The sequence below is a fragment of the Neoarius graeffei genome, chromosome 8 (genome assembly GCF_027579695.1).
Source record: "Neoarius graeffei isolate fNeoGra1 chromosome 8, fNeoGra1.pri, whole genome shotgun sequence".
In the NCBI taxonomy this organism is placed as follows: domain Eukaryota; kingdom Metazoa; phylum Chordata; class Actinopteri; order Siluriformes; family Ariidae; genus Neoarius; species Neoarius graeffei.
This window is the reverse complement of record NC_083576.1, coordinates 2,405,682-2,475,620: the sequence shown is the minus strand read 5'-3', so window position 1 is coordinate 2,475,620 and position 69,939 is coordinate 2,405,682. Positions and strand designations below refer to the sequence as shown.

The window sequence follows — 69,939 nt, the reverse complement described above, 5'->3', positions numbered from 1 at the left end:
TCAGGAGACACTGCATTAAAAGCAGACACGTGTCTGTAGTGGAAATCACTGTATGGGCTCAGGAACACTTCAGAAAACCATCGTCTGTGAAAACACTTCATTACTGCATCCACAAACGCAAGTTAAACCCAGATATAAACAATATCCAGAAACCCCACCCCCTTCTCTGGGCCCGAGCTCTTTTACAATAGACTGAGGTGAAGTGGAAAACTGTCCCGAGGTCTGACGAATCAAAAGTAGAAATTCTTTTTAGAAATCATGGACACCACGTCCTCCAGGCTAAAGAGGAGAGGGACCATCCGGCGTGTTATCAGTGCACAGCTCAAAAGCATTCAGCATCTGTGATGGTATGAGGGGGCATTAGTGCACATGACATGGGGAGCTTGTACATCTGGAAAGGCATCATTAATGCTGAATGATATAAACACGTTTCAGAGCAATATGCTGCTATCCAGACTAAATCTTTTTCAGTGAAGGCCTTCCTTCTTTCAGCAAGACAACACCAAACCACTTTCTGCACATATTAAAGCTGCATGGCTCTGTAGTAAAAGAGTCCAGGTGCTAAACTGGCCTGTTGCAGTCCAGACCTGTCTCACATTTAAAACATTTGACGCATTATGAAGCGCAAAATACAACAAAGGAGACCCCGAACCGTTGAGCAACTGAAATTGTATATTAGGTGAGAATGGGACAACATTTCTCTTTCAGAACTACAGCAGTTGGTCTCCTCAGTTCCCAAATGCTTACAGAGTGTTGTTAAAAGTAGAGGTGATGCAACACAGTGGTAAACACGCCCCCGTCCCAACTTTTCTGAAATGTGTTGCTGACATCAAATTCAAAATGAGCAGATATTTTTCAAAAAACAATAAAATTTCTCAGTTTCAACATTTGATCTGTTGTCCTTGTACTATTTTCAATGAAATATAGAGTTTCCATGATTTGCAAATCTTCACATTCTGTTTTTATTTACAGTTTAGACAGCGTCCTGACTTTTTTGCAGACGGAGTTGTTGAACAAAACACACACATATACATATAACATATGCGTGTATTTGTAATATATAATGTAATCTGTGAAACACATTCAACACAGACTCCTCCATGCATTACTGCAGACCAGGTCAGAGGTCAACTGAGGAAGCTTAACCCCAGGAAAGCAGCAGGCCCGGACAAGGTGTGTCCCTGACTACTGAAGACCTGCACTGCTGAACTGGGTGAACCACTCCAACGCATCTTCAACCTCAGCCTGCAGCTGGGGAGAGTGCCCACCCTCTGGAAGACATCATGTATCGTTCCAGTTCCCAAGAAGAATCGGCCCAGCGAGCTGAACGACTTCCGACCGGTGGCACTCACTTCACATCTGATGAAGACATTGGAGCGGCTCTTCCTCAGCCTCCTCAGACCCCAGGTGCAACATGCCCAGGACTGTCTGAAGTTTGCATACCGGGCAGGTGTTGGTGTGGAAGACGCCATCCTCTACCTGCTACACCGAGCCCACTCGCATCTGGATAAGGGAAATGGCACAGTGAGGATCCTCTTCTTGGACTTCTCGAGTGCCTTCAACACCATCCAGCCCCTACTGCTTCAGGACAAACTGAACAGGATGCGAGTGGACCCCTGCCTGGTCACCTGGCTCTCCAGCTACCTCACTGACAGGCCGCAGTACGTCAGGCTGAAGGACATCACGTCTGACACTGTGATTAGCAGCACCGGAGCACCCCAGGGCACAGTGCTGGCCCCTCTTGTCTTCACCCTGTACACCACGGACTTCTGCTACAACTCGGACCTGTGTCACATTCAGAAGTTTGCCGATGACACAGCCATCGTTGGGCGTATCAGTGACGGCAGAGAGGAGGAGTATAGGAGCCTGGTGAGGGACTTTGCTGTGTAGTGCAACAGGAACCATCTGCAGCTCAACACCTCGAAGACCAAGGAGCTGGTCATTGACTTTGGGAGGTCCAGACCAAGGTCACGACCAGTTCTGATCGAGGGAGTCGAGGTGGAGGCTGTGGATTCCTACAAGTACCTCGGGCTGTGGCTGGACAGCAAGCTGGACTGGACTTGCAACACCAAACACTTACGGTATACAGGAAGGGACAGAGCAGGCTATACTTCCTGAGGAGGCTGCGGTCCTTTAACATCTGCAGGAAACTCCTGTGGATGTTCTATCAGTCTGTGGTCGCCAGTGTCCTGTTTTACACCGTGGTGTGCTGGGGGGGCAGCACATCCAAGAAGGACACATCCAGGCTGGACAAACTGATCAGGCGGGCCGGCTCTGTGGTCGGCGTGAAGCTGGACTCTCTGGTGACGGTGACAGAGAAGAGGTCTATGGACAAACTACTGAACATCATGGACGATGCCAGTCACCCTCTGCACACCATCATCAGCAACCAGAGGAGCCTGTTCAGTGACAGAATGCTCCTTCCCAAGTGCAGGATGAACAGGCTCAAAAACTCCTTTGTCCCTCACGCCATCAGACTGTACAACTCCTCTCTGGGGGGGAGGAGGGGGAACAGGAGGACAGAGGACGGGAAGGAGCAGTAGCCGAGCCTGACAATAAGCAATACCGGACAATGTGCAATATAAAGTGCAATATCTCTCCTGCCGGCCCCCCCCCCTTTTTTATTTTTCCTCCCCCCTTCCTCTCTTCCCCATATCTTATTCTTTTTATATTTGTATATGTAAATACTTAATTTATTTTAATTTATCTAGAAGTTTTCTCTATTTATTTTCTCTGTTTATCTGTAATGATGCTGCTGGAATCTTCATTTCCCTGAGGGAACCCTCCCAAAGGGATCAATAAAGTTTTATCTAATCTAATCTAATCTAATCTAATCTAATCTAATCTAATCTAATCTAATCTAGACACATAAAACATCACATATCTATATAACTTGTATATACTGTGTATTACACGTCTATGGAAACATCTTTGTTCAGATTTTAGCTCAGGATTTAGAAATGACTCGAGTGAGCACTTGCCTCAACTTGTCTCATTCTCTCTCTCTCTCTCTCTCTCTCTCTCTATCTATCTATCTATCTATCTGTCTGTCTGTCTGTCTGTCTGTCTGTCTCTCTTTTGATGTCTCTTTTCCCTCAGAGAGAGTTGGGGGGGCAGAGGTGGGGCATGAGGGGGTTTGGATGTATGGTATCTCAGTCTCAAGCTTCTGAAGAATTGCACACACACACACACACACACACACACACACACACACACAGAGTTGTGAGAGAATGAGTGAAACACACCAGCAGATTTTTTTTTATTTCCATTTTAAATGAAGATAAAAATCTGTTTCATTTACATGAAGTTTAAATAAAAATATTTCTGTCCAGTCTGACAGGCTGCACATGTTACTGTAACTTCCCCATCAGATCATATCTAATATCAGTGACGTGCGGTGAGGTTTGTGGCTAGTGAGGCGCTGACTTTTTCAAAATGAGATTTTCAAATATGCACCAAAATATTTGCCAAATACCGATTAGTTTCATATCTCATAGCAGCATTCTTTACATAAGGTACATTTGAAGGCACATATTTGGCCAAGGAAGAATGAAAAAGGAATGGCGGTTCAGTAGCCTACCTCCAAAAAACACCACGGCGGACCACACAGGCCACACAGCGGTACCATACACAGAACAAACCACACGGCACCACGGCGGATGCCACAGACAAAAAACACACGAACCACGGTGCTACAGACAGAACAGGCCACACAGCACCACGGCCGGTGCCACATACATCCATCGCAAGGCACAGCATCACGGCGGATGCTCTCTCACACACACACACACACACACAAACACACAGGATTCGAACACTGGTCTTACCTTTACTTGTAAAGTTACTTGTAAAAGTTTTTAAAGCAATTTGGCTTTGAATGTGAGTAGCTGAGCATTCATGTTTCAGGAGGCTTCTTGGTAGGTTTTTTAAGTCACAAAATCCCATGTTAGTCCAGACATTGTCACTGGTTGAGAACAAGAGACAGGGATAACAGAAAAGGCGGTTTCTTGTAGCACAGCCAATCTTTTCGGTTGTACCACTCACTTTGAAACGATCGGGTTATCTTCTGCCCAGTCCTTTGAAGTAATTCCTTTAGCTCCGGCGTCGGCCATCCATTTTTTATCACGTCCCGTTTTCCTTGAAAGTCCAACTTTGAGAAACCTTTCAGTTGAGCTATTACATCCTCCATTAATTTGTTGCAGTCAATCAGAACAAGCCAACAACAGTCCAAATTAAACTTTACGTGACGACGTAAAGAAGAAGTAACCACCAAACAAGAATAACTGAGCTCACATACGCCCTCTGCGCTGCGGCAGAGCTACTGCCTGCCTCACCTCATGTCTTTTCAGTGCGGCTTTATGTCAAATTCATCTCATCTCATCTCATTATCTGTAGCCGCTTTATCCTGTTCTACAGGGTCGCAGGCAAGCTGGAGCCTATCCCAGCTGACTACGGGTGAAAGGCGGGGTTCACCCTGGACAAGTCGCCAGGTCATCACAGGGCTGACACATAGACACAGACAACCATTCACACTCACATTCACACCTACGCTCAATTTAGAGTCACCAGTTAACCTAACCTGCATGTCTTTGGACTGTGGGGGAAACCGGAGCACCCGGAGGAAACCCACGCGGACACGGGGAGAACATGCAAACTCCACACAGAAAGGCCCTCGCCGGCCATGGGGCTCGAACCCGGACCTTCTTGCTGTGAGGTGACAGCGCTAACCACTACACCACCGTGCCACCCTTTATGTCAAATTGTTAACACTAAATAAGTGATACACATACGTAGAAAACATTACATATTATAAGGAAAGTGAGGACATATTATACACATGTCTACAATGTATAAAAAACATTTTAATACAGCATTACGTTGGTAGCATACACAGAGTAAGCAAAAGGCACGCGCTCAACCCAGTTAACAAGGGATTGCACAATCTGACGTGAGGCACGGCTTGGTGCTGCCTCACGTCGCTGCATATTTGCTGCAATTGAATAGGAAATAGGCAAATACGGCGATTTTGATTGCAAAAATGATTGAAATTATTTGAATCATACAGAAATGGCATATATAGCACAGATGATTGGACAAATCTTTATTGTTATCATTATTTACATTCATTACATCTCATGATGGCTGGATGATGACCGGTGAGGCCCTGCCTCACCTGCTGCCCCTGACCGCACGTCACTGTCTAATATCATAGAGGTCAGACCTCACACACACACACACACACACACACACACACACACACACACAGTGTGTGTGTCAGAAGGAAAGAAAAATGTTGTACAGTGGTGCAAGTTTGCCCCCTGCTGTACAAATTCACATTCTCATCATAAGTGATGTATTTAAAAAAGCACATAATAATAATAATAATAATAATAATAATAATAATAATAATAATAATAAAGCCATTAAATATAAATCCCATAACATAAATATACATTCTATATTTCTAATAGATATATAAAATTATTACTTAATTACTTAACCTTCATAAAATTATTTAAAGGTGTCATTCCACGACAAACCGTTTAATACTTGCTCTTTTTGAAATACCATACAGTGGTACTTGAAAGTTTGTGAACCCTTTAGAATGTTCTATATTTCTGCATAAATATGACCTAAAACATCATCAGATTTTCACACAAGTCCTAAAAGCAGATAAAGAGAACCCAGTTAAACAAATGAGACAAAAATATTATACTTGGTCATTTATTTATTGAGGAAAATGATCCAATATTACATATCTGTGAGTGGCAAAAGTATGTGTATTGCTTTCAGTATCTGGTGTGACCCCCTTGTGCAGCAATAACTGCAACTAAACGTTTGCGGTAACTGTTGATCAGTCCTGCACACCGGCTTGGAGGAATTTTAGCCCGTTCCTCCGTACAGAACAGCTTCAACTCTGGGATGTTGGTGGGTTTCCTCACATGAACTGCTCACTTCAGGTCCTTCCACAACATTTCCATTGGATTAAGGTCAGGACTTTGACTTGGCCATTCCAAAACATTAACTTTATTCTTCTTTAACCATTCTTTGGTAGAACGACTTGTGTGCTTAGAGTCGTTGTCTTGCTGCATGACCCACCTTCTCTTGAGATTCAGTTCATGGACAGATGTCCTGACATTTTTCTTTAGAATTTGCTGGTATAATTCAGAATTCATTGTTCCATCAATGATGGTAAGCCGTCCTGGCCCAGATGCAGCAAAATAGGCCCAAAACACGATACTACCACCACCATGTTTCACAGATGGGATAAGGTTCTTATGCTGGAATGCAGTGTTTTCCTTTCTCCAAACATAACGCTTCTCATTTAAACCAAAAAGTTCTATTTTGGTCTCATCCGTCCACAAAACATTTTGCCAATAGCCTTCTGGCTTGTCCACATGATCTTTAGCAAACTGCAGACGAGCAGCAATGTTCTTTTTGGAGAGCAGTGGCTTTCTCCTTGCAACCCTGCCATGCACACCATTGTTGTTCAGTGTTCTCCTGATGGTGGACTCATGAACATTAACATTAGCCAGTGTGAGAGAGGCCTTCAGTTGCTTAGAAGTTACCCTGGGGTCCTTTATGACCTCACCGACTATTACACGCCTTGCTCTTGGAGTGATCTTTGTTGGTCGACCACTCCTGGGGAGGGGAACAATGGTCTTGAATTTCCTCCATTTGTACACAATCTGTCTGACTGTGGATTGGTGGAGTCCAAATTCTTTAGAGATGGTTTTATAACCTTTTCCAGCCTGAAGAGCATCAACAACGCTTTTTCTGAGGTCCTCAGAAATCTCCTTTGTTCGTGCCATGATACACTTCCACAAACATGTGTTGTGAAGATCAGACTTTGATAGATCCCTGTTCTTTAAATAAAACAGGGTGCCCACTCACACCTGATTGTCATCCCATTGATTGAAAACAGCTGACTCTAATTTCACCTTCAAATTAACTGCTAATCCTAGAGGTTCACATACTTTTGCCACTCACAGATATGTAATATTGGATCATTTTCCTCAATAAATAAATGACCAAGTATAATATTTTTGTCTCATTTGTTTAACTGGGTTCTCTTTATCTGCTTTTAGGACTTGTATGAAAATCTGATGATGTTTTGGGTCACATTTATGCAGAAATATAGAAAATTCTAAAGGGTTCACAAACTTTCAAGCACCACTGTAGGTCACTCCGAGTTGTGTATGCATGCTGCACGTGAAAATGTTCTTCTTCCCCCATTCCCTGTATTAGCCTATGAAAGAAAACAGATGGAAAAACGAGCGAATCAAAAAAAGCCCTACGAACTTGTCACTTCGAAAATTAGTAGTCATGGCCTCGCCCATAACCCACTGTAGGGAGTGTCACAGTGCTGTTAGCCAATCAGAAGTGATATGTTTACATGTCATGAAAATTCATGAGTAAGAGCTGAAATCCTGTCGTTCTCTCCCCACCCACTCCTCCACCAGACTAGAACAGCCTGAAACAGGAGAACCACAGCATTTTTTTCACCAAAACCGGCTCACAGGGCATTCATTCATACTAGAGACCACCGCACAATTAATGAAAAAATGATGCAATGAGACCTTTAATCTCGCTATTTTTACTTTCTCATCTCATCTCATTATCTGTAGCCGCTTTATCCTGTTCTACAGGGTCGCAGGCGAGCTGGATCCTATCCCAGCTGACTACGGGCGAAAGGCGGGGTTCACCCTGGACAAGTCGCCAGGTCATCACAGGGCTGACACATAGACACAGACAACCATTCACACTCACATTCACACCTACGCTCAATTTAGAGTCACCAGTTAACCTAACCTGCATGTCTTTGGACTGTGGGGGAAACCGGAGCACCCGGAGGAAACCCACGCGGACACGGGGAGAACATGCAAACTCCGCACAGAAAGGCCCTCGCCGGCCACGGGGCTCGAACCCGGACCTTCTTGCTGTGAGGCGACAGCGCTAACCACTACACCACCGTGCCGCCCCTGCTGGATAATTTTAGGCTTTTTTTTTAAATAAAATAAATATTTGATACAAATTTATCTCTGAGATGGTGCAGTTGCAGGGGAAATGTGTTATGGCAGAAACTGGCAGGTAAATTTCAGATGTTCTCAGTAACCACCGAAAACTTGAGTTCAGAGCTGCCTCCAAACATGGTCGCTCTGGACTACATTTCCCAAACACCACAGCACCCCTCATCTCCCAAATACTAGGAAGTGCACCTGGTTCCCATTTCCTCAGTAATCAGCCCTCTATATAAGCTCAGCAAACACTCTCCTCAGTTGTGAAGCATCATTCTGTGTCCTGGTGCCTGATCACACCAAGCCTTATTTACCAGTGCTGACCTCCTGGGACCTTGACCCTATTTCCTGTGATTATTTTGACTCTGCTTTCTTGCCTGATCTCTGAAATAGAGTTTGCACATTGACCGACCCAAATCTGACTACGTCCTCTGTTTGCTGATTTGGTTTCCAGTTGGCGATGTGCCCGTTCTCTCCTGCACTTACGTCCATAAGTGGCTGCACCCTGACAGATGTGAGGCAACAGGCAGGAGGTCAGGACATTAACTAAAGGATAGTACGGGGCAAACTCTATCCACTATCTATCTCGCTTATCTGTCAGGGTCGTGAGAGAAGCTGGAGCCAATCCCAGCTGATTTCAGGTGAGAGGCGGGGTTCACCCTGGGCAAGTTACCAATCTATCATAGGGTGAACACGCCCCTTTTCCAACAACAGGGATTGGGTTCTGCTCTGGTTCATGCACCAAATTTTGAACCGTTCGGACATTTCTACTAAAAGTAAATTGGCTCCCAACTTGAAGAGTTGTTTTTGAGCTGGATCACCAGTAACTTAAAAAAAAAAACCTTACAGGTGAGAATACAATCTTAAAATGTCCAGAATTAAACACCCAGTCCTCTGAGATTTAGATCTGCTTGTAAAAAGATAACAGGGAAATAATTGTAATTGCAGTCATATTTATTCTAATTTCAGACTGTAGTTTCATTTTTTTATTTCAACAAAAAGTTTGATTTTTATTTCAGCATTAACACACAGACACATCTTCTGTCCTGAGTTTCCATCTTCATCACGGTGTTTCCTTTAAACTTTACAGAAGGACCAGCAGCTCTGAGGCCCACTGGGTAATGAGTCTGTTGTCATGGTGACTGATTTTATGTCTTCATGGTTAAAGAACTGAGATTCGAGGTTCACGGCTCACATTTTTATCACCGACCGAACACTGAGAAAGAAAAAGTCAGTGATAAGTTGGATAAGTGACTTTTTTCTTTATATTCAGCTTTCATTTTTTATAAATTGTCATCATTTTGTGCTCATTTTAATTATAACACATTTAATCAGCAAACAACTTTTCAGTCAGTCAAACTGAACTAAAACGTAAAGAATGTAAGCTGTAAAGGGATGTAAATATAACTGTTTATAAAAATATTACTAGGTGATTAGAAACGAGCTAATCAAAGGGAATCTGACGTGTAGTTTGCTGTGCAGGAAGTAAAATTAATCCCACTGAATAAATAAGTTCTATTGGTCGTATTATGGTTATGTGACTCAGACCTTTTCCCGTTGATCATGAGTTCGAAGGCGTGGTTAATCTCCTTCAGAGGGAGCGTGTGTGTCACAAACTCATCCAGCAAGATTCGACTGTTCATGTAGTCCTCCACCAGTTTGGGTACACTACACACACTCTTCCATCCTGTTCAGTACACACAGAAAAAAAAACAATATGGATATATCCATACATCCAATGCACTTTCAGCCATATTCGTTATTTTTTTGTTGTGGATTTTGCCTTCAGATTTTTAAACCAGAAGTTTAATATGAATAGATGTTACGAAGCTGTGAGTATCTACGTGATAAATTGCTCGTCTCTTACCACCCAAGAAGGATCCTTTAAGCGTTCGTCCCAATAAGAGGTCCTTAGGGGACACCAAGATCAGGTTGTTTTCAGTCCATCCCACAATCACACAGGTTCCCCAGGCAGTATTGCAGCTCTCAAATGCTGCCCTCTAGTTGAGACAAAACACATTTTCATCAGAGTCTGAATCTGCACATTCTCATCTGTCTATAGTTGATAGTACAGCTGACGTCTGTAGCGGATGGCTCATGAATCAACCTCAAACCCACCATAAGTGTGACGTTCCCCACACACTCGAAGCTGTAGTCCACTCCTCCACTCGTCATCTCCATCAGCACCTTCTGAATGGGTTTGCTGTGATCGTTAGGGTTCACAAAGTCAGTGACACCGAACTTCTTGGCAACTTCACATTTCTCCGCGTTGATGTCGACACCGATGATCCTGGAGGCTCCGGCAGCTTTACAGCCCATCACCGTGGCGAGACCGATGGCTCCCAAACCGAACACGGCACAGACAGAACCATGCTCCACCTACAGAAGCGGGGAGGAACAACCACAAGGTTTAGTAAATACAACCCCGATTCCAAAAAAGTTGGGACAAAGTACAAATTGTAAATAAAAACGGAATGCAATAATTTACAAATCCCAAAATCTGATATTGTATTCACAATAGAACATAGACAACATATCAAATGTCGAAAGTGAGACATTTTGAAATTTCATGCCAAATATTGGCTCATTTGAAATTTCATGACGGCAACACATCTCAAAAAAGTTGGGACAGGGGCAATAAGAGGCTGGAAAAGTTAAAGGTACAAAAAAGGAACAGCTGGAGGACCAAATTGCAACTCATTAGGTCAATTGGCAATAGGTCATTAACATGACTGGGTATAAAAAGAGCATCTTGGAGTGGCAGCAGCTCTCAGAAGTAAAGATGGGAAGAGGATCACCAATCCCCCTAATTCTGCACCGACAAATAGTGGAGCAATATCAGAAAGGAGTTCGACAGTGTAAAATTGCAAAGAGTTTGAACATATCATCATCTACAGTGCATAATATCATCAAAAGATTCAGAGAATCTGGAAGAATCTCTGTGCGTAAGGGTCAAGGCTGGAAAACCATACTGGGTGCCCGTGATCTTCGGGCCCTTAGACGGCACTGCATCACATACAGGCATGCTTCTGTATTGCAAATCACAAAATGGGCTCAGGAATATTTCCAGAGAACATTATCTGTGAACACAATTCACCGTGCCATCCGCCGTTGCCAGCTAAAACTCTATAGTTCAAAAAAGAAGCCGTATCTAAACATGATCCAGAAGCGCAGATGTCTTCTCTGGGCCAAGGCTCATTTAAAATGGACTGTGGCAAAGTGGAAAACTGTTCTGTGGTCAGACGAATCAAAATTTGAAGTTCTTTATGGAAATCAGGGACGCCGTGTCATTCGGACTAAAGAGGAGAAGGACGACCCAAGTCGTTATCAGCGCTCAGTTCAGAAGCCTGCATCTCTGATGGTATGGGGTTGCATTAGTGCGTGTGGCATGGGCAGCTTACACATCTGGAAAGACACCATCAATGCTGAAAGGTATATCCAGGTTCTAGAGCAACATATGCTCCCGTCCAGACGACGTCTCTTTCAGGGAAGACCTTGCATTTTCCAACATGACAATGCCAAACCACATACTGCATCAATTACAGCATCATGGCTGCGTAGAAGAAGGGTCCGGGTACTGAACTGGACAGTCCGGAGCTTGGAAAAGCTGTAGATAGCTTGCCTTGCCAGACTAAGTTCGCAACAGGTCCTCGTGTTGCGTCACACTTAGGATGGGCGGGCCCAGGCTATGTCAGACCATGGATTCAGGAATAAAGCTGTTTGTCCACAAGCTCATGGTTAGAGTCGGGTGACCACAGGTTTGTGGATAGAGCTGTCTGACCACAAGCTCATGGACAGAGGTGGCCCACTTATAAATTGCCACCATATAAATAGTAAATAAAACTGATCCCTGAGGGTCACCTTGCTTTACAGAGCAGTGGGGGGTTAAATTAAGTCTGCAACTCCATATCATGGAGTTTATTTAAAAAAAAAAAGTGTGTGTCAGTACAGCACTGAGTTCATAAAAATTGAACGTATCTCACCATGACTCAGGAGTTTAAAGTCCTCTGTGAGGTGGCTGAGCGGATTAATCAGTAACGTAATATTCTCAAACTACAGTATTTAATCGCATGCTCAGGTTACTTATTAAACGTTGTTGAAACACACACACACACACACACTTACTTTGGCCGAATTTAGTGCTGCTCCGTATCCTGTAGCCACCCCACAGCCGAGGAGACACACTTTATCCAGCGGTGCATCTCGGTGAATCTTAGCGACGTTGTATTCAGGAACGACGGTGTATTCGGAGAAAGTGCTCACACCAGAAAACTGATACACCTGCTGACCCTTACAGGTGAAACGACTCGTACCATCAGCTAGCACACACTGCTGAAGCTTCTCCCTGAGAGAGACAGACAGACAGACAGTTAGAGAGATAAAAAAAAAAATCAGTATAATCAGTGAGTAATCTTATTGTCAGGGTCACTATTTAAACCTCCAGTGAGAAAACTGAGAGCAGTGAGGAGAAATACAATACACTACTCATTCCTGAAATTATATCTTCAATTCAATTCTATTGATATACTCATTTTAATAATATACATTATCATAGCGGGGCGGCACGGTGGTGTAGTGGTTAGTGCTGTCGCCTCACAGCAAGAAGGTCCGGGTTCGAGCCCCGTGGCCGGCGAGGGCCTTTCTGTGCGGAGTTTGCATGTTCTCCCCGTGTCCGCGTGGGTTTCCTCCGGGTGCTCCGGTTTCCCCCACAGTCCAAAGACATGCAGGTTAGGTTAACTGGTGACTCTAAATTGAGCGTAGGTGTGAATGTGAGTGTGAATGGTTGTCTGTGTCTATGTGTCAGCCCTGTGATGACCTGGCGACTTGTCCAGGGTGTACCCCGCCTTTCGCCCGTAGTCAGCTGGGATAGGCTCCAGCTTGCCTGCGACCCTGTAGAACAGGATAAAGCAGCTACAGATAATGAGATGAGATGAGACATTATCATAGCACAGCTTTACAGAAACACAGCTATGGATGGAATTTCACTGTGCTGTAATGCATTTTTCTTCTAGATTTAGAAGAAAATAACCTTGACAGTAACAAGATTTAAAATATTCAAATATTACAACCCTGATTCCAAAAAAGTTGGGACAAAGTACAAATTGTAAATAAAAACGGAATGCAGTGATGTGGAAGTTTCAAAATTCCATATTTTATTCAGAATAGAACATAGATGACATATCAAATGTTTAAACTGAGAAAATGTATCATTTAAAGAGAAAAATTAGGTGATTTTAAATTTCATGACAACAACACATCTCAAAAAAGTTGGGACAAGGCCATGTTTCCCACTGTGAGACATCCCCTTTTCTCTTTACAACAGTCTGTAAACGTCTGGGGACTGAGGAGACAAGTTGCTCAAGTTTAGGGATAGGAATGTTAACCCATTCTTGTCTAATGTAGGATTCTAGTTGCTCAACTGTCTTAGGTCTTTTTTGTCGTATCTTCCATTTTATGATGCGCCAAATGTTTTCTATGGGTGAAAGATCTGGACTGCAGGCTGGCCAGTTCAGTACCCGGACCCTTCTTCTACGCAGCCATGATGCTGTAATTGATGCAGTATGTGGTTTGGCATTGTCATGTTGGAAAACGCAAGGTCTTCCCTGAAAGAGACGTCGTCTGGATGGGAGCATATGCTGCTCTAGAACCTGGATATACCTTTCAGCATTGATGGTGTCTTTCCAGATGTGTAAGCTGCCCATGCCACACACACTAATGCAACCCCATACCATCAGAGATGCAGGCTTCTGAACTGAGCACTGATAACAACTTGGGTCGTCCTTCTCCTCTTTAGTCCGAATGACACGGCGTCCCTGAATTCCATAAAGAACTTCAAATTTTGATTCGTCTGACCACAGAACAGTTTTCCACTTTGCCACAGTCCATTTTAAATGAGCCTTGGCCCAGAGAAGACGTCTGCGCTTCTGGATCGTGTTTAGATACGGCTTCTTCTTTGAACTATAGAGTTTTAGCTGGCAACGGCGGATGGCACGGTGAATTGTGTTCACAGATAATGTTCTCTGGAAATATTCCTGAGCCCATTTTGTGATTTCCAATACAGAAGCATGCCTGTATGTGATGCAGTGCCGTCTAAGGGCCCGAAGATCACGGGCACCCAGTATGGTTTTCCAGCCTTGACCCTTACGCACAGAGATTCTTCCAGATTCTCTGAATCTTTTGATGATATTATGCACTGTAGATGATGATATGTTCAAACTCTTTGCAATTTTACACTGTCGAACTCCTTTCTGATATTGCTCCACTATTTGTCGGCGCAGAATTAGGGGGATTGGTGATCCTCTTCCCATCTTTACTTCTGAGAGCCGCTGCCACTCCAAGATGCTCTTTTTATACCCAGTCATGTTAATGACCTATTGCCAATTGACCTAATGAGTTGCAATTTGGTCCTCCAGCTGTTCCTTTTTTGTACCTTTAACTTTTCCAGCCTCTTATTGCCCCTGTCCCAACTTTTTTGAGATGTGTTGCTGTCATGAAATTTCAAATGAGCCAATATTTGGCATGAAATTTCAAAATGGCTCACTTTCAACATTTGATATGTTGTCTTTGTTCTATTGTGAATACAATATCAATTTTTGAGATTTGTAAATTATTGCATTCCGTTTTTGTTTACAATTTGTACTTTGTCCCAACTTTTTTGGAATCGGGGTTGTATATGATATGCTCAGAAAATAATTATGTTGCAGTCATAAAGATGGAGTTTCTAGAGTTTAGTTGTGTTGATCAGGGGTTTTAATTGGATTTAAAAAAAAATCAACAAAAACAAAGTCCTCACCTGTTCTTTGTGCACAAGTTTGTCTTTGGACTCAGACAGAACTGACACTCATCACAGTAAGGTAGGAGGACAGGGATCACATGATCTCCTGGAGGGAAGAAGAAGAAGATTCAAAATTAATCAGGTCTTTCAGAAAAATAATCTCCACCTACACACCAAGGTTGCTGTTTCCCACACTGTCTGTATACCAGCCCTCCTCTACAGCTGGGGGTCTGGAAGTCTGGAGGACCTTCAGTGCTTCCACATAATGTTGGATGTCTGAAGCTTATCCTGAGACTCACCTGCTGTGATCTTGTGCCTCTTACTGGCATACTTACCAGACCAACTGCAGAAGCACTGAGGCCACAATCACACAAATATTAACCCCATTTCCAGAAAAGTGGGGATATTTTCCAAAATGCAATAAAAACAAAAATCTCATCATCTGTAGCCGCTTTATCCTGTCTACAGGGTCGCAGGCAAGCTGGAGCCTATCCCAGCTGACTACGGGCGAAAGGCGGGGTACACCCTGGACAAGTCGCCAGGTCATCACAGGGCTGACACATAGACACAGACAACCATTCACACTCACATTCACATCTACACTCAATTTAGAGTCACCAGTTAACCTAACCTGCATGTCTTTGGACTGTGGGGGAAACCGGAGCACCCGGAGGAAACCCACGCGGACACGGGGAGAACATGCAAACTCCGCACAGAAAGGCCCTCGCCGGCCATGGGGCTCGAACCTGGACCTTCTTGCTGTGAGGCAACAGCGCTAACCACCACACCCCCATGCCGCCCCAGATTCCACAATAAACAGGTTAAATGATAGCATGACTGGGTTTAAAAGGAGCAGCACCAAAGACTCAGTGTTTGCAAGCAAGAATGAGGTGTGGCTCACTGCTTTGTTCTAAAATTCATGAGAGAATTGCTTGTACATTCAAAAAGAACATTTCTCAACACAAGATTTTAGGTCTTTCAAAATCTACAGTCCATAATATTGTGAAAAGATTCAGGGAATTTGGAGACATCTCAGTGCGTAAAGGGTGAGGTCGGAAACCACTGTTGAATGTGCATGACCTTTGAGCCCTCAGGTGGCACTGCCTGAGAAAGGGTCATGCTAATGTGACAAATATAACCACATGGGCTCAGGAGGACTTTGGAAAACCGTCATCACTTAACACCGTCTGCTGCTGCATCCAGAAATGCAACCTGAAACTGTATTACACAAGGAGGAAGCCATTCATCAATTCTATAGAGAAACACTGCTGATTTCTCTGGGCCTGAACTCATCTCAGATGGACCAAAAGACAGTGGAAGCATGTGCTGTGGTCAAACGAGTCACATTTCAACTCATTTTGGGGAAAACCAGACATCAAGTTCTTAGTGCCAAAGGTGAACACAACCATTGATTTTGTCATTGATTTTGTTATCAGAGGGGTGCAAAGGTAGCATCTGTGATGGTATGGGGGGGGGTCAGTGCCCGCAGCATGGGGGAGTTACATGTGTGTGAAGGTATCATTGATATATTGGGGGATATATTGGGATTTTAGAGAGACATATCCCGGGTAGTCCATGCTTATTTGAGCAGGACAATGTCAGGCCACATTTTGCATGGGCTACAACAGTGTGGCTTTGTAGACACAGAGTGCATGTGCTTGACTGGTCTGCTGCCAGTCCAGATCTGTCTTCTACTGAGAATGTACGGTTCATCATGAAGAGGAGAATCTGACAACGGCGACTACGGAATGTTGAGCAGCTGAAGTCTTGTATCAAGCAAAAATGGACAAAAATTCCAATTGCAAAAGTACAACAATTAGCATCCTCAGATCCCCTACAATTAAAAAGAGTTATTAAAGGAAAGGTGATGTAACACAATAGTAAATGTCTGATTCTCTGTCCCAACTTTTTTTGAGTGTGTTGCAGGCATTGAATTCTAACTTTGTTCATATTTACAAATTACAATTAAGTTGATCAGTAAAACTATTGAAAATATTTTCTTTGTACTTTTGTTACTTCAATAAAAGTTGACGTGAATTAACAAATCACAGATTTTTGTTTTTATTGCATTTTGGAAAATATCCCAACTTTTCTGGAAATGGGGTTAGTTATCATCAGCTGTCCATCGCTAGTGATGATGACTGCTTCATTAGGACACACAGAAATGCAGCTGGGCCAAAAGGCCCACACCAGAGTGACAGAGCTGTCCACAGGGGTGGCACATATGGCCTGGCTGAGCCACCATGGAATGCCTGGGCTTGTGAGCTCTGATATACTATTCTCTCCTAGCGAAGTGCCTTGCACAGTAAGGTAAGACAAACAATGTCATGTCCCCATTGTGTTGTCTCTTTGGACCTCTGGACCTGATGTCAAGTGGTGCACAAATGTGCCACAGACTTGATGGGTATAGAAGTTGCCCTGCAGTGACAACTGACTTGCCAAGTGATGCCATCCATTGGCCATTTGAGTGGCTCTTCCGCATGCCATCTGGTGGTGTGCCATTGACCCTGTTGGGTTCATCTGCCACACTGCACTGAAAAGTGCACAGCTGCCAGCACCTTATTGGTGATGTATTATTTAACCCATAGCTGGAACCCAGGCAGGTGCTACCACTCTGGGTCAGAGCAGACCTGGGAGCAATGGTGATTAAGCGGTAACTCCACTTTCCCCAGTACTCAAGTCCACCTGGACCTGAGACTTACCACTGGTTGCAGTTTAAAGTCACACCCAGGACTAAATGTCAATGGAGTTAGTACAGCTATGCTGGGTAGGTCATGTCATCAGACTCCCCAGGACCAACAGTCAGGGGCCTCATGGTCAAGGTTCAGCAGGTAGGCAGAAGAAAAGGTATAAAGATCAGGTGAACCTTTCACTAAAGAAGTGCTATATAAGATCTGAGAACCTGCAGAGTGAATCTGCTGACTGTGACACCTGGCAGCGGCTCATTGTTAGTGGGATGCGTACAGTGGAAGAAGAGAACAGGACTAGAAGGAGATAGCATAAGAAACTGAAGAAGAACACACCAGACTATACAGCTACCACCACTATCACTGATAAATACCCCACCTGTAACACAACATGGGGTTCTGGGACTAGATGATTAGAGTGGTTAGGTGTCTTAGACAGGCTTGTAGTACTTGAGTCTGACTCGTGCCCTACTTTTAAGGACTCATGACTTGACTTGGACTTGAGCACTGATGACTCAGACTTGTGCATTAACTGCATTTGGACTTGTAAATTGGAGACGAGGACTCAGGTTTTTTCTTTATTTTTTGTAACATGCCATAATAATTTGGCATAAGATATTTATATCCACATTGATTTTTATACTAATTTCGTGCAAGAGAATGCACATTCACCTGTTCATACGTCATGTTCAGGAACAAACTAACGTTAATGGCACTAAAATGCCTGGAGAGACGCCCCTAGGATTGTCCGCGTTGCTTATACAGACTTCTCGTGCAGTGGGAAAAAATGCACTGCTGTGTGTTCCAAATGTAGAAGAACTATCGAGGAGACGACGGGGACGACCTCGAACTTCAATCACCATTTGGCAAGACTCCACCCAGAGAAGGAAGTGACACACGATGTTCATTGCGCTGTTGATAGTGGGCGGGGCTTGCTGAGTGATGAACTAGTGAGTGTTCACCCTCTCTCATGTTATTTGCCCTGTTGATAGTGAGCGGGGCTTGCTGAGCGATGAACAAGCTTTTTATCTGTAACCTATTCACTAAAATGGGGCAGTTGCACGGTAACGTTAGTCCAACACAGTAGCAGAGACGCTTTCACATAAAGGCAGCAACAGCCACCATCATATGGTGCAGCTGGAGTCTTGTTCTCGGACTCGACTCAGATCAATTATGGACTCAACTTGGACTCGACTCGAAATATTCTGTAATGACTTGAACTTCGGACTTGAACACTGGGAACTCGGGACTGGACTCGGACTTGAGGTTTAGTGACTCGACTACAACACTGGTCTTAGAACCTACCATTACAGGAGAAAAATGGATATTATCATCAGATTACGATGGACAACAAGTAAAGCCAGTATCTCACTGGGCTGCAACAGCCTGCGACTAGTTGGAGACACAACAATTGCGATAAAATATGCGAATTAGCGACAATTTTCACTTGGAATCACACTGATTTGATATCCACATATTTTATCGGAATTGTTGTGTCTCCAACTAGTTGCAGGCTGTCGCAGCCCAGTGAGAACTGGCTGAACTCGCACTTCCTGTCTCACGGACACTGACTTGAGAAGGGTTCGTGACGGCTTTGTAACACCAGCGATGCATTTGTGGTTATTTTGAGAGAAATTTTGTCGCATGAATTTTTTGAACATGTTAAAAATTTCAGCGACGAAGAAGCGACACTTTGCGACTCGTGCAAGGAAATTGAGAAGCCCCGCGAATGTTTCAAGACACTTTTGAAACTCTCTCGAGAATGACATTCGCAATTTGTCACAGTCCAGTGAGATACGGGCTTAAGTGGGTGTGTGTGCAGTGTACCTGGCTGCACAGTGGTCACCCCCGGGCCGACACTCTCCACCACACCAGCAGCCTCATGACCCAGAATGAGGGGAAATGGCAGAGTCCTCACTCCTTTCCCACAATCATTCAGAAACGTCCAGTCTGTGTGACACACACCGCTTGCTGCTATCTGCAAAACCACATGCAACACACACACACACGCGCGCACACACACACACACACGCACACACACACACACACACACACACACACACACACACACACACAGCTTAAATCAGTGGCTGCATTCAAAACTCGAGGCTATAACCAAGATTCTACAGAACAGAAGGAACACTCTCCTGTTAGTCCTGAGGAGAAACACAGACCTTAATTCTAACTTCATGGTCTTTAGGTGGAGCAACTTCCACTTCTTCAACAGACAGAGGCTTCCCAGGTTCCCACGCAACAGCTGCTTTACACCTGATGACCTAAAACACACACACAGAATGGTGCTGTTATTGAGTGTCATTAGGTTTATATGTAAACCACTCAGACATGAGTGAGGCACCAGGTTTGTGTAGAACCCTGCAACCCTGCAGAGGAACCTTTATAGGTGATTTGAAATTTCTGTAGAGTTACTATCTTTTATGACGACTTGTCTGTTACAGGTTTTACAGTACATGTCCCCTGACTTTTGTCAGCACTCTGCACTACTACCTCTATGTCTGTCGAACCCATGCCCCTAAATTTACCTGCTACCAAATTAACTGTGATTTGGTGAAGTGCAGCAAACTTAACTACAGTCAGTTACGGTCATGATCAATGAGTTCATAACATATGTTTAAAAAGATATCTTAACAAGTCTTTTCATAGTAACTGCAAACTTGGACAATTATTAATATAGTAAACTCAGCGTAAACATCATTGGACATCATTGTCAGTCCCTGAGGGAACCCTCCCAAAGGGATCAATAAAGTTTTATCTAATCTAATCTAATCTAATCTAATCTAATCTAATCTAATCTAAAACCATGTAGGAACAATTAAATCATTATCTCACACAATCCTAATGTGCACATTTGATTCCTCAAACATTGAGTAAATCACCAATTCCCCGTCCTTCCACTGAATATAGTCAGTGCTGTTGCTGTTGCTGTGCTGTCAGCACTGGATGATCGAGACCACAGTGATAAGTGCATTAAAATTAACTGGAAAAAACAACAACACGTGGATCCGTTCTAAATGTTCTCATGGATGTCACGTGGCCACTTATTGAATATCTATCCAGTTCAACACACTACATCCTGTAGCAGGAGAATTATTCATAATGATTATTATTAATCATACTAATGTACATTATTTATTAAACACTGGATTTACCAAATTGTTTTTGTTGATGTTTTATAAAAGCAATAATCTGCTCAAGGGTGTGTGTTACAGTGATTTTATCACAGGTATGGTGATTTTATTCCACTTCATACCTTGACATGAGACAAAATCAGTGCAAGACACATCCTCGAGTGGTGTATTGCTTTCATAAACAACTACAGGTAGTCGTCGACTTACGACCGATTGACTTTACGACCGTCTGGTTATGACTGGCAAGTGTTTCCCAGCTGAGCATACGACAGTTTCCGCCCCAGCTCCCGGCAGCGCCTCTCGCCACGTACGACAGTTTCCACCCCAGCTCCCGGTAGCGCCTCTCGCCACGTACAACAGTTTCCGCCCCAGCTCCCGGTAGCGCCTCTCGCCGCATACAACAGTTTCCGCCCCAGCTCCCAGCAGCGCCTCTCGCCGCGTACAACAGTTTCCGCCCCAGCTCCCGGCACATGCGCAGTCTCTCTCGCGCTCCCTCACTCCGTCATACAGTTTCCGCCCCAGCTCCTGGTTTATGAAACGAGCAAATCCTCCCGCCAGCCCGAGCGCTGCAACAGCTGATGATGACGTAGACGACCCACAGCCAAGCACCAGTGATGCCAGCGGTCACTAAATTTTGTATTTTGCTATGTTTTACATTTGGATTTTGGTATGTTTCAAACTAAAATGTTTTCTATTTTTCACACTTGTATTTTGTATTTTTTGTTTTGCACATACGAATTGTACTGTACGCAGTGTAGTATGCAGTGTTTGACTTAAACCAAATAATGAGCCAAGGTAATGAAATAAGAAAATGTTGATAAAATAAGACTTTAAGATGATTACAATATCATTACACATCACAATATACTTACATTCATTTAACATAGGCCGACTTACGACCAGATCGGTTTACGACCGGTCAGTCGCAGCCAAACGCAGTCGTAAGTCGACGACTACCTGTATTGTGTTCATTTTAGGTCATAAAAGTGCATTTTATATTAAGATATTATTTTATATTATAAGGTACATTCATCAGCAACAGAAGAAACAACTTCAGTAATAAATCAGTTCCTACCTTATTCTCAGTTCCCATTTTGAAAATAATCAGATCTTTAGTTACAAGCCCTTAAAAAGCAACACACACACACACACACACACACACACACACACACACACAACTTATTGCACATTCAGTATAAGTTAAAAGGGTACACTAGTTAATGTACACTTTATTTATTATAATATCTTATTTTTAGTAGTGCATCATTTAGAGTTACAGAGATGACATACATGACATTACCTGTGCAGAAGTGTGTGTGCAGAAGTGTGTATGCAGAAGTGTATGCTTTTATATTAACCGTGTTATGTAAGGGGTAATGTCCAGTGAGTTAGTCATTATTGCAAAATAAACCCTGCCAGGGTGAGAGAAACATCTGCTTGGTGTGGCGAAACTGGTACACACAGGTCTGATTGCAGAGGTGGACAGTAACGAAGTACATTTACTTGGGTCATTCCGTGCCAACTCACCTAAATTTCAGGAACTCCCCCACATCACCGTCTCAGATTTTACTCAAAAAATTCTCTAATCAAGAATCATATGTTTGTACCACACATGCAAAATATTAGCCCCCAATTATGTTGTAGTTTTGGAACTACAGGCTTTTGAAATATTGTCAAAACACCACGTCGAAATTGGCTCTTTCCCCAACTTCAGAGACCCATAACTTTTTATTGCAGCTATCTAGAAAGTTGTGTGTGCAGATTCTTACTGAATGATACCCACTCTTTTCAAATCTGTTGCCAGAAAGCCTCTGAAGGACATACGTTTTGCATAATAGGAAGCCAAAAATGGCATTTTGGCCAAAATCGCTTAAAATTCATTAAAACTCTAAGGGGCCTAGTAGAAATATGAAACTAGTTAGATTTTTTTCCTCATTACATAGTAATTGTAGGGTTGTTATCTGTTCACAGAAACATATTTTGCGATGAAAATTATGTTCCTGAATTTTTAAAAATTTTTTTAACATCTTACGTCCTTTCCGAGGGGGCTAAAATAGGGCATTTTTGCCATCTTATTTGGTAATGTGGCTAGGGGTTTAGGATCTTCTAATTTTTTGTGAAGATGCTCTCATATAAGATGTAACTACTCCCTGATTTTTTTTAACAAACGCCCCTTGCTTCATATTTTAATAATTTGTTTTGTACATGGACAGTTTCATCATTTTTCACTTTTTTCCACATTCAGAACTCTGTAACTCTAAATTGGAAGATTCCTACTAGCAGCTATTTCAGATTTACATACACTGACACACAAATTTTCATATTTTAGTAGTAGTATGCCCAAGAAATTCATATTTTTCTTTCTATTGGGACCTAAAAACAGCTATTTGGCCAAAAATGACAAAAATGTTGACTTGATATTTTTCAAGTTCTGGAGGGAATGGGCTATTTTCCTCATAAATTAAAGATGTGGTGACTTTTTCTATCCATATATATATATATATATTAGCAATGATATCCTTAGCCCAATTGCACCCACTCAGCTGGAGATGAGAAGGGTTTCTTCTGATGTGGTACCATCATCGGTAGTGGACATAGGACCTGAAACCACACCAGTTTTACAGTCCCAGTTACAGGCCCCAAGCCAAATGTCCCAATCTGCACCAAATATGTACCAGCCGGGCAAATATATTGCCTGTGTTTGACAGAAAATGGTACATTGGAAATATTGTCACCAGAAATGAAGAAGAAAATGATGTGTATGTCAATTTCATGAGACAAGGACGAGGCAACACATTCTCATGGCCACCACAAAGCAGGAAAGATGAATGTTGGGTGCCTTTGCTTCATGTCCTTTGTGTGGTAGAGGCCCCAAACATAAAAAGTGGGGGACGCCAATACCAACTAACAGAGGATGACTTCAAACTTGTGAAAGACTTAAGTTTTAACTTATGTACTACTAGATGACAGTTTATGAGTGTCTTAGCACATCACATGAAACTGTACTGCCTGTGAATGAATTACCCATTATCACGGATGCCCATATTTGACTTTAAATTATGTACAAATCTTGTGATGTTTTTCAACATCATGATCATGGATCATTGAATGTGTTAATATGTAAATAAAACCTCATTGCTAAATGTTTTGTGCTTACACAACCTTGAAGTATATTAAAAGTATACTACTAGAAGTATACTACTCCAGAATTTTGTTATTTTTCTATATTTTCCAAGGATATTCAACAAAAATTGCAATTATACCTAAAATTTTCTAATTGCAAAAAATACTATACAATACAGTAAAAGTTGTTCGGGAAATGTGTATGCCTAGATTAGGTTCTTATAAGCCTTAATTTGTGTGCAAAACACCCCTTCATTATTCCCTTGTTTATTAAAAGCTGCCCAGCGTTTTTGTCATTTTTGGCCAAATAGCTGTTTTTAGGTCCCAATAGAAAGAAAAATATGAATTTCTTGGGCATACTACTACTAAAATATGAAAATTTGTGTGTCAGTGTATGTAAATCTGAAATAGCTGCTAGTAGGAATCTTCCAATTTAGAGTTACAGAGTTCTGAATGTGGAAAAAAGTGAAAAATGATGAAACTGTCCATGTACAAAACAAATTATTAAAATATGAAGCAAGGGGCGTTTGTTAAAAAAAATCAGGGAGTAGTTACATCTTATATGAGAGCATCTTCACAAAAAATTAGAAGATCCTAAACCCCTAGCCACATGACCAAATAAGATGGCAAAAATGCCCTATTTTAGCCCCCTCGGAAAGGACGTAAGATGTTAAAAAAAATTTTTTAAATTCAGGAATTGAAATTTCATGGCAAAATATGTTTCTGTGAACAGATAACAACCCTACAATTACTATGTAGTGAGGAAAAAAATCTAACTAGCTTCATATTTCTACTATGCCCCCTAGAGTTTTAATGAATTTTAAGTGATTTTGGCCAAAACGTCATTTTTGGCTTCCCATTATGCAAAACGTATGTCCTTCAGAGGCTTTGTGGCAACAGATTTGAAAAGAGTGGGTATCATTCAGAAAGAATCTGCAAACACAACTGTCTAGATAGCTGCAATAAAAAGTTATGGGTCTCTGAAGTTGGGGAAAGAGCCATTTCGTCATGTGGTATTTTGACATAAAAATTTCAAAGGCCTGTAGTTCCAAAACTACAATGAATTGGGAGCTAATATTTTGCATGTGTGGTACAAACATATGATTCTTGATTATAGAATTTTTTGAGCAAAATCTGAGACGGTGATGTGGGGACCCTTAGGTGAGTTGGCACGGAATGACCCACTTGAGTTCTGTACTTAAGTACACTTTTTGAGTATCTGTACTTTACTTGAGTATTAATTTTTTTTGGCAACTTATGACTTTAACTTCACTACATTTGAAAGACAAATATCGTACTTTTCACTCCACTACATTTCTATCAAGGTCCTCATTACGCGTTACTATGAAGCAGATTTGAAAGTGTGTGTTTATTTTCTTTTCTTTTCTAAAATGTGATGGTTTTTTCCCAGGTGACACTGAAACAGACGATCAGTAATCACTCGGGTCACATCACGTCCATAGACTGGATAAAATCAAGTTCAACGATTTCTCAGCAGCGTTATTTAACACAATCCGTTGATGGCAGAATGGAAGGAGGCGGTTCTTCTGGGGAACGCACGCACCCATGGCCCATGAACCCATGTTTCAGTTTTCTGAAAGGATTAAAGATTCATCTTTAATTCATTTTTAATTTGTTTGCTTTGTTTGCCGAAAACAAACCACATCACGGCCTCCAAAAACTTGCCGTCCAACCTGCGGAAGCATATCGAGGGATGTAAGTGTTTTATTCCAAGAGAAAGCTTGCAATGAAGTTGTCTGTGCTTTTAGAGCTAGCAGTAACATTGCAATAGCTGTGCAGTCTGGTTAGTCAAATGATTTTCTATGGATTTGCCCGCCAAGTTGCCATAGCCTTGTTCATGGTTAATGTTTACACATGGCTAGTTAACTTGGACACTGTTAGTTAGCATGTAAAAACGGAGTTACACTAACATGAATAATGTTAACTTATCTGTATCTGAAGTGCTTTCAGAAATGTTTTAGCATAATCTTGCCAAATAAACAGAATGTAGAAATCTTTCTTTTCTAGTAGTGTTAGCTACCCAATATGATTTTGAGTTTGAAAAGAGTTTGCTAGCATGTCAGGTGGAGCTTCACTGACCAGCTAGCTTAATGTTAAACCATCATGACGGCACAACGTGTTCATTTTGTGAATTCACATTTCTGTCTTTGGGAACGGCGTTAGGTTTTGTAAGCGTTGTGGCAATAATACAACAATGCGTTGACAGAAAATGTACTTTTAATACTTAAGTATTTTTAAAAGCAACACTGCAAAAAATTGAAAACTGAATTTGAGGAGAAAATGACTTAATACTCATGAAATGATCTTGCTGCATGGACAGATATTTTTACTTGATAAGACGTCTTAGAATAAGTTGGTTACAATCTAGAACTAGGCTTAATAATCTCAGAATTGGTGTCTTGTATTCTTCTAATAGGAAATGCTAGATCAGTTCAACTATTTTCAAGATATTTTTACTTGCTAAGATATCATTTTTTGCAGTGAAGTACTTCAGTACTTTAACTTAAGTAAAAATTTGACTGGACAACTTTCACTTGTATCAGAGTAACATCTGACCAGTGGGATCTGTACTTTGACTTAAGTAATGAAGTTGGGTTCTTTGTCCAGCTCTGAATTAATGTAATGTAATATATACTGTCTCTTTCCTTTCATACAGTAGTGTTGTCTAAACCAGTCATGTACTGCTTCATCACCCATTTACGTCACCCTGTTATACACTGATAACTTAGCTTCATCAAGCACATCATCATTATCCAATCTCAGAGCTACAGGTACAACACACTCTTGAATGTGAATATATCCTCATGTTTTTCCTACAATAAATTAAGAAACATCTCTGAGAGCAGCTGTGTCCGTGTCAGTGACTGTTTGCTCCCGGATCGATCCGTGAGGCAGAATCTCGTAGCCAGCAGAGGTCTACATTCAAGTCAGTTTATTTGTATAGCGCTTTTAACAATAAACATTGTCACAAAGCAGCTTTACAGAATTTGAACAACTGAAAGCATGAGCTAATTTTATCCCTAATCTATCCCCAATGATGAAGCCTGTGGCAACGGTGGCGAGGAAAAACTCCCTCAGACAACAAGAGGAAGAAACCTCGAGAGGAACCAGACTCAAAAGGGAACCCATCCTCATTTGGGCAACAACAGACAGCATGACTATAACATTAACAGTTTTAACGTGAAGTCAGTTTCGTTGATGTTATAAACTCTTCATTGATGGAAACTTGAGTGTAAAACTGTTCATGACAACTGCAGTCCTAAAGTTAGCAAGCCAACTGTAGTCCTCAGCCATAAAAGCATTACTGTAAGAGTCCAGAGCGTCCTCCATTATCCCACAATGGGGAAATTTCCTGTTTGCAGCAGCACAGTGGATGGCAGCAGAAGAGGAACATATCAAGTCACACGAGTAAATATATATATAACGCACGCACACATAGATTAAAAAAAGAAGAAAGAAAAAATATACCTAAGATAAATACTAAATTAGAGGAATTATGAAGTAAATGAAACACACTTATTGCACATATCAGGTGGTCATAATTGCAAAAGAAAAAACAGAAAAAAAAAAAACAATGCAACAACTATTGACAGACATCCAGATGTGAGTCTACTGTGAGCAGTGCTGGTTGTACAGTCTAACAGCTGCAGGAAGGAATGATCTGCGGTAACGATCCTTCACACACTTAGGGTGGAGCAACCTCCTGATAAAGGAGTTCTGCAGTCCAGTGAGTAAGTCCTGTAGGGGGTGGGAGCCATTCTCCATCACAGATGACAGCTTAGCCATTATCCTTATCCCACCCACTACCTCCACTGGCTCTAGGGGGCATCCCAGCACAAAGTTGGCCCTCCTGATCAGTTTGTCCAGTCTCTTCCTGTCAGCTGTGGAGATGCTGCTCTCCCAGCAAACCATGCCATGAAAGATGGCTGACGCCACCACAGCGTCAAAAAAGGTCTTCAGGAGTGCCCCTTACACTCCAAAAGACCTGCGTCTCCACAGCAGATACTACAGCCTGCTCTGACCTTGCTATTGCTGCTGTGTTCCAGGGAGCGGCTAAGTTATTAGGGGCAGAGCAATGCAGCATTAATTGCCATCAGTGTATCTGAATTACAGTTTTTCTCAATTGCTAAAACACTAAACCCTATTGTCTGAACCAAATGCTCAGTTGCCTGAACCCACTGATTGAATCAATCACTCTTTTGGCAAAACCATAAGCACTTTTCACCTGTTTAGACACAACTTGCCAACACATTTTCATTGTGATGCACCCGTGCTGCATAATGGTGAGCACAGGTGACAAAAGTCAAACACAGTTAAAGCACAGGTGTCACCACTTGAACACAACAACTCAAAATTGATCACACATTTGGCTAATGATGTGAGGGAACATGTAAGCCAGTTCAGAGAGCACTGGTTTGTGAGGCCCTACAATGGATAGAAATCTGAGAGGAAGAGTTTGTGTGAGAGGAGGTCGAGGTGGTCAGCGAAGATAAAGAACAGTAATATCTGATGAAATCAGAGCTACTGTGATTGACCATGTTCTTGTCCATGGTATGAGCATGAGGGAGGCTGGAGAAAGGGTACAACCAAACATCAGTAGAGTCACTGTGTCCACCATAATCCGAAGATTTAGAGAAGAGAACAGGTAATTACCTTTTGACATTATAGTACAGTATGTAAAGGTTGACAGCAATTACTGTATGACATACTGTACCACAGTACACTTTAAGTAAATATATGTTTCAGTACATCACTGTACCAATGTACTGTAATTGAGGGTTGGTCTAACTGTTTGTAGGCCTAGTATTCCATGTATAGTTTTTGTAACTGCATGTTCTTTTTGTAGAATTGAAAGACTGCCACATGGGGGTGGGAGGACAGGTATGTTCTCCCCACACCAAGAGACCCTAATTGTTGATATGGTCTGTAAGAACAACGCCGTTAAACTGAGTGAAATTGAGCAGAAGATCATTGAGGACCATGTAAATTGAGGGCATCAACAGTGTCAGCCTCTCTACTGTTGATCGTGTCCTCAAGCGCAACAGACTGCACATGAAACCGCTGTACAGAGTGCCCTTTGATCGCAACTCCGACAGAGTCAAAGAGCAAAGATTCCAGTATGTACAGGTTGGTATATATCCAGACATATTCAATGTTGATTACTGCAAGTAGTGATTTATTGTAGTGGCCTAAATCACTTTTTCTGTATCACTTACAAAACTATATTTCTACGGAGGGTTTTTCAACTGGATGCAATGGAAAGACCCCATGAATACATCTACATGGATGAAGCTGGGTTTACAGTTTCTCGATTGCTAAGACACATTTCTTGAAAGCTGCTCTCCTTTTCTCTAAACTGTCAGCACAAAACCCAAATTTCAAGCTACATTCATGTCCTGAGCATTGTGTTTTCTATTTTTCTATGTAGTTTTTAGTGACTGCTCAGTTTTGATTGACTCGGGGCACGATTTGACAACATAGTTCAGTTTTGAGCACAGATTGAACTGTTTTGAGGTGAAAGTTTGGTTTTGCAAGAAGAGTCTGAGGTTTTGTGAATGTAGCTTGAAAATTGGATTTTGTGCTCACAGTTTAGAGAAAAGGAGAGCAGCTTTCAAGAAATGTGTCTTAGCAATCGAGAAAAACTGTAACACAGCTTCAAATCATGTGATGCCAGGGCCAACAAAACATTTGCCTGTATTCCTACAAAGAAAAAAAAATACACATTTTTGAGCATTGCTATGCAGCATTTGGAATTTTGATTGCTTCTCCATAAGCACAAGCATGGCATTTCTTGGTTCTACATCAAAAATTGGAACCTGTGTGTGTGTGTGTGGTATTAGGAACATGGTCGAGTGTCAGCTCTGGACAGAGAGGAGGCAGGCTTAACCGTCAGATAACATGTGATGAGTCTCACCTGTATTGGATTACTGGCAATTTATTTGTCTTTTTTGTGTTTTCAGAGAGAAGCCTATGAGAGAGAGAGTTGAGTTGCACAGAGCCGTGTGTGAGGTGAAATCAAATCACTGAAAAGTGCAAAATATAACACGCCTTTGAGTTGTCACAAGCCTGCCTCCCGTTTCCTCGTTTCCCCTGAACCATGAGAGTGTTACACTGGTGCCAAAACACAGAACTTGGGGAAGGAGCACCATCATGAAGTCATCACCTTTCGCTGAGATGAGCAAGAGCACACAGCAGCTCCATGGCATTTCCCCATGTCACGTTCAGAAAGATGGGTCCTGCAGGATGACCCCAAAGCACTCTTGGAGCATTTTGAATGCACCATGGAAGTGTGTGCTTGGCCACACTTGCACTGTGCAGTCCACTCTTGTCAGAGGAAGCCCAGCTCACAGCCCAATAGCTCCCTGTCTCCAACCTGCTAGAGTACTGACTGCACCCTGGAATGCTCAAGGAGCTTGGCCACAAGTTTGCCTTTGAGCTTGCCTTTGCCCAACAGCTGCTGGCTGAGGGGTGCAACTTTGATGTCTTCAATCAAGTGGTTGGTGCAGTTCATCACTCAGTTGCCAGAAGGGACAGTAGAGTGGTTCTAATGCCACCATCCAGCACTGCTGGAAAAGGTGGTCCATCTTGTGGAAAACCATGTGGCAGCATTTCCGGGGGTAGGTGAGCTCCCCACCCCTTCTCTCTCTCTCTCACTCTTGTCCTTCCCATTTCTCCCCATCATCCCCAGGTTCCTGGATAATGGAAACAGGTGCCAATTCCCCCCAAACCAGCTCCCCAAATCCATATCACTCCCTGTCTTCCTTCACCCTCTTGTCCTTCCATTCCAATGTCTCTACTAACTCTATCTGTCTCTACACAGGTGGAAGCAACTGTGCCTACCAAGACCAGGCAAAGCTCAGGCAGGTCTGAAAGAAAGAAAGCACAACTTATTCATCACACACTTGTGAAATTTCCTCTCTGCCTTTAACCCATCTGAAGCAGTGAACACACACATGCACATACACGTGAGCAATGAGCACACACACATACCCAGAGCAGTGGGCAGCCATGCTAACAGCACCCGGGGAGCAGAAAGTCAAGCAGTTCCAGGATCAGTGTTCCCTCATGGAATTTGGGATACTGATCCGGTATACAATGGAGTACACATCAAGCCTTGGTGGACTCAGGGTGTAGCCAGAACACAGTCCATCAAAGCCTGATTCAGTGCAGGGCATTGGGGAAATGCACAATTGATGAAGGTGAGGTGTGTATACGGGGATATTCATATATCTGCTTGGTGAGTTCCCCTTAGAGCAGTCACTTTTGATCATCTCATCTCATTATCTCTAGCCGCTTTATCCTGTTCTACAGGGTCGCAGGCAAGCTGGAGCCTATCCCAGCTGACTACGGGCGAAAGGCGGGGTACACCCTGGACAAGTCGCCAGGTCATCACAGGGCTGACACATAGACACAGACAACCATTCACACTCACATTCACACCTACGCTCAATTTAGAGTCACCAGTTAACCTAACCTGCATGTCTTTGGACTGTGGGGGAAACCGGAGCACCCGGAGGAAACCCACGCGGACACGGGGAGAACATGCAAACTCCACACAGAAAGGCCCTCGCCGGCCCCGGGGCTCGAACCCGGACCTTCTTGCTGTGAGGCGACAGTGCTAACCACTACACCACCGTGCCGCCCACTTTTGATCAAGTAAAAGTAATTTATGGTAAATTCAAAAGCCTAATGATGTGCTAACTTGACAATGTCTTGCAGTTATTAAGGATAGGTTATATCAAGTGACACAGGAAGAGATGACCCAATTGTTGGTACCCAAGAGCCATAGGGAACCCCTGTTCCTTGCAGCTCATCATAATCCCATGGCTGGGAATGTGGGGCAGGATAAAACACAAAAACATTTCATGGATCGTTTCTATTGGCCAGACATTCATGGCAATATTCACAGGTGGTGTGCGGCATGTCATGAATGTCAGCTGGTGAATCCTCCAGCCACCCCCAAAAGTGCCACTGCATCCTCCTCCATTAATCAAGGTCCCCTTCAAAAGAATTGGTATGGACCTCGTCAGGCCATTAGACTGAACTGCACAAGGGCATCATTTTCTGTTAGTTTTCGCAGACTATGCAACACAATACAAGCAAGCCATGCCTCTGTGCAACATCTCCATTGTGGAGGCACTCGTCTGCATTATTTCTCGGGTTGGGATTCTGAAAGAAATCCTAACTGATCAAGGCACAACCTTTATGTCATGTACACTTCGCAAACTGTATGAATTGTTGTGGATTAAATTGATTCATATCAGTGTTTACTATCCACAGACAAACAGGCTGAGCAGTTTAATCAAATGCTTAAAAACATGATGCGTTATTTTGTGCACAATGATGTGTGGGCTTGGGATAAATGACTCATCCCCTATTATTTGTAGTATGAGAGGTTCGTCAAGGCTCCACAGGGTTTTCCACCATTTGAATTACTGTATGGGCGCAATCCTCATGGTGTCTTAGATGACATTAGAGAAAATTGAGAGGAACAGTATTCTAACAGCAAAAAGTGTGGTCAAATTCACCCTGGTCCCCCATGGAGACTGCCTCTTGCCATCCCAGAGAGCACAGGTTGCCGGAGGAATTCTCTAATCTGTTTTTCCCTCTACCCAGCCAAACAAACCTCATAGAGCACCACATTGAGACTCCTCCAGGTCTGGTTGTATGCAGCCGCCCATACTGATTACCTAAACACAAGAAAAATGTGGTTTGGGAGGAGCTCAATGCTATGCTCAACAAGGGGGTAATTGAGAAGTCTCACAGCAATTGGAGCAACGTGGTGGTCATGGTGGCAAAGACCAACAGGTTGGGCTATTTTTGTGTGGACTTTAGGGAACTCAGTGCAATGTCTAGATTTGATGCATATCCGATGCCTTGCACTGATGAACTGCTCAATCAGTTAGGTGCAGCTCGCTTTTATTCGACACTGGAGTTATCCAAGGGGTATTAGCAGATTCCCTTGACTCCAATATCCTGAGAAAAATGTTCTTTTCCACTCCATTTGGGTTATACCCATTTGTCACCCTTCCAGTTAGGTTTCGTCCCAGGTGATGGAGAGGGAAGAGCATCCTATGCTTTGCAAGCTCTCGACTGACATCACACCACACTTCTAACTTCATTTCTAAATGGTTGAACAATTAAATCATTTCAAAAATCCCTGAAAATCTCATCTCATCATCTCTAGCTGCTTTATCCTGTTCTACAGGGTCGCAGGCAAGCTGGAGCCTATCCCAGCTGACTACGGGTGAAAGGACACCCTGGACAAGTCGCCAGGTCATCACAGGGCTGACACATAGACACAGACAACCATTCACACTCACATTCACACCTACGCTCAATTTAGAGTCACCAGTTAACCTAACCTGCATGTCTTTGGACTGTGGGGGAAACCGGAGCACCCGGAGGAAACCCACGCGGACACGGGGAGAACATGCAAACTCCATACAGAAAGGCCCTCACCGGCCACGGGGCTCGAACCCGGACCTTCTTGCTGTGAGGCGACAGCGCTAACCACTACACCACCGTGCCACCTTTCCCTAAAAATTCTGCATAAAATTCAAAATTACTCTCTATGGTTTGTTTGTTTTCCTTTTATTTATTTATCCCATGACCTCTTTTCATTGGACATTACACTTCCTGTTGCTGATAAGGTGTATTTGGACTACATTTCAATTTCTTTATGTTTTATTATCATTTTTTTTAATAAATCACAGCATTAACACATGAACACAAACACACAGACACATCTTCTGTCCTGAGTTTCCGTCTTCATCACGGTGTTTCCTTTAAACTTTACAGAAGGACCAGCAGCTCTGAGGCCCACTGAGTAATCAGTCTGTTGTCATGGTGATTGATGTAGTTGTCATGGTGACTGATTATGTCTTCATGGTTAAAGAATTGAGATTCGAGGTTCACGGCTCACATTTTTATCACCGACCGAACACTGAGAAAGAGAGAAGAGATGGAGAGAGAAAAGCAGTCAGTGGTAAGTTGGATAAGTGACTTCTTTATATTCAGCTTTCATTTTTTTTATAAAGTGTGTCATCATTCTGTGCTCATTTTAATTATAACACATTTAATCAGATTTGATCAGCGAACGACTTTCAGTCAGTCATTCAGTCAAACTGAACTAAAAAGTAAAGAATGTAAATAAGTAACCGAATGTAACTAGTAGGTTGTTAGAAAGATTAGTCACAGAGAAAATATGGAAAGAGAAGAGAAAGAGAGAGACAAAAATAAATGAAAGTGGGATAAATTCCACAACTTTATACTTGATAAATGTTTATCAACTCATTTAAAGTAATGTACTGTAGAATTATAAATAATGAAAACAGTTCTATTGATCATATTATGGTCATGTGACTCAGACCTTTCCCCACTGGTCATCAGTTTGAAGACGTGATTAATCTCCACCAGAGAGGACGTGTATGTCCCCTCATCCAGCAAAAGACAGATGTAGTCGTGCACCAGTTTGGTTACAAGAGTCACACTCCTCAATCCTGTTCAGAAAAACACACCCCTTAATGATTTCATATCTCTGTAAATTCTGTAAATTACATGAAAACCTACAGACTACAGTGGCAGCGGACTACAGGACATCATTTAACAACCAAAACTACCTCAGTATTGCTGAAAATTACATAAAAATGCACATTTCTTGCATTAATGAACATTACTACCTCCGCCAACTTTGTTGAAGGAGGTTATGTTTTCACCCGTTTGCTTGTTTGTTTGAAACAGTCACTCGCTCATTCACTCACTATCCGTTTTGAGTCAGTTGACACGTCAGACGTGTGTATGACTAGCAGTCTTCAGCAGAGCTCTCCATTCAGCACGGTCTTGAGTTGCCTCCTCTGCGATATTCCATAGCTTCAAATCGGCACAGACAGATTCTTTCCAGCTTTTTCAAGGTCAGCCATGGTTGTTCAATCCTTCAACTTCCAGGGTAGTACATCTGTTGATCCAAGAATTACTACGTTGGACGTGTCCAAACCAATGGAGATGATTGCATCTGAGGACAGTGTCGAGGCGACGGAGGTTCAGCATCCGCAGAAGACGTGCTACTTTGTACTCCTCTTTTGACGTTGCACATCCATAAAAGCATGGCTCTTTCATTACACTCAAGCTGTTTTTGGTCATCTCTTCAGAGTGCCCAACATTCAGAACCGTATAACATGGTGCTACGCACACAACTGCTGCTGTATAGTTGACCACGGGTATGAAGTGAGACAGCTCTGCAGGTTAACAATGGCAGCAGCTCTCTAAACTTTCCCCAAGCAGAACGAGTTCTGATAATCGTTGCCAGTTCACAACCACCTCCTGGGCAGATACCATCACCAAGGTATATGAAGCTATTGACGACCTCTAGTTTGCTACCTGCCAACATTACCTCACTGCATGTCTTGCATCAATCGGCCGAGCTCCTCCAAGACAACGCTGACACTTGTAATCTGGGTTTTCAACTAACCTCCCCTGCACACCAGAACATCTTTTGTGTACCCACATTTTGCAACCACTACAGAAAATTGAATTCTGGCCAACCCCTTTTCTGCACACACCACAAGGATATTTTCCAGAGATTCTCAGTGTGTTTAGGTCATTACCAGAGATCATGACTTTGGTCTTCCCCATGTTGACTTTCAGGCCCTTTTCCTCACGACCAACCTTCCAGTGGTTCAGCTTCTCAAGTAGTTCATCCAGGGATTCTGCGATTATGACCAGGTCATCAGCATAAAGCATCTCCCAAGGACAACCAACCTGAAACTCTCTCTTGATAAGGCCTCTAACACAATTATAAACAACAGGGGGCTCAAAACAGATCCTTGATGGACCCCAACCTTCACCGAGTGAATTGTTGACCCGCATCTGACTCTTTGCACCACTGTACATGGCTTGTACCAGTTTGACAATCCATTCAGGCACCCCAATGACCCACATCACCCACCACAGCACTCTTCGGGGGACCCTATCAAATGCCTTTTCAAGGTCTACAAATGGTAAGTACAAATGTTTTTGCTTGGTCAAATACTTTTCTTGTAGCTGTCTGAGGATGAAAATAGCATCAGTGGTACCTTGTCCTGGGCAAAACCCAAACTGCATTTCATCAATGTTGACATAACCTCTGATGTTTTTCTCCACCACTCTCTCAATGATCTTAAGTACCTGTTCTGTAAGCTTCAGGCCTCTGTAGTTGCCTCGAATCAATGCATCACCTTTACCTTTAAACAAACTAAGGATTATGCTTTCGTCCCAGTCTGTAGCGATCTTTTCCTCTCTCACAATAGCATTGGCCAAATCCGCAACAACTTGGCAACACACCTCAAGGGATGCACTCAACATTTTGACAACAATGCCAGAAGGACCAGCTGCTTTGCCCATTTTCATTTTCTTCAGTGTATCGAGACCATTTTGTGAGTGACATTACATGGTGGTCCAGCGACAGGATCTACTGGGGGAAGGTTTTGAGTCCAAGGAAATTTGATATTAAGTAGCCGTTAATAGTGTTGTTTCCAGGCCTTCTTTTTTAGCATGCTCATCAAATGCCATGTTGCCATCATCATCAAGAATACATTTCTCACCTACTACATCTTGGTTATCTCTGTGCATTTGTTTTGCCACATGGTAGATGCTGTCTGTGCCTGAATCTATGCCAGCAAAGGTGATTTCTCTTGGCAAAATAAACTGCAGTTCTAGCCCGGCATTTAGCTGCCAGGTAATCCTCTTTGCTACCCCCATTCTTCCAGGCTTTCCACAGCTTGCGAAATCAAATTTCGTATTGATTATAAAATACTACTATTAACCTATAAAGCACTGAATTGTCTCACACCACAGTACCTGAGTGAACTTCTGGTCCTCTATGACCCACCACACCTACTTAGATCAAAAGGTGCAGGCTATTTGTTAGTACCTCATATGGTGAAGGCAACAGCAGGGAGCAGAGACTTTTTCTTACAAAGCCCCACAGTTATGGAACAGCCTTCCAAGTAGTTTTCTGGACTCAGACACAGTCTCAGTGTTTAAGTCTCGGCTGAAAACAGATCTGTTTAGTCAAGCCTTGTGTTAATGGTGTTTATGAGGTAAAGGAGTAGATCTGGAGGATCCTCAGACAGAGTGTTTTGGTAAACTGGGATGTATGGATGCTGTCAGTCCCCACTCGCTTGCTCACTCGAGTTTGTTGACGGTGTAGTGGCTGCTGCTTTATGTCCCGGGGCTCCCTCATGCCTGTGTTACCTTCTGGCTCTCCCCTTTTAGTTATGCTGTCATAGTTAGTCTCACCGGAGTCCCTGCTTGCATCTGAACCATTAGGTGACACTGACCAAGCCTAACAACCTGTGTTTTTTTTTTTCTCTCTCTCTCTTTCTCTCTGTATCTTTTGAGTTACAGGTCAATCCTGAGACACCAGTGTTGCTGAACCTCTCCTGTTCCTCGGACCTGCCTGATCCATCCTGATGCCCTACTTCTGGCTGGAGTCTCATCCCATCGCTCCTGTGGAGGACGGCCCCCATATGGACAGTCTAAAGTCGCACTTAGAAGATGCTCTGGACTCTTACAGTTTTGCTCCAATGGTTTAGAACTACAATCATCACAATAACTTTAGGACTGCAGTTGTCATGAACAGTTTTACACTCAAGTCTCCATCAATGAACAGTTTATAACTTCAACAAAACAGACTTCCTGTTAAACTATAAAGTGTTTCCTGGTTACACAGTTATAAAAGTGAGTTACTGATAATCACACTATCTCTTATCACCCAGATGAGGATGGGTTCCCTTAGGAGTCTGGTTCCTCTAAAGGTTTCTTCCTCATGTTGTCTCAGGGAGTTTTTCCTCAACACCGTCACATCAGGCTTGTTCATCAGAGATAAATAAACTTATTAGGGATAAAATTAGCTCATCTGTTTAAAGTCTTTCATTTTCTGTAAAGCTGCTTTGAGACAACGTCTGTTGTTACAAGCGTGATCCAAATAAACTTGACTTTGCTCGTCTGTTTCCAAAGTAACTCAAAAAGTAGGGAAAGGATTTTGATGATATTTTGAGGAAAGGTAAGTCATGGACCAAGGAACAATTGGTTAGATTTTGATACAAATCTGGACATGTATGTAAACATCTGGATATTCTAATATGGCTTGGTGGAGGTATGCACTCTTCCGAGTGCCCTTCTAGTTAGCATGTCAATGTGCAGAACAGTGGTCTGCCAGTGAAGTTCTAGATTGCCGTCTGGAATTGGACATACCTGTGTGAGACACTTATGTTCTAGCACAGTGTTTTTGTATGTATTTATTACTACTATCTCGATGTTGAGATCTGTGTTTTGGAATAAACAATAATCAAGATAAGCACTTTTAGAGTTTTTCATGAAATCTTAATGTAACTAAATATCTGATTAATCATATAATTAATCACAGAGAGTGCACAATTAACTGTATTTAAGAAAATTAACCAATTAATAGCCTTAGACAGTGTTTTGGACGGTTTGATTCAGAGAATTGCTTCATGATTAATCAGTCATCTCTTACCACCAAAGATAAGTCCCTTACACATCCGTTCATACACACGGTCCTCAGGTGACTGCAAGATCAGGTTGTTTTCAGTCCATCCCACAGCCACACAGGTTCCACAGGGAGTCTTGCAGCTCTCAAATGCTGCCCTCTAGTGGAGACAAAGTAAATTTATTCATCCAAGTCTGAATCTGCACAGTCTCACTTGTCATAGTGACACCATTTACACATAAACAGCTTCGTAAAAGAGCGTCAGTCAAATAAAAATGTGAACTTTATTATCATCTGAAGCACATCTAATGTGCAGTCTCTGCCTTCAGAAGAGTTACTGCAGATCAGTCACAGTGAAGCTGATGTTTCATGACTCAACCTCAAACCCACCATAAGTGTGACGTTCCCCACACACTCGAAGCTGTAGTCCACTCCTCCACTCGTCATCTCCATCAGCACCTCCTGAATGGGTTTGCTGTGATCGTTAGGGTTCACAAAGTCAGTGACACCGAACCTCTTGGCAACTTCATATTTCTCCGCGTTGATGTCGATGCCGATGATCCTGGCAGCTCCAGCAGATTTACAGCCCATCACCGTGGCGAGACCGACGGCTCCCAAACCGAACACGGCACAGACAGAACCATGCTCCACCTGCAGAGGCGGGGAGGAACAACCACAGAAGAAGAAGAAGGAAAGAAAGAAAGAAAGAAAGAAAAGGAAAATTTAAATAAGAAAAATAAAAGTAGGAACAGGAAAGAAAAAGTAACATGAGTAACGATCATGTTAGTCAAACTTGTTGGAACACACACACACTTTGCCCGTGTTTAGTGCTGCGATTCCACAGCCGAGGAAACAGACTTTATCCAGCGGTGCATCTCGGTGAATCCTTGTGACATTGTGTTCAGGAACAACGGTGTATTCAGACAAAGTGCTCACACCTTCAAACTGATACACCTGCTGACCCTTACAGGTGAAACGACTCGTACCATCAGCTAACACACCCTGCTGAGTCTTCTCCATGAGAGAGAGTTAAAAGTCAGTACTGTGAGTTTTGGGGTCAAAATTAGAAATGTTATAATAAAAATTACAATAAATATAGGGCGGCACGGTGGCGTAGTGGTTAGCGCTGTCGCCTCACAGCAAGAAGGTCCGGGTTCGAGCCCCGTGGCCGGCGAGGGCCTTTCTGTGTGGAGTTTGCATGTTCTCCCCGTGTCCGCGTGGGTTTCCTCCGGGTGCTCCGGTTTCCCCCACAGTCCAAAGACATGCAGGTTAGGTTAACTGGTGACTCTAAATTGAGCGTAGGTGTGAATGTGAGTGTGAATGGTTGTCTGTGTCTATGTGTCAGCCCTGTGATGACCTGGCGACTTGTCCAGGGTGAACCCCGCCTTTCACCCGTAGTCAGCTGGGATAGGATCCAGCTTGCCTGCGACCCTGTAGAACAGGATAAAGCGGCTACAGATAATGAGATGAGACAATAAATATAGCTGGCAGTGATCTGCAGGGGCCAAGAACATGTTGCAGATTGCATCACCAATAACGATGGCTAGTTCCTTCTGCAGTTCTGTAATCAGCCGATCCTTCAACAGCAGCACAATGCATCAAATCACACAGATACAAATCAAGAGCTTCAGTTAATGATCACAATGTTCAAACATCAGAATGGGAAAATGTGCGACTTTCTTTCACTGTGGTATGGGTGTTGGTTTGATCCAGATGGACTGGTTTGAGTATTTCAGAAGCTGCTGATCTCCTGGGGTTTTCACACACAACAGTCTCTAGAGTTTACACAGAATGGTGCAGAAAACAAAAAACACTGAGTGAGTGAGCGACAGTTCTGTGGGTGGAAACAAACGCCTTGTTGATAAGAGAGGGTCAGAGGGAAATGGACAGATTGGTTCGAGCTTTTTTGCCAGGAAGGATATAGTAACTCATAACAACTCTTTACAACCGTGGTGAGCAGAAAAGTATCTCAGCATGCAACAGCAGAAGAACACATTGGGTTCCACTCCTGCAGCCAAGAACAGGGATCTGAGAACCAACAACAAGTTCCTGTTAAAGTGGCCGGTGAGTGTACTGCTCAAATTTCATGACAGTAACTCCATGCCAACACTGATGTGTGTGTTGCAAAATGATTTGCCAATGGTGAGCATTTTTATTTGGAAATCCACTCACAGATGCAGTATACCAAATAATCTGCAAGATTAAATTTGCAGTTCCGGAGAAACAATTATTTGAATTTAACCCTGACCACACCCAAATCTGACACATGGCCTCAGCATTTAGTCCTGAGTAAGACTTTTGGTTTTGTGCAGATTCTTCTAAAATTTCAAGTTATAGCACACTGAATAAAGTTCCACCATTCAAGAACTGATTAGCATGTGGTGGCCATGATGTTTACAGCATACCACATCTCAACATGTTTTTGAACATTACTGCAGATCTTTTACTGAAGCAATTTACTGACATTTTTATATCTGATTCAAAAGCTAAAACAGTTGATAATACTGAATCAGACGTGAATCGAGATCATAAGGGTGACTGCTGTGTTGTACTCCATTACCTAAGCAGCCATCAACCTCAGCTGGTCAGAACAACAGGCCAGGGTCTTACCGGTACCAGTGGCTGAGTTTATATGCAGATTAATAATGTGCCAATAACCTGACTGGGAGCGCAACTGGGGAAAATAAATACATAAACAAACAAACAAACAAAGCTCTTCATGTAAACACCTCACTCACTATGTTTACATGCAAAGATTTTCACCAATCGGGATGAATTCATTCCAGTTGCAGACTTTTCCAGTTTTTGTTTGGTTATATTTCTGCTGCAAACATATTAATTGTACAAATAACTTCAAATAAAGGTTTCAATGTTCCTCAAGAAAAAAAGCATAGCAAATTTCATCTTCATCTGTTGGCCAGTTTTGATGAAATTTGGAGCATGGTCACAAGGTATCCTAATGACTACATAGTGTAAAGGTTGTAGAAATCAAACTTTGCATTTAGAATAAAGAGCTCTCACAATACCGGAGTGAACTTCTGCTCCTCTATGACCCGCCACGCCTACTTAGATCAAAAGGTGCAGGCTATCTGCTGGTACCTCGTATAGTGAAGACTGCATCAGGGGGCGGAGCCTTTTCTTACAAAGCCCCACAGTTATGGAACAGCCTTCCAAGTAATGTTCGGGAATCAGACACAGTCTCAGCGTTTAAGTCTCGGCTGAAAACAGATCTGTTTAGTCAAGCCTTGTGTTAATGGTGTTTATGAGGTAAAGGTGTAGATCTGGAGGATCCTCAGACAGAGTGTTTTGGTACCTGGGATGTATGGATGCTGTCAGTCCCCACTCGCTAGAAGTGAGTTATTGATAATCACACTATCTGTTATCACCCAAATGAGGCTGGGTTCCCTTTAGAGTCTGCTTCCTTTCAAGGTTTCTTCCTCGTGTCGTCTCAGGCAGTTTTACCTCACCACCGTTACCTCAGGCTTGTTCATCAGAGATAAATAAATTTATTAGGGATAAAATTAGCTCATCTGTTTAAAGTCTTTAATTTTCTGCAAAGCTGCTTTGCGACAATGTCTGTTGTTAAAAGTGTGATACAAATAAACTTGACTTGGCTTAGTACAGACAGTGGCCTAAAATTTCATTGATCTGTAGTAGCCAAGTGGTTTGAGCCCGGAACCTTCTTGCTGTGAGGCAACAGTGCTAACCACTGCACCACCATGCCACCCAGGTGGGTAAGTGTCATTTCATATGGCAGAGTAGTGGGTAGGATATAGGACCGAACTACCAAATTTGGTGTTGATAGTTCAATGATAACCCTGTCTTATAGCTGCCTTAGTAAATGAAGCGCTACCATGCAATGATGGATTGTATGTAGCAGGCATATTGTTCACAAATATCAGTTTGTTTTTGATAATTATTGAGTCAGACTTTGCTGAGTAATGTGATCCCACAATTTTGAAAGTACATCAAAATTCCTAAAGCAAGTTCTCAGAAGTGTGTTTTGCATCTTAAACAAATTAAACAAACTGGAACTGTCTCGTGGTGAGGCGCTGAATGGGCCAAAAGGCAAATTTTTATGGTATAATGAAATAAAACACTGGAAACACATTTTACTGTACACGTTCTTTTTATGTGCAAAAACATTGATCAAGTTGAATGGGATTGCCCATTCCTTCGAGGAACCAAACTTTTAATAGCTCAATGTTAACTCCAGGCAAACACATCCTGAAATCTGATTGGCCAATAATGCCCATTTTTTTTAGGCAATCAGGTTATTGTCAAACATCCACTTACAGATTAGCATAGAGCTGAGGTGTACCAAATTTCAGCTACAACCCAGATTCCAAAAAGGTTGAAACGCTGTATAAAATGTAAATAAAAACAGAATACAATGATTTGCAAATCATCTCATCTCATTATCTCTAGCCGCTTTATCCTGTTCTACAGGGTCGCGGGCGAGCTGGAGCCTATCCCAGCTGACTACGGGCGAAAGGCGGGGTTCACCCTGGACAAGTTGCCAGGTCATCACAGGGCTGACACATAGACACAGACAACCATTCACACTCACATTCACACCTACGCTCAATTTAGAGTCACCAGTTAACCTAACCTGCATGTCTTTGGACTGTGGGGGAAACCGGAGCACCCGGAGGAAACCCACGCGGACACGGGGAGAACATGCAAACTCCACACAGAAAGGCCCTCGCAATTTGCAAATCATTTTAAACCTATATTTAACTGAATACAATACAAAGATAAGCTATTTAATGTTCAAACTTTATAGTTTTTGTAAATATACACTCATTCTGAATTTGATGTCTGCAACACATTCCAAAAAAGTTGGGACAGGAACAACAAAAGACTGGGAAAGTTGTGGAATGCTCACAAAACAGTCCGCAGGTTCACTGGTAACAGGTGAGAGTATCGTGAATGGCTATGAAAGGGCATCTTCCAAAGGCTCAGTCGTTCACAAGCAGGGATGGGGTGATGTTCACTACTTTGTGAAAAACTGTGAGAGGCAAATAGTCCAGCAGTTGAAGAACAATGATTCTCAACGTACAACTACAAGGAATTTAGGGATTTTACCATCAAATTCAAAATGAGTGTATATTTACAAAAACAATAAAGTTGTATCAGTTTGAACATTAATTATCGTCTTTGTATTGTCTTCTTTTTTATTTGTGTTTTACATAGCGTCCCTCTTTTTTTGGGGGGCGGGGAATCAGGGTTGTAGATTAGACCCAATTTTGTGAAGATAGGAGAAAAATCTTAGGACAAGTTCTCAAAAGTAGGTGTTGCATATTATGCAAATTAGTTTGAAAATTAAGTGGGTGGAGCTAAATTGTTCTTGAGGCTATTTTGTTTGGGAGGGTCAAAGGAATAATCTCTTGCCTGAGTAGAGGGAGGGATTAGTACCTACTCACCACATTACATGTCTGTAGCACTTACAGTTTTTCTGTGCAATCAGAAGAAGAAGAAGAAAATCCTAACGAAAATATGATTGTTTCTAAGTACTATGTCATTTTCCCCATAATAATGAGCTTGGCTCAGTTGCTTGAATGAAAAAATATAATGCAGAAATAAGAAAAGATGAGAGTATTAACACTAGAAAAGACAGCATCATGTTGATCAGGGATTTTAAGGGGGGGGGGGGTAAAAAAAATCACAAGGAAAGAAAAGAAACCCAGCGTTCTCACCGGTTGATTAAGCTGTGGTTTGTCTTTTGGCTCAGACAGTAGTCACACTCTCTGCACTCAGACAGGAAGAGAATGATCACTTTATCACCTGGAGGAAAGAGAAGAAGAAAAAACAAATGAGTAAAAATAGAAGGACAGGGAAAGTAAACAATGATGAAAGTAGAACGAGTAGTGGGGTCTGCATGGTTGTGTGTGTGTGTGCCTGGATGTGTTTATTGTACGTACCTGGCTGCACAGTGGTCACCCCCGGGCCGACACTCTCCACCACCCCGGCACCTTCATGACCCACAATGAGGGGAAACGACTGAGTCTTCACTCCTGTCTCACAATCACGCAAATATAACCAGTCTGTGTGACACACACTGCTCACCACTATCTGCAACACCACAGACACACACACATACACACACACACACAGCTTCAAACATCTTTAAAGAGTCAAAGCTGTAGCAAGTTTTTATTTAAAAAAAAAAAAAGAGAGAACAAATCTCCTGTTGGTCCTGAGGATAATTACAGACCTTAATTCTCACTTCATGTTCTTTAGGTGGAGAAACTTCCACTTCTTCAACAGCGAGAGACTTTCCAGGTTCCCACACCACAGCCGCTTTACACCTGATCACCTAAAATAACACAGATTCAGTCGTCTGGTTGTTGTAAGACTGTATTCATGGTACAAGAATCTTTCTTTGCTCAGATCAGATCTAAGAGTGTATTTCATATCATAAGGCATATTAAACCACAGAAGAACAAATATTAAATCAGTTCCTACCTTATTCTCAGTCCCCATTTCAACAATAATCAGATATTCAGTTAGTCCTTCAAAAAGCAACACACACACACACACACCTTATTGCACATTCAGTATAAACTAAAAGCATGCCCCAGTTAGTGTGCAGTTCTTTTATTATTATCATCCCTTACTTTTAGTAGTGCAGCGTTTGAAGTTACAGAGATGCCCAATATAACATTACTTGTGCTGAAGTGTGTGCTGAAGCGCCTGTTGAAATGTGTTCTCGGGGTTGTTGTGGTACATATTTATAGTCCTGGAACTCTTGCAGAATGGGCTTTTCCTGTGTTCTATCTTTCTCACAGAGTCATAAACCCAACCCTGCCACTTGCTGCACACTCCTTAACACCTACATGCAATGAGCCGGTGCTGCAGGTGCTCTAGCCCCCGCCCCTTTTCTGTTTGCTGTCCAAAGTGCCCTTTTCATAGGGACTGTTTTTTTTTTAATATTTGTAAAAGATAAGTTAGCTCCAACATCAATATTCTCTACAATTTGACAATAATATATGAAATTATGGATTTATAAAATAACGTTTTTCTATGTAAATGCGGGCATCAATCCGTGACGTCATGCATTCAGTGCGCCTCTGTGCAGAAAGCGCCTGCAGGCGGTCGGCAGCGGGAGACGGTGCGAGGAACGGCATGGCGAGGTCACACTGAAAGTCTCCTTTCATTTCTTATCTGAACATGCAATCAGGGCCGGATTAACTGTATGGGCCTGCGGCACAGTGCCCAGGGGCACTAACCACTCACAGCCAGTGGGGGGCACCACATGACAGAAACTTTAAAAATATTTTTCGTGAATGTTTGTACACTTAAAATGGTTATACACTTGACATTGTTAAATAGTCATATATAATTCATTATGAACACTAATTTCATAAGAACAACAACAACAATAATCATAATTCTGAGGAAGAGTGGCCTATGTGACCATTAACCCCCCTTTCCTCGACCTGTCAGTTGAGCCAGTCCACCTACGGTGAAATGCATCAATTTTTTAAAAACCGCGGTAGAAATGAAAAATGGACAGACATCAATTGAGTGGTTGTGCGAAGAGAAAACTAAAGAAGAGAAAGACTCCAGGCGTGTAGCTGCAATTAAAAATGTTCCAGTGTTAGATCGTTTTTTAATAAAAGCATTGACAACTGCTGTCAGTCCCAGCGCTGAAGCCGGGAGGAGGAGGAGGAGGAGGGGGGGATGTGCGAAGCCACTTTAAGCCAGGTAGAGATCAGTTCACACCATGAGGACGAGAAGGAAGACGAGGGTGTTATGGATGTCAACCCAGCGCAGCCGACGCCAGTAGAACACTTCTCTATTTCAACTGATCCTGCGCAGGGGCGTTGCACCAAATTCTGGGCCCTATGCACAAGCAGTGGCCATGGGCCCCCCCCCAAAAAAGCTCACCAGTTAACAATGCTGAAAGTATCTAACAAGGGCGTACTACCAGTCCAGTCAGTTATGTAGCCACACATTAATCTAACAGCTCTTAAATGAATAAAAATCCCTAATCACACAATACGTCACTGAATCTTTGTTTTATTTGCAGAATGATTAAAAGTTGTAACAGTAAATGCCACCAAAGGTCACCAAACATAATAGGCCTGCATGAAAATTGAGCACCTTTGCATTGGGCTGAAGAGAACAGATTTTTATCAAGTAGCTTATTTATTACATAAAAGAAATGCCATTTCCAGATTTCTACATTAACAAAATACTTCCTTTAGAATGAAAGGTAAACAAAACTTGACTCTCGTCATTTTTCAATTTAAAAAGGGCAAAAAGAAAACAGGCTTCCACAAAGTGCTAAACACTGGAATTTATACCCCAGCTATTAGCCTAATTATGTTATGGCCCAATATAATTTAATTTTAGATTAGTATACTATTGCAATGCAGAGAAAAAAGGCATCATGTTATTTCTAATTTTGTGTTGTGCAGTTTTTAGCACTGACAATCGCGGTGGTATTGAAGCATTTATAACCGCGGGTGTTCATTTAATGTAGGCCAGGGCTTTTCAAAGTGTGGGGCGCGCCCCCCCTGGGGGGCGCCAGAGTTCTTCAGGGGGGGGCGCAACGTGAGAGACAAAATGGATCGATTTTTAGTACCTAAAGCTACAGGGAGTGAGGAGACAGCCAAGCAAAAAAAACAGAGCCTCCAGGATGTTGCGATTTGCAACTTCAGCGCAAATTCAACCAATCCCCGCGAATTCAGGGCGGTGTTGCAATTATATCCAATCACCGCAACTTTCCCGCAAATTTGACCAATCGTTGGCGTCGTCTTGAGGTGACATCGACAAACTACCTTCCGCCTTACTGGGGGTGTCATGGCTCAGATGGCTAAGGCACCATGCCATAAATACGGGGACCCGGGTTTGATTCCGACCCGAGGTCGTTTCCCGATCCCTCCCCATCTCTCTCTCCCACTCATTTCCTGTCTCTCTACACTGTCCTATCTATTAAAAAAAAAAAACCTTCCGCCTTACTTCCGGATGTCTATGTTGAAGAGAAGCAGCATGCGCGCAGTGTTGCCAGATTGGCGGTTTCAAGTGCATTTTGGCGGGTTTTGAATATATTTTGGACTGGAAGAGTGCCTGGCGATCAAGTGGGTGGTCCTCGCCCTCCGTTACTACCTGCTGGGGCGCTCTTTCACCCTCTGTTCGGACCACGCGCCCCTCCAGTGGCTCCACCACACGAAGGATGCCAACGCGCGGATCACCCGTTGGTATCTGGCACTCCAACCCTTCAACTTCAAGGTGGTCCACAGGCCGGGGGCGCAGATGGTCGTGGCGGACTTCCTCTCCCGTCAAGGGGGGGGGAGTCGGCTGCGGGCTGGACGGGCGCCCGGCCTGAGTCGGGCGGTGGGGGTATGTGGCAGCGGGGGCGTGGTCAAGCGCCGGTCTGTGACAGGAGGGCGGAGTCGGGGAAGGTAAGTGGCAGAATCGCTACACCTGAGGGTAATTAACCTGTGTTTTGTGTGTGTTTTCCCCAGTAAACCACGCCCTATTTAAGGAGGGAGAATGAGAGCGGAAGGGAGCTTCCCCGGAGGAGACTACAGTGTGTGTGTGTGTGTCTCTGATTGTTGGGTTAAATTGTTAGACTGAAAAGTATGGCAATAAAGCCTTCTGTTAACCTTGATCTCTGTCCTGCCGTCCTCTGTGCTCCACCCACACGTTATACGCACTACAATGGTATTTTATTTTCTATTGTTTAGGCAGCTTCAGCATCATACATCATTCCATTCGCCTGCCACGGGGCTCGAACCCGGACCTTCTTGCTGTGAGGTGACAGCGCTAACCACTACACCATCGTGCCGCCCTTTATGTCAAATTGTTAACACTAAATAAGTGATACACATACGTAGAAAACATTACATATTATAAGGAAAGTGAGGACATATTATACACGTCTATAATGTATAAAAAACATTTTAATACAGCATTACGTTGGTAGCATACACAGAGTAAGCAAAAGGCACGCGCTCAACCCAGTTAACAAGGGATTGCACAATCTGACGTGAGGCACGGCTTGGTGCTGCCTCACGTCGCTGCATATTTGCTGCAATTGAATAGGAAATAGGCAAATACGGCGATTTTGATTGCAAAAATGATTGAAATTATTTGAATCATACAGAAATGGCATATATAGCACAGATGATTGGACAAATCTTTATTGTTATCATTATTTACATTCATTACATCTCATGATGGCTGGATGATGACCGGTGAGGCCCTGCCTCACCTGCTGCCCCTGACCGCACGTCACTGTCTAATATCATAGAGGTCAGACCTCACATGCCTCACACACACACACACACACACACACACACACACACAGTGTGTGTGTGTCAGAAGGAAAGAAAAATGTTGTACAGTGGTGCAAGTTTGCCCCCTGCTGTACAAATTCACATTCTCATCATAAGTGATGTATTTAAAAAAGCACATAATAATAATAATAATAATAATAATAATAATAATAATAATAATAATAAAGCCATTAAATATAAATCCCATAACATAAATATACATTCTATATTTCTAATAGATATATAAAATTATTACTTAATTACTTAACCTTCATAAAATTATTTAAAGGTGTCATTCCACGACAAACCGTTTAATACTTGCTCTTTTTGAAATACCATACAGTGGTGCTTGAAAGTTTGTGAACCCTTTAGAATTTTCTATATTTCTGCATAAATATGACCTAAAACATCATCAGATTTTCACACAAGTCCTAAAAGCAGATAAAGAGAACCCAGTTAAACAAATGAGACAAAAATATTATACTTGGTCATTTATTTATTGAGGAAAATGATCCAATATTACATATCTGTGAGTGGCAAAAGTATGTGTATTGCTTTCAGTATCTGGTGTGACCCCCTTGTGCAGCAACAACTGCAACTAAACGTTTGCGGTAACTGTTGATCAGTCCTGCACACCGGCTTGGAGGAATTTTAGCCCGTTCCTCCGTACAGAACAGCTTCAACTCTGGGATGTTGGTGGGTTTCCTCACATGAACTGCTCGCTTCAGGTCCTTCCACAACATTTCCATTGGATTAAGGTCAGGACTTTGACTTGGTCATTCCAAAACATTCACTTTATTCTTCTTTAACCATTCTTTGGTAGAACGACTTGTGTGCTTAGGGTCGTTGTCTTGCTGCATGACCCACCTTCTCTTGAGATTCAGTTCATGGACAGATGTCCTGACATTTTCCTTTAGAATTCACTGGTATAATTCAGAATTCATTGTTCCATCAGTGATGGCAAGCCGTCCTGGCCCAGATGCAGCAAAACAGGCCCAAACCATGATACTACCACCACCATGTTTCACAGATGGGATAAGGTTCTTATGCTGGAATGCAGTGTTTTCCTTTCTCCAAACATAACGCTTCTCATTTAAACCAAAAAGTTCTATTTTGGTCTCATCCATCCACAAAACATTTTGCCAATAGCCTTCTGGCTTGTCCACGTGATCTTTAGCAAACTGCAGATGAGCAGCAATGTTCTTTTTGGAGAGCAGTGGCTTTCTCCTTGCAACCCTGCCATGCACACCATTGTTGTTCAGTGTTCTCCTGATGGTGGACTCATGAACATTAACATTAGCCAATGTGAGAGAGGCCTTCAGTTGCTTAGAAGTTACCCTGGGGTCCTTTGTGACCTCACCGACTATTACACGCCTTGCTCTTGGAGTGATCTTTGTTGGTCGACCACTCCTGGGGAGGGTAACAATGGTCTTGAATTTCCTCCATTTGTACACAATCTGTCTAACTGTAGATTGCTGGAGTCCAAACTCTTTAGAGATGGTTTTGTAACCTTTTCCAGCCTGAAGAGCATCAACAACGCTTTTTCTGAGGTCCTCAGAAATCTCCTTTGTTCGTGCCATGATACACTTCCACAAACATGTGTTGTGAAGATCAGACTTTGATAGATCCCTGTTCTTTAAATAAAACAGGGTGCCCACTCACACCTGATTGTCATCCCATTGATTGAAAACACCTGACTCTAATTTCACCTTCAAATTAACTGCTAATCCTAGAGGTTCACATACTTTTGCCACTCACAGATATGTAATATTGGATCATTTTCCTCAATAAATAAATGACCAAGTATAATATTTTTGTCTCATTTGTTTAACTGGGTTCTCTTTATCTGCTTTTAGGACTTGTGTGAAAATCTGATGATGTTTTGGGTCACATTTATGCAGAAATATAGAAAATTCTAAAGGGTTCACAAACTTTCAAGCACCACTGTAGGTCACTCCGAGTTGTGTATGCATGCTGCACGTGAAAATGTTCTTCTTCCCCCATTCCCTGTATTAGCCTATGAAAGAAAACAGATGGAAAAACGAGCGAATCCAAAAAAGCCCTACGAACTTATGTCACATCGAAAATTAGTAGTCATGGCCTCGCCCATAACCCACTGTAGGGAGTGTCACAGTGCTGTTAGCCAGTCAGAAGTGATATGTTTACATGTCATGAATATTCATGAATAAGAGCTGAAATCCTGTCGTTCTCTCCCCACCCACTCCTCCACCAGACTAGAACAGCCTGAAACAGGAGAACCACAGCATTTTTTTCACCAAAACCGGCTCACAGGGCATTCATTCATACTAGAGACCACCGCACAATTAATGAAAAAACGATGCAATGAGACCTTTAATCTCGCTATTTTTACTTTCTCATCTCATCTCATCTCATTATCTGTAGCCGCTTTATCCTGTTCTACAGGGTCGCAGGTGAGCTGGATCCTATCCCAGCTGACTACGGGCGAACGGCGGGGTTCACCCTGGACAAGTCGCCAGGTCATCACAGGGCTGACACATAGACACAGACAACCATTCACACTCACATTCACACCTACGCTCAATTTAGAGTCACCAGTTAACCTAACCTGCATGTCTTTGGACTGTGGGGGAAACTGGAGCACCCGGAGGAAACCCACGCGGACACGGGGAGAACATGCAAACTCCACACAGAAAGGCCCTCGCCGGCCACGGGGCTCGAACCCAGGACCTTCTTGCTGTGAGGCGACAGCGCTAACCACTACACCACCGTGCCGCCCTGCTGGATAATTTTAGGCTTTTTTTAAATAAAATAAATATTTGATACAAATTTATCTCTGAGATGGTGCAGTTGCAGGGGAAATGTGTTATGGCAGAAACTGGCAGGTAAATTTCAGACGTTCTCAGTAACCACCGAAAACTTGAGTTCAGAGCTGCCTCCAAACATGGTTGCTCTGGACTACATTTCCCAAACACCACAGCACCCCTCATCTCCCAAATACTAGGAAGTGCACCTGGTTCCCATTTCCTCAGTAATCAGCCCTCTATATAAGCTCAGCAAACACTCTCCTCAGTTGTGAAGCATCATTCTGTGTCCTGGTGCCTGATCACACCAAGCCTTATTTACCAGTGCTGACCTCCTGGGACCTTGACCCTATTTCCTGTGATTATTTTGACTCTGCTTTCTTGCCTGATCTCTGAAATAGAGTTTGCACATTGACCGACCCAAATCTGACTACGTCCTCTGTTTGCTGATTTGGTTTCCAGTTGGCGACGTGCCCGTTCTCTCCTGCACTTACGTCCATAAGTGGCTGCACCCTGACAGATGTGAGGCAACAGGCAGGAGGTCAGGACATTAACTAAAGGATAGTACGAGGCAAACTCTATCCACTATCTATCTCGCTTATCTGTCAGGGTCGTGAGAGAAGCTGGAGCCAATCCCAGCTGATTTCAGGTGAGAGGCGGGGTTCACCCTGGGCAAGTTACCAATCTATCATAGGGTGAACACACCCCTTTTCCAACAATAGGGATTGGGTTCTGCTCTGGTTCATGCACCAAATTTTGAACCGTTCGGACATTTCTACTAAAAGTAAATTGGCTCCCAACTTGAAGAGTTGTTTTTGAGCTGGATCACCAGTAACTTAAAAAAAAAAACTTTACAGGTGAGAATACAATCTTAAAATGTCCAGAATTAAACACCCAGTCCTCTGAGATTTAGATCTGCTTGTAAAAAGATAAGAGGGAAATAATTGTAATTGCAGTCATATTTATTCTAATTTCAGACTGTAGTTTCATGTTTTTTATTTCAACAAAAAGTTTGATTTTTATTTCAGCATTAACACACAGACACATCTTCTGTCCTGAGTTTCCATCTTCATCACGGTGTTTCCTTTAAACTTTACAGAAGGACCAGCAGCTCTGAGGCCCACTGGGTAATGAGTCTGTTGTCATGGTGACTGATTTTATGTCTTCATGGTTAAAGAATTGAGATTCGAGGTTCACGGCTCACATTTTTATCACCGACCGAACACTGAGAAAGAAAAAGTCAGTGATAAGTTGGATAAGTGACTTTTTTCTTTATATTCAGCTTTCATTTTTTATAAATTGTCATCATTTTGTCTCATCTCATCTCATTATCTCTAGCCGCTTTATCCTTCTACAGGGTCGCAGGCAAGCTGGAGCCTATCCCAGCTGACTACGGGTGAAAGGCGGGGTACACCCTGGACAAGTCGCCAGGTCATCACAGGGCTGACACATAGACACAGACAACCATTCACACTCACACCTACGGTCAATTTAGAGTCACCAGTTAACCTAACCTGCATGTCTTTGGACTGTGGGGGAAACCGGAGCACCCGGAGGAAACCCACGCGGACACGGGGAGAACATGCAAACTCCACACAGAAAGGCCCTCGCCGGCCCCGGGGCTCGAACCCAGGACCTTCTTGCTGTGAGGCGACAGCGCTAACCACTACACCACCGTGCCGCCCTGTCATCATTTTGTGCTCATTTTAATTATAACACATTTAATCAGCAAACAACTTTTCAGTCAGTCAAACTGAACTAAAACGTAAAGAATGTAAGCTGTAAAGGGATGTAAATATAACTGTTTATAAAAATATTACTAGGTGATTTGAAACGAGCTAATCAAAGGGAATCTGACGTGTAGTTTGCTGTGCAGGAAGTAAAATTAATCCCACTGAATAAATAAGTTCTATTGGTCGTATTATGGTTATGTGACTCAGACCTTTTCCCGTTGATCATGAGTTCGAAGGCGTGGTTAATCTCCTTCAGAGGGAGCGTGTGTGTCACAAACTCATTCAGCAAGATTCGGCTGTTCATGTAGTCCTCCACCAGTTTGGGTACACTACACACACTCTTCCATCCTGTTCAGTACACACAGAAAAAAAAACAATATGGATATATCCATACATCCAATGCACTTTCAGCCATATTCGTTATTTTTTTGTTGTGGATTTTGCCTTCAGATTTTTAAACCAGAAGTTTAATATGAATAGATGTTACGAAGCTGTGAGTATCTACGTGATAAATTGCTCGTCTCTTACCACCCAAGACGGATCCTTTAAGCGTTCGTCCCAATAAGAGGTCCTTAGGGGACACCAAGATCAGGTTGTTTTCAGTCCATCCCACAATCACACAGGTTCCCCAGGCAGTATTGCAGCTCTCAAATGCTGCCCTCTAGTTGAGATAAAACACATTTTCATCAGAGTCTGAATCTGCACATTCTCATCTGTCTATAGTTGATAGTACAGCTGACGTCTGTAGCGGATGGCTCATGAATCAACCTCAAACCCACCATAAGTGTGACGTTCCCCACACACTCGAAGCTGTAGTCCACTCCTCCACTTGTCATCTCCATCAGCACCTCCTGAATGGGTTTGCTGTGATCGTTAGGGTTCACAAAGTCAGTGACACCGAACTTCTTGGCAACTTCACATTTCTCCGCATTGATGTCGACACCGATGATCCTGGAGGCTCCGGCAGCTTTACAGCCCATCACCGTGGCGAGACCGATGGCTCCCAAACCGAACACGGCACAGACAGAACCATGCTCCACCTACAGAAGCGGGGAGGAACAACCACAAGGTTTAGTAAATACAACCCCGATTCCAAAAAAGTTGGGACAAAGTACAAATTGTAAATAAAAATGGAATGCAATAATTTACAAATCCCAAAATCTGATATTGTATTCACAATAGAACATAGACAACATATCAAATGTCGAAAGTGAGACATTTTGAAATTTCATGCCAAATATTGGCTCATTTGAAATTTCATGACGGCAACACATCTCAAAAAAGTTGGGACAGGGGCAATAAGAGGCTGGAAAAGTTAAAGGTACAAAAAAGGAACAGCTGGAGGACCAAATTGCAACTCATTAGGTCAATTGGCAATAGGTCATTAACATGACTGGGTATAAAAAGAGCATCTTGGAGTGGCAGCGGCTCTCAGAAGTAAAGATGGGAAGAGGATCACCAATCCCCCTAATTCTGCGCCGACAAATAGTGGAGCAATATCAGAAAGGAGTTCGACAGTGTAAAATTGCAAAGAGTTTGAACATATCATCATCTACAGTGCATAATATCATCAAAAGATTCAGAGAATCTGGAAGAATCTCTGTGCCTAAGGGTCAAGGCTGGAAAACCATACTGGGTGCCCGTGATCTTCGGGCCCTTAGACGGCACTGCATCACATACAGGCATGCTTCTGTATTGGAAATCACAAAATGGGCTCAGGAATATTTCCAGAGAACATTACCTGTGAACACAATTCACCGTGCCATCCGCCGTTGCCAGCTAAAACTCGATAGTTCAAAGAAGAAGCCGTATCTAAACATGATCCAGAAGCGCAGACATCTTCTCTGGGCCAAGGCTCATTTAAAATGGACTGTGGCAAAGTGAAAAACTGTTCTGTGGTCAGATGAATCAAAATTTGAAGTTCTTTATGGAAATCAGGGACGCCGTGTCATTCAGACTAAAGAGGAGAAGGACGACCCGAGTTGTTATCAGCGCTCAGTTCAGAAGCCTGCATCTCTGATGGTATGGGGTTGCATTAGTGCATGTGGCATGGGCAGCTTACACATCTGGAAAGACACCATCAATGCTGAAAGGTATATCCAGGTTCTAGAGCAACATATGCTCCCATCCAGACGACGTCTCTTTCAGGGAAGACCTTGCATTTTCCAACATGACAATGCCAAACCACATACTGCATCAATTACAGCATCATGGCTGCGTAGAAGAAGGGTCCGGGTACTGAACTGGACAGTCCGGAGCTTGGAAAAGCTGTAGATAGCTTGCCTTGCCAGACTAAGTTCGCAACAGGTCCTCGTGTTGCATCACACTTAGGATGGGCGGGCCCAGGCTATGTCAGACCATGGATTCAGGAATAAAGCTGTTTGTCCACAAGCTCATGGTTAGAGTCGGGTGACCACAGGTTTGTGGATAGAGCTGTCTGACCACAAGCTCATGGACAGAGGTGGCCCACCTATAAATTGCCACCATATAAATAGTAAATAAAACTGATCCCTGAGGGTCACCTTGCTTTACAGAGCAGTGGGGGGTTAAAATTAAGTCTGCAACTCCATATCATGGAGTTTATTTAAAAAAAAAAAAGTGTGTGTCAGTACAGCACTGAGTTCATAAAAATTGAACGTATCTCACCATGACTCAGGAGTTTAAAGTCCTCTGTGAGGTGGCTGAGCGGATTAATCAGAAATGTAATATTCTCAAACTACAGTATTTAATCGCATGCTCAGGTTACTTATTAAACGTTGTTGAAACACACACACACACACTTACTTTGGCCGAATTTAGTGCTGCTCCGTATCCTGTAGCCACCCCACAGCCGAGGAGACACACTTTATCCAGCGGTGCGTCTCGGTGAATCTTAGCGACGTTGTATTCAGGAACAACGGTGTATTCGGAGAAAGTGCTCACACCAGAAAACTGATACACCTGCTGACCCTTACAGGTGAAACGACTCGTACCATCAGCTAGCACACACTGCTGAAGCTTCTCACTGAGAGAGACAGACAGACAGACAGTTAGAGAGATAAAAAAAAAAATCAGTATAATCAGTGAGTAATCTTATTGTCAGGGTCACTATTTAAACCTCCAGTGAGAAAACTGAGAGCAGTGAGGAGAAATACAATACACTACTCATTCCTGAAATTATATCTTCAATTCAATTCTATTGATATACTCATTTTAATAATATACATTATCATAGCACAGCTTTACAGAAACACAGCTATGGATGGAATTTCACTGTGCTGTAATGCATTTTTCTTCTAGATTTAGAAGAAAATAACCTTGACAGGAACAAGATTTAAAATATTCAAATATTACAACCCCGATTCCAAAAAAGTTGGGACAAAGTACAAATTGTAAATAAAAACGGAATGCAATGATGTGGAAGTTTCAAAATTCCATATTTTATTCAGAATAGAACATAGATGACATATCAAATGTTTAAACTGAGAAAATGTATCATTTCAAGAGAAAAATTAGGTGATTTTAAATTTCATGACAACAACACATCTCAAAAAAGTTGGGACAAGGCCATGTTTCCCACTGTGAGACATCCCCTTTTCTCTTTACAACAGTCTGTAAACGTCTGGGGACTGAGGAGACAAGTTGCTCAAGTTTAGGGATAGGAATGTTAACCCATTCTTGGCTAATGTAGGATTCTAGTTGCTCAACTGTCTTAGGTCTTTTTTGTCATATCTTCCGTTTTATGATGCGCCAAATGTTTTCTATGGGTGAAAGATCTGGACTGCAGGCTGGCCAGTTCAGTACCCGGACCCTTCTTCTACGCAGCCATGATGCTGTAATTGATGCAGTATGTGGTTTGGGATTGTCATGTTGGAAAATGCAAGGTCTTCCCTGAAAGAGACGTCGTCTGGATGGGAGCATATGTTGCTCTAGAACCTGGATATACCTTTCAGCATTGATGGTGTCTTTCCAGATGTGTAAGCTGCCCATGCCACACGCACTAATGCAACCCCATACCATCAGAGATGCAGGCTTCTGAACTGAGCGCTGATAACAACTTGGGTCGTCCTTCTCCTCTTTAGTCCGAATGACACGGCGTCCCTGATTTCCATGAAGAACTTCAAATTTTGATTCGTCTGATCACAGAACAGTTTTCCACTTGGCCACAGTCCATTTTAAATGAGCCTTGGCCCAGAGAAGACGTCTGCGCTTCTGGATCATGTTTAGATACGGCTTCTTCTTTGAACTATAGAGTTTTAGCTGGCAACGGCGGATGGCACGGTGAATTGTGTTCACAGATAATGTTCTCTGGAAATATTCCTGAGCCCATTTTGTGATTTCCAATACAGAAGCATGCCTGTATGTGATGCAGTGCCGTCTAAGGGCCCGAAGATCACGGGCACCCAGTATGGTTTTCCAGCCTTGACCCTTACGCACAGAGATTCTTCCAGATTCTCTGAATCTTTTGATGATATTATGCACTGTAGATGATGATATGTTCAAACTCTTTGCAATTTTACACTGTCGAACTCCTTTCTGATATTGCTCCACTATTTGTCGGCGCAGAATTAGGGGGATTGGTGATCCTCTTCCCATCTTTACTTCTGAGAGCCGCTGCCACTCCAAGATGCTCTTTTTATACCCAGTCATGTTAATGGCCTATTGCCAATTGACCTAATGAGTTGCAATTTGGTCCTCCAGCTGTTCCTTTTTCGTACCTTTTGACTTTTCCAATCTCTTATTGCCCCTGTCACAACTTTTTTGAGATGTGTTGCTGTCATGAAATTTCAAATGAGCCAATATTTGGCATGAAATTTCAAAATGTCTCACTTTCAACATTTGATATGTTGTCTTTGTTCTATTGTGAATACAATATCAGTTTTTGAGATTTGTAAATTATTGCATTCCGTTTTTATTTACAATTTGTACTTTGTCCCAACTTTTTTGGAATCGGGGTTGTATATGATATGTTCAGAAAATAATTATGTTGCAGTGATAAAGATGGAGTTTCTAGAGTTTAGTTGTGTTGATCAGGGGTTTTAATTGGATTTAAAAAAAAATCAACAAAAACAAAGTCCTCACCTGTTCTTTGTGCACAAGTTTGTCTTTGGACTCAGACAGAACTGACACTCATCACAGTAAGGTAGGAGGACAGGGATCACATTATCTCCTGGAGGGAAGAAGAAGAAGATTCAAAATTAATCAGGTCTTTCAGAAAAATAATCTCCACCTACACACCAAGGTTGCTGTTTCCCACACTGTCTGTATACCAGCCCTCCTCTACAGCTGGGGGTCTGGAAGTCTGGAGGACCTTCAGTGCTTCCACATAATGTTGGATGTCTGAAGCTTATCCTGAGACTCACCTGCTGTGATCTTGTGCCTCTTACTGGCATACTTACCAGACCAACTGCAGAAGCACTGAGGCCACAATCACACAAATATTAACCCCATTTCCAGAAAAGTGGGGATATTTTCCAAAATGCAATAAAAACAAAAATCTCATCATCTGTAGCCGCTTTATCCTGTCTACAGGGTCGCAGGCAAGCTGGAGCCTATCCCAGCTGACTACGGGCGAAAGGCGGGGTACACCCTGGACAAGTCGCCAGGTCATCACAGGGCTGACACACAGACACAGACAACCATTCACACTCACATTCACACCTACGCTCAATTTAGAGTCACCAGTTAACCTAACCTGCATGTCTTTGGACTGTGGGGGAAACCGGAGCACCCGGAGGAAACCCACGCGGACACGGGGAGAACATGCAAACTCCACACAGAAAGGCCCTCGCTGGCCACGGGGCTCGAACCTGGACCTTCTTGCTGTGAGGCAACAGCGCTAACCACCACACCCCCATGCCGCCCCAGATTCCACAATAAACAGGTTAAATGATAGCATGACTGGGTTTAAAAGGAGCAGCACCAAAGATTCAGTGTTTGCAAGCAAGAATGAGGTGTGGCTCACTGCTTTGTTCTAAAATTCATGAGAGAATTGCTTGTACATTCAAAAAGAACATTTCTCAACACAAGATTTTAGGTCTTTCAAAATCTACAGTCCATAATATTGTGAAAAGATTCAGGGAATTTGGAGACATCTCAGTGCGTAAAGGGTGAGGTCGGAAACCACTGTTGAATGTGCATGACCTTTGAGCCCTCAGGTGGCACTGCCTGAGAAAGGGTCATGCTAATGTGACAAATATAACCACATGGGCTCAGGAGGACTTTGGAAAACCGTCATCACTTAACACCGTCTGCTGCTGCATCCAGAAATGCAACCTGAAACTGTATTACACAAGGAGGAAGCCATTCATCAATTCTATAGAGAAACACTGCTGATTTCTCTGGGCCTGAACTCATCTCAGATGGACCAAAAGACAGTGGAAGCATGTGCTGTGGTCAAACGAGTCACATTTCAACTCATTTTGGGGAAAACCAGACATCAAGTTCTTAGTGCCAAAGGTGAACACAACCATTGATTTTGTCATTGATTTTGTTATCAGAGGGGTGCAAAGGTAGCATCTGTGATGGTATGGGGGGGGGTCAGTGCCCGCAGCATGGGGGAGTTACATGTGTGTGAAGGTATCATTGATATATTGGGGGATATATTGGGATTTTAGAGAGACATATCCCGGGTAGTCCATGCTTATTTGAGCAGGACAATGTCAGGCCACATTTTGCATGGGCTACAACAGTGTGGCTTTGTAGACACAGAGTGCATGTGCTTGACTGGTCTGCTGCCAGTCCAGATCTGTCTTCTACTGAGAATGTACGGTTCATCATGAAGAGGAGAATCTGACAACGGCGACTACGGAATGTTGAGCAGCTGAAGTCTTGTATCAAGCAAAAATGGACAAAAATTCCAATTGCAAAAGTACAACAATTAGCATCCTCAGATCCCATACAGTTAAAAAGAGTTATTAAAGGAAAGGTGATGTAACACAATAGTAAATGTCTGATTCTCTGTCCCAACTTTTTTTGAGTGTGTTGCAGGCATTGAATTCTAACTTTGTTCATATTTACAAATTACAATTAAGTTGATCAGTAAAACTTTTGAAAATATTTTCTTTGTACTTTTGTTACTTTTGTAGAGGTTCACCACCCACAGAGGTAGCAGTAGGGGTTTGGTGCAATGTGGATTGGGTGGCAGTCGAAGGCAGGGGCCTCGACGACCTGATCCCCGGTCACAGCGGCTGGCTGTTGGGACATGGAATGTCACTTCGCTGGGGGGGAAGGAGCCTGAGCTTGTGCGGGAGGTTGAGAGGTACCGGCTAGAGATAGTCGGGCTCACCTCCACGCATAGCATGGGCTCTGGAACCCAGCTCCTCGAGAGGGGCTGGACTTTCCACTTCTCTGGAGTCGCCCGTGGTGAGCGGCGGCGGGCTGGTGTGGGCTTGCTTATAGCTCCCCAGCTCAGCCGCCATGTGTTGGAGTTTACCCCAGTGAACGAGAGGGTCGCCTCTCTGCGCCTTCGGATTGGGGAGAGGGCTCTTGCTGTTGTTTGTGCCTACGGGCCAAATAGCAGTATAGAGTATCCGGCCTTCTTGGAGTCCCTGGGAGAGGTACTGAGGGGTGCTCAGACTGGGGACTCCATTGTGCTACTGGGGGACTTCAATGCTCACGTGGGCGACGACAGTGTCACCTGGAGGGGCGTGGTTGGGAGGAACGGCCTCCCCGATCTGAACCCGAGTGGTGTTTTGTTATTGGACTTCTGTGCTAGTCACGGTTTGTCCATAACGAACACCATGTTCGAGCATAGGGGTGTCCATAAGTGCACGTGGCACCAGGACACCTTAGGTCGGAGGTCGATGATCGACTTTATAGTCGTTTCATCTGATCTCTGGCCCTATGTCTTGGACACTCGGGTGAAGAGAGGGGCTGAGCTGTCAACTGATCACCACCTGGTGGTGAGTTGGATCCGCTGGCGGAGGAGGAAGTTGGACAGACCTGGCAGGCCTAAACGTATGGTGAGGGTCTGCTGGGAACGTCTGGCCGAGCACTCTGTTGGGGAGGTCTTTAACTCCCACCTCCGGGAGAGCTTTTCCCAGCTTCCGAGGGAGGCGGGGGACATTGAGTCTGAGTGGACCATGTTCTCTACCTCCATTGTGGACGCAGCTGTTCGGAGCTGTGGCCGCAAGGTCTCCGGTGCCTGTCGTGGCGGCAATCCCCGAACCCGGTGGTGGACACCGGAAGTAAGGGATGCTGTCAAGCTGAAGAAGGAATCCTATCGGGCCATGTTGACCTCCGGGACTCCTGAGGCAGCCGACGGGTATCGGCAGGCCAGGCGTGCTGCAGCTCAGGCAGTTGCGGAGGCAAAAACTCGGAACTGGGAGGAGTTTGGGGAGGCCATGGAGAAGGACTATCGGTCGGCCTCGAAGAAATTCTGGCAAACCGTCCGGCGCCTCAGGAGGGGGAAGCAGTACTCTGCCAACACTGTTTACAGTGCGGGTGGGGAGCTGTTGACCTCGACTGGGGACATTGTCGGGCGGTGGAAGGAATGCTTTGAGGATCTCCTCAATCCCACCGTCATGTCTTCCACTGAGGAGACTGAGGCTGATGACTCAGAGGTGGACTCGTCCATTACCCAAGCCGAAGTCACTGAGGTGGTTTGCAAGCTCCTCGGTGGCAAGGCACCGGGGGTGGATGAGATCCGCCCTGAGTATCTCAAGTCTCTGGATGTTGTGGGGCTGTCTTGGTTGACACGCCTCTGCGACATCGCGTGGCGGTCGGGGACAGTGCCTCTGGAGTGGCAGACTGGGGTGGTGGTCCCTCTTTTTAAGAAAGGGGACCAGAGAGTGTGCTCCAATTATAGGGGAATCACACTTCTCAGCCTCCCAGGGAAAGTTTACTCCAGGGTACTGGAGAGGAGAATTCGACCAATAGTCGAACCTCGGATCCAGGAGGAACAATGCGGTTTTCGTCCTGGTCGCGGAACACTGGACCAGCTCTATACCCTTCATAGGGTGCTCGAGGGTTCATGGGAGTTTGCCCAACCAGTCCACATGTGCTTTGTGGATCTGGAGAAGGCATTCGACCGTGTCCCCCGTGGTATTCTGTGGGGGGTGCTTCGGGAGTATGGGGTTCGGGGCTCTTTGCTAAGGGCTGTCCGGTCCCTGTACGAACGGAGCAGGAGTCTGGTTCGCATTGCCGGCAGTAAGTCAGACCTGTTCCCAGTGCATGTTGGACTCCGGCAGGGCTGCCCTTTGTCACCGGTTCTGTTCATAATTTTTATGGACAGAATTTCTAGGCGCAGCCAGGGGCCGGAAGGAATCCTGTTTGGGAACCACAGGATTTCATCTCTGCTTTTTGCGGATGATGTTGTCCTGTTGGCTTCTTCAAACCAGGACCTTCAGCATGCACTGGGGCGGTTTGCAGTCGAGTGTGAAGCGGCTGGGATGAGAATCAGCACCTCCAAGTCCGAGGCCATGGTTCTCGACCGGAAAAGGGTGGCTTGCCCTCTCCAGGTTGGTGGAGAAGTCCTGCCTCAAGTGGAGGAGTTTAAGTATCTCGGGATCTTGTTCACGAGTGAGGGAAGGATGGAGCGTGAGATCGACAGGCGGATCGGTGCAGCCTCCGCAGTGATGCGGTCGCTTTACCGGTCCGTCGTGGTGAAGAAGGAGCTGAGCCAAAAGGCGAAGCTCTCAATTTACCGGTCGATCTACGTTCCGACTCTCACCTATGGTCATGAGCTTTGGGTAATGACAGAAAGAACAAGATCGCGGATACAAGCGGCTGAAATGAGTTTCCTTCGCAGGGTGGCTGGGCGCTCCCTTAGAGATAGGGTGAGAAGCACAGTCACTCGGGAGGAGCTCGGAGTAGAGCCGCTGCTCCTCCACATCGAGAGGAACCAGCTGAGGTGGCTCGGGCATCTTTTTCGGATGCCTCCTGGATGCCTCCCTGGGGAGGTGTTCCAGGCATGTCCCCCTGGGAGGAGGCCCCAGGGAAGACCCAGGACACGCTGGAGGGACTATGTCTCTCGGCTGGCCTGGGAACGCCTCGGTGTTCTTCCCGAGGAGCTGGCCGAGGTGTCTGGGGAAAGGGAAGTTTGGGCTTCCATGCTTAGACTGCTGCCTCCACGACCCGGTCCCGGATAAGCGGAAGAAGACGAGATGAGACTTTTGTTACTTCAATAAAAGTTGACGTGAATTAACAAATCACAGATTTTTGTTTTTATTGCATTTTGGAAAATATCCCAACTTTTCTGGAAATGGGGTTAGTCATCATCAGCTGTCCATCGCTAGTGATGATGACTGCTTCATTAGGACACACAGAAATGCAGCTGGGCCAAAAGGCCCACACCAGAGTGACAGAGCTGTCCACAGGGGTGGCACATATGGCCTGGCTGAGCCACCATGGAATGCCTGGGCTTGTGAGCTCTGATATACTATTCTCTCCTAGCGAAGTGCCTTGCACAGTAAGGTAAGACAAACAATGTCATGTCCCCATTGTGTTGTCTCTTTGGACCTCTGGACCTGATGTCAAGTGGTGCACAAATGTGCCACAGACTTGATGGGTATAGAAGTTGCCCTGCAGTGACAACTGACTTGCCAAGTGATGCCATCCATTGGCCATTTGAGTGGCTCTTCCGCATGCCATCTGGTGGTGTGCCATTGACCCTGTTGGGTTCATCTGCCACACTGCACTGAAAAGTGCACAGCTGCCAGCACCTTATTGGTGATGTATTATTTAACCCATAGCTGGAACCCAGGCAGGTGCTATCACTCTGGGTCAGAGCAGACCTGGGAGCAATGGTGATTAAGCGGTAACTCCACTTTCCCCAGTACTCAAGTCCTCCTGGACCTGAGACTTACCACTGGTAGCAGTTTAAAGTCACACCCAGGACTAAATGTCAATGGAGTTAGTACAGCTATGCTGGGTAGGTCATGTCATCAGACTCCCCAGGACCAACAGTCAGGGGCCTCATGGTCAAGGTTCAGCAGGTAGGCAGAAGAAAAGGTATAAAGATCAGGTGAACCTTTCACTAAAGAAGTGCTATATAAGATCTGAGAACCTGCAGAGTGAATCTGCTGACTGTGACACCTGGCAGCGGCTCATTGTTAGTGGGATGCGTACAGTGGAAGAAGAGAACAGGACTAGAAGGAGATAGCATAAGAAACTGAAGAAGAACACACCAGACTATACAGCTACCACCACTATCACTGATAAATACCCCACCTGTAACACAACATGGGGTTCTGGGACTAGATGATTAGAGTGGTTAGGTGTCTTAGACAGGCTTGTAGTACTTGAGTCTGACTCGTGCCCTACTTTTAAGGACTCATGACTTGACTTGGACTTGAGCACTGATGACTCAGACTTGTGCATTAACTGCATTTGGACTTGTAAATTGGAGACGAGGACTCAGATTTTTTCTTTATTTTTTGTAACATGCCATAATAATTTGGCATAAGATATTTATATCCACATTGATTTTTATACTAATTTCGTGCAAGAGAATGCACATTCACCTGTTCATACGTCATGTTCAGGAACAAACTAACGTTAATGGCACTAAAATGCCTGGAGAGACGCCCCTAGGATTGTCCGCGTTGCTTATACAGACTTCTCGTGCAGTGGGAAAAAATGCACTGCTGTGTGTTCCAAATGTAGAAGAACTATCGAGGAGACGACGGGGACGACCTCGAACTTCAATCACCATTTGGCAAGACTCCACCCAGAGAAGGAAGTGACACACGATGTTCATTGCGCTGTTGATAGTGGGCGGGGCTTGCTGAGTGATGAACTAGTGAGTGTTCACCCTCTCTTATGTTATTTGCCCTGTTGATAGTGGGCGGGGCTTGCTGAGCGATGAACAAGCTTTTTATCTGTAACCTATTAACTAAAATGGGGCAGTTGCACGGTAACGTTAGTCCAACACAGTAGCAGAGACGCTTTCACATAAAGGCAGCAACAGCCACCATCACATGGTGCAGCTGGAGTCTTGTTCTCGGACTCGACTCAGATCAATTATGGACTCAACTTGGACTCGACTCGAAATATTCTGTAATGACTTGAACTTCGGACTTGAACACTGGGAACTCGGGACTGGACTCGGACTTGAGGTTTAGTGACTCGACTACAACACTGGTCTTAGAACCTACCATTACAGGAGAAAAATGGATATTATCATCAGATTACGATGGACAACAAGTAAAGCCAGTATCTCACTGGGCTGCAACAGCCTGCGACTAGTTGGAGACACAACAATTGCGATAAAATATGCGAATTAGCGACAATTTTCACTTGGAATCACACTGATTTGATATCCACATATTTTATCGGAATTGTTGTGTCTCCAACTAGTTGCAGGCTGTCGCAGCCCAGTGAGAACTGGCTGAACTCGCACTTCCTGTCTCACGGACACTGACTTGAGAAGGGTTCGTGACGGCTTTGTAACACCAGCGATGCATTTGTGGTTATTTTGAGAGAAATTTTGTCGCATGAATTTTTTGAACATGTTAAAAATTTCAGCGACGAAGAAGCGACACTTTGCGACTCGTGCAAGGAAATTGAGAAGCCCCGCGAATGTTTCAAGACACTTTTGAAACTCTCTCGAGAATGACATTCGCAATTTGTCACAGTCCAGTGAGATACGGGCTTAAGTGGGTGTGTGTGCAGTGTACCTGGCTGCACAGTGGTCACCCCCGGGCCGACACTCTCCACCACACCAGCAGCCTCATGACCCAGAATGAGGGGAAATGGTATAGTCCTCACTCCTTTCCCACAATCATTCAGAAGTGTCCAGTCTGTGTGACACACACCGCTTGCTGCTATCTGCAAAACCACATGCAACACACACACACACGCGCACACACACACACACACGCGCGCACACACACACACACACACACACACACACACACACACACACACAGCTTAAATCAGTGGCTGCATTCAAAACTCGAGGCTATAACCAAGATTCTACAGAACAGAAGGAACACTCTCCTGTTAGTCCTGAGGAGAAACACAGACCTTAATTCTGACTTCATGGTCTTTAGGTGGAGCAACTTCCACTTCTTCAACAGACAGAGGCTTCCCAGGTTCCCACGCAACAGCTGCTTTACACCTGATGACCTAAAACACACACACAGAATGGTGCTGTTATTGAGTGTCATTAGGTTTATATGTAAACCACTCAGACATGAGTGAGGCACCAGGTTTGTGTAGAACCCTGCAACCCTGCAGAGGAACCTTTATAGGTGATTTGAAATTTCTGTAGAGTTACTATCTTTTATGACGACTTGTCTGTTACAGGTTTTACAGTACATGTCCCCTGACTTTTGTCAGCACTCTGCACTACTACCTCTATGTCTGTCGAACCCATGCCCCTAAATTTACCTGCTACCAAATTAACTGTGATTTGGTGAAGTGCAGCAAACTTAACTACAGTCAGTTACGGTCATGATCAATGAGTTCATAACATATGTTTAAAAAGATATCTTAACAAGTCTTTTCATAGTAACTGCAAACTTGGACAATTATTAATATAGTAAACTCAGCGTAAACATCATTGGACATCATTGTCAGTCCCTGAGGGAACCCTCCCAAAGGGATCAATAAAGTTTTATCTAATCTAATCTAATCTAATCTAATCTAATCTAAAACCATGTAGGAACAATTAAATCATTATCTCACACAATCCTAATGTGCACATTTGATTCCTCAAACATTGAGTAAATCACCAATTCCCCGTCCTTCCACTGAATATAGTCAGTGCTGTTGCTGTTGCTGTGTTGTCAGCACTGGATGATCGAGACCACAGTGATAAGTGCATTAAAATTAACTGGAAAAAACAACAACACGTGGATCCGTTCTAAATGTTCTCATGGATGTCACGTGGCCACTTATTGAATATCTATCCAGTTCAACACACTACATCCTGTAGCAGGAGAATTATTCATAATGATTATTATTAATCATACTAATGTACATTATTTATTAAACACTGGATTTACCAAATTGTTTTTGTTGATGTTTTATAAAAGCAATAATCTGCTCAAGGGTGTGTGTTACAGTGATTTTATCACAGGTATGGTGATTTTATTCCACTTCATACCTTGACATGAGACAAAATCAGTGCAAGACACATCCTCGAGTGGTGTATTGCTTTAATAAACAACTACAGGTAGTCGTCGACTTACGACCGATTGACTTTACGACCGTCTGGTTATGACTGGCAAGTGTTTCCCAGCTGAGCGTACGACAGTTTCCGCCCCAGCTCCCGGTAGCGCCTCTCGCTGCGTACAACAGTTTCCGCCCCAGCTCCTGGCAGCGCCTCTCGCTGCGTACAACAGTTTCCGCCCCAGCTCCCGGCACATGCGCAGTCTCTCTTGCGCTCCCTCACTCCGTCATACAGTTTCCGCCCCAGCTCCTGGTTTATGAAACGAGCAAATGCTCCCGCCAGCCCGAGCGCTGCAACAGCTGATGATGACGTAGACGACCCACAGCCAAGCACCAGTGATGCCAGCGGTCACTAAATTTTGTATTTTGCTATGTTTTACATTTGGATTTTGGTATGTTTCAAACTAAAATGTTTTCTATTTTTCACACTTGTATTTTGTATTTTTTATTTTGCACATACGAATTGTACTGTACGCAGTGTAGTATGCAGTGTTTGACTTAAACCAAATAATGAGCCAAGGTAATGAAATAAGAAAATGTTGATAAAATAAGACTTTAAGATGATTACAATATCATTACACATCACAATATACTTACATTCATTTAACATAGGCCGACTTACGACCAGATCAGTTTACGACCGGTCAGTCGCAGCCAAACGCAGTCGTAAGTCGACGACTACCTGTATTGTGTTCATTTTAGGTCATAAAAGTGCATTTTATATTAAGATATTATTTTATATTATAAGGTACATTCATCAGCAACAGAAGAAACAACTTCAGTAATAAATCAGTTCCTACCTTATTCTCAGTTCCCATTTTGAAAATAATCAGATCTTTAGTTACAAGCCCTTAAAAAGCAACACACACACACACACACACACACATACACACACACAACTTATTGCACATTCAGTATAAGTTAAAAGGGTACACTAGTTAATGTACACTTTATTTATTATAATATCTTATTTTTAGTAGTGCATCATTTAGAGTTACAGAGACACATGACATTACCTGTGCAGAAGTGTGTGTGCAGAAGTGTGTGTGCAGAAGTGTGTATGCAGAAGTGTATGCTTTTATGTTAACCGTGTTATGTAAGGGTTAATGTCCAGTGACTTAGTCATTATTGCAAAATAAACCCTGCCAGGGTGAGAGAAACATCTGCTTGGTGTGGCGAAACTGGTACACACAGGTCTGATTGCAGAGGTGGACAGTAACAAAGTGTTGGGTCAAAATTTATTATATGTAGATTATGATCAGAATATGAATCAGAATCAGTAGGTTAAATCAGGATATATGTAGGTATATGTAAGTTTAGTGAAATAGTGATTCTTAGCTTATTCTGTGTTAAAATTTAGTTTGAAATGACCTTAGGTCCGGCTGGACATTGTTTGGGAACATTTTGTTTATGAATGTGTATTTTGGAACAGAGAAGTGTCTGAAGGTCTGTTTTAGTGTCAGATCGACTCATACCACACTCAAAAATAGTAGAATTAAAGTTCATGATTATGCTTATTCATTCAGTTGAATCTTAGGTCATGGCTTCATAAAGGCTATGAAATACACTGAAATATATTGAAATATACTATGGTAATGATTAATGTTAGTTTTATAGATCCCGTAATTAATGAATACATTCCGTGATTAATGTTAGTTTCATAGTTCTAGATTAGTTTCATAATGACATTATAATTATAATTAAGATCTTATGATTCTAAGGATTTTTAGTTTAAGAGCATTAACCTAATTTAGTTATAAGTTTAATCCTGTTAGTGGTTTAATTGTTCTCTCTCTCTCAGACATATTCTTAAGTTGTTAAGAAGGTTAAGTTGTTCTTATTTTTTATGTTTATTCTCTTATAACATTCCTTATTAAGAACTGATTGTTATTTGTTATTTTACTTATGTTGATGGAATCAAGATAATCAAGATGTAATTTACTGACTGGCCACACATTCATGTATTAAGAATCATTCATGTTAATTATTAAGAATTATTCAGATGATCCTTTCTGTGCAAACTTTGTGTGCCTTTGACCTTCTACAGTATCTATGTTTAACATTCCACACTATTCCGAGAATCAGACATAATATTAATTATAAGCCAAAACTCTGATATCTATCTGTACCTTACTGTCAGCAAAAATATGTTATTATATTATTATGATTGATTCAAGATCATTACACACTTCTACATAGACACACACACATAGACACACACACACACACACGAAGACAAAACATAAACACAGCAACACTATAAGACATTCCCACAAATGTTTTCATTCGGACGAAGCGAGCGAATAAACTGGCATGTGAACAACCCACACGTGTTCTCCTGTCCGTTTCTGAGCGATTCGTCTCCTTGTCTCCTTGTCTACTTCGGGCCTGAAGGGAAGGCATTCACGAAGGAATCCAGGGTCTCTTTCTGGGTGAACCCAACAATTTGGTGTCAGAAGTGCGATACTGCCAACCAGGTGAGTAAATTTAATTTTAATTTATAATTTGATTGGTTATTGATTGGTTGACCGCCTGGTTGGTAGTAATTTCAAAAAATAGAGACCCGTAAATTCAGGTTGGTAATCCTCGTGTGGAGGCACGGGACGTAAGGAACCTCGTAGACTGGAGATTAGATTAGACCTTTATTTATTTTAGACTCTTGTTTACGGGACGAGACGGGGCTAGTAGAGCCACGGGATTGGGCTGGTAAACCTCGTAATTTGTTTACGGGACGGTGAGCCTCGTGAAGACACTTCAAGGGGGAGAACTGTCACGA

General features: G+C 43.3%; 3 protein-coding genes across 3 annotated transcripts; all 3 read right to left on the bottom strand.

Annotated features, from left to right (window-relative positions):
• Positions 1-9,209: 9,209 nt before the first annotated feature.
• On the bottom strand, positions 9,210-21,719 carry LOC132890398 (alcohol dehydrogenase class-3-like). The gene is made up of 9 exons (XM_060927218.1): positions 21,702-21,719; positions 19,655-19,756; positions 19,308-19,458; positions 14,812-14,899; positions 12,138-12,363; positions 10,137-10,391; positions 9,886-10,018; positions 9,567-9,705; positions 9,210-9,234 (listed from the first exon to the last, which is right to left on the bottom strand). Exons 1-9 carry the CDS (start codon positions 21,717-21,719, stop codon positions 9,210-9,212), a joined length of 1,137 nt encoding a protein of 378 aa, XP_060783201.1.
• An 11,698-nt stretch (positions 21,720-33,417) lies between these two features.
• On the bottom strand, positions 33,418-45,053 carry LOC132890397 (alcohol dehydrogenase class-3-like). Its single transcript, XM_060927217.1, has 11 exons — positions 44,882-45,053; positions 44,730-44,776; positions 44,479-44,580; positions 44,186-44,336; positions 43,961-44,048; positions 40,991-40,994; positions 39,075-39,275; positions 38,652-38,912; positions 38,289-38,421; positions 34,143-34,272; positions 33,418-33,716 (listed from the first exon to the last, which is right to left on the bottom strand). Exons 2-11 carry the CDS (start codon positions 44,745-44,747, stop codon positions 33,692-33,694), a joined length of 1,113 nt encoding a protein of 370 aa, XP_060783200.1. The 5' UTR covers positions 44,748-44,776; positions 44,882-45,053; the 3' UTR covers positions 33,418-33,691.
• A 7,318-nt stretch (positions 45,054-52,371) lies between these two features.
• LOC132890396 (alcohol dehydrogenase class-3-like) lies at positions 52,372-67,981 on the bottom strand. Its single transcript, XM_060927216.1, has 9 exons — positions 67,964-67,981; positions 66,015-66,116; positions 65,666-65,816; positions 58,128-58,215; positions 55,851-56,070; positions 53,846-54,106; positions 53,595-53,727; positions 53,276-53,414; positions 52,372-52,558 (listed from the first exon to the last, which is right to left on the bottom strand). Exons 1-9 carry the CDS (start codon positions 67,979-67,981, stop codon positions 52,534-52,536), a joined length of 1,137 nt encoding a protein of 378 aa, XP_060783199.1. The 3' UTR covers positions 52,372-52,533.
• Positions 67,982-69,939: the final 1,958 nt, after the last annotated feature.

Bases quoted from the DNA above. Each gene is read 5' to 3' on its own strand.
- LOC132890397 (XM_060927217.1), bottom strand. The intron at 38,913-39,074 runs GTGTGTGTGTGT...CCGCCTCTGCAG, and splicing joins CAGCACTAAACACGGGCAAA to GTGGAGCATGGTTCTGTCTG. The intron at 33,717-34,142 runs GTCTGAGTCACA...TCTCTTTCTCAG, and splicing joins CTGATGACCAGTGGGGAAAG to TGTTCGGTCGGTGATAAAAA.
- LOC132890398 (XM_060927218.1), bottom strand. The intron at 14,900-19,307 runs GTACACTGCACA...TCTTCCCTCCAG, and splicing joins GGTGACCACTGTGCAGCCAG to GAGATCATGTGATCCCTGTC. The intron at 9,235-9,566 runs GTCTGAGTCACA...TTTCTTTCTCAG, and splicing joins CTCATGATCAACGGGAAAAG to TGTTCGGTCGGTGATAAAAA.
- LOC132890396 (XM_060927216.1), bottom strand. The intron at 58,216-65,665 runs GTACACTGCACA...TCTTCCCTCCAG, and splicing joins GGTGACCACTGTGCAGCCAG to GAGATAATGTGATCCCTGTC. The intron at 54,107-55,850 runs GTAAGTGTGTGT...CCGCTTCTGTAG, and splicing joins CAGCACTAAATTCGGCCAAA to GTGGAGCATGGTTCTGTCTG.